Source organism: Calypte anna, chromosome 5A, assembly GCF_003957555.1.
Source record: "Calypte anna isolate BGI_N300 chromosome 5A, bCalAnn1_v1.p, whole genome shotgun sequence".
NCBI classification, from domain to species: domain Eukaryota; kingdom Metazoa; phylum Chordata; class Aves; order Apodiformes; family Trochilidae; genus Calypte; species Calypte anna.
The window spans coordinates 4,670,069-4,740,600 of record NC_044251.1 but is presented as its reverse complement, the minus strand read 5'-3'; the positions used below and the strand labels follow the sequence as shown (position 1 = coordinate 4,740,600).

Here is a 70,532-nt window from a genome sequence, read left to right as displayed (position 1 = left end):
GAATGCAAGAGAAGTATTTCTGATCAGCACTGCTATAAATCCACATCAGCCCTGTTGATCCCAGTCAGGGATGGGTTGGAAGGAAAGCATCAGTGAGGTCAGCACTGCCTGCACCTCAGACTCTCCTGCCTCTTTTCATCTCTTTAGCCTTTTACCATCTCTTATTGACAGAAGAGCACACAGTGCTGGAAATCTTTGGTGACATCTGTGTTCTAAATAATTACAGCCTCCAAACAAGAGAGGATGGGGGCTCAACACAAGCATTTAAATTTTACAAATGGGACTCAACAGCAAGTACTGCTTGTTCTTCCCTAGACTCCTTTCTATATGTCTGGGAGCATAAAGGAGTAGGAAGAGATTGAGTTCTGCTCATCCCAGAGCATGGCTTTATTGGTAATTAAAAACTACATCTCAGCTTAATTTTCTTCCCACACTTGGCTGTACTCTATCTTACCCCCATCTCAAAGAGGCATCTCAGTCCTTTCATATCCTCACTGGAGTTCACAGAGGTTTGGCAGCATTAATCAGAGGCAATTACCTCTGCCTCTTTAGGCAGGGATATCAGACCTGAGCCCAGGGTGACTCATCAGAAGATCACTTCCCCTGCAAGGTTCTTCCAGACATCTCCCTCCTTTGCCTGGAGATCTCAGCTGTATTTGGTCCTTCCATGCCTGGGAAGCTCTCTTGGCAAGGAGCAAGCCCCAGCTGTTACCCAGTCCCATGTACACCTTATCTTTTCCACCTCACCTGGTGGAACCAAAAAGGGTTACAAGCTGACCAGGAATTATCTAACCATTTTCACTTTTTGAGAGGTGGGCTTTTCCCAATGGATTCTGGAGTGGAACAGTCCTGTTTTGGTAGCCACCCTTCTAATGTTGCTGGACCATGGGCCTGTTCTTGGCAGTGGGTCTGGATGAACCTTGGAGCAAACCAACCACACTCAAACATCTCCAGGATTCCCACCTTCCTCCAGAAGTTACACCTGCAACCCTTGCAGCTCTGATGCACTAAGAGCCATGGCTGGATGGAGATCCCTTTGAGATCCCTTGGCTCCATGGAGAGGGAGATCCCTCAGAGTTCATCAGAGCATGCTGCTTCTTTCATTTCAGAAATAAGGGATTCATAGTATTTTAGGGGGGAAATTTTTCTGTCCTACAGAAATCCTAAGGTCAGTTTTAGGTCATAACAAAAATCTTCAAGGTAGTAGAAATTGATGTCCCAGAGAAGAAATGGAGTTTCAGCAAGCCCTTGAGAAAAAAGTTAAATCTATTACTATTATGCACAATGTGAAGTAGATATTTTGTTACATTAAGAGTATTGTCACTTACTAATAAATGTTTTTGCTATTAAACTCAGCCTGCCAACAGACTGTGGAAGTTGGCTGGAGGCATCCTCCCCATCAAAGCCTTTGTCAATCTTATGGAGATCCTGACTCTGCAAATAAAGGCTCAGGTGGCCCTTGCCCCTCAATCTGCCCATACCTCCTGTGCTCCAAGCCAGTGTTTACTGGAAAGCAAAAGAAATCTGGTGGTTTAAAAGGGTCCAGACATCCAGCACAATCTGGTTAGGGAGCAGAGCATTTCACATCACACCTGCCATGCTGTGAAATGAGGACAGAGAAATACAAGTGACAGGTGCCTGCTGGAATAACTCCATGAGGATCAATCTATTTCTCCCTTTTCCCTCCAAGCAGTCCACCAGCTAGGAGAGATTTCAAAATCTGGATACAGTGTCTGGTTTTGGGCCTGATACACAAATCCACTGGATTGTTGTTCTGGAGTTGAGAAGGAAAGCTGAGCAAGAAGGGAAGCAACTGCCTGAAAAGAAACCACATCTCAGTAAACAGATGAAAGTCACTAAGGTATAATCTTGTTTTGTGTTGAGGGGCTGGAACCCTCAAAAACTCAGGGAGCTGGAAAAGGGTTCGCCTCTCATAAGCTCCTGAGGGGACTTACCCCACATATGGGAAGGTGCCTGAAGAGTTCTGCCTCATCAGTGCTGACTGAGCAGGGTACAGTTGCTTTATACAAAACATTTCCCTGTGAAATAAATACTGCTTTAGCTGTCAGGAAGCTGCCTGGTCATAATATGCATCACTGATTGCAAGTTGCACAAGAAGAGGCTGGTTCTGGAGTTGTTAAGAGTGGCTCAGCAAGCACCCTGAAATGGCAGGGACAGCCCAGGGGGCAGCTCACATCCCACAGAGTTTTCCAGATGGTGCTGAACACAGACTCCTTTTCAAAGGCCTCAAATCTCAACTCTGAGAGGGAAAACAGACACGAGGAAAAAAAAAAAAACACAAGTGTCTTCTGCACAATCCTTCACAGCACACACGGATGCACTGAGCTGTTTCCAGGGAGGGCAGAACAAATGAGCTGTCACTTCCATCTCGGGCACTGCTGGTGACAGGGAAATCTGATAATCAGGACAGATATCCAGGCAGGGAAACAGCCCTTTTTTTCCTGACTACCTAAAAGACTGAAAGTACTCCGCTGAAGAATTAAAAACCTCTTTTTGTCTCCTTAGCCTGATTGAGAAGGTGGCCTCCTTACTGTTAGGAGTTACCTCAGTGTTATGAAGAGGACAGGGACATGAAAAACAGGCTTGTCTGACAGGGGGAAAGCTTTCCATCCCAGCAAAACACTGTGGTGCATAACAGCCTGCAACACTGTTTTGATGCTCATTGTTCCTTTGCATAAAAGCCTTTGAACCAGAGTTAGTAATTATGGGAGCCTCACTGGGAACAGCTCCTCAGCTGCTGATACCTTTATCAGTGGAGCATCAACCTGACTTGCTTCCAGGAGGTTTTGATGGCAGGGGGTCATGCTTGCATCAGCTAACAAACTCCTTGGAGCTGGGCTGATATCTTCCTTTTGTATCTGTGAAGCAGACAGAGTCAAGGGAGCCCTCAGCCCTCTTTTAAGTAGATGTCTTAATTCAGCATTGACAGTTTATAAGGCTTTTAAAAGCTGAGGACTGGAGAGGCATTGCAAAGGTACAGGAGTGCTTCCTGAGGTGAAAACATGGGGGCTTCAGCACTAAATGAACAAACAAATCTTGCTATGCTAAAATACATTTTGTCATGAAAATACAAGGGTTTGCTTTCCTCTCCTCTCACCCTGTTTGAATTTCCAGCACTGGAAAACAAGTGACTTAGAAACACTCACTGGCTATGTCAGGATCCTCTCTGAGATCTGTCCTTACCTGAGAGGAGGCTGGGAAGCAGGGCAGACCCTCTGATTCATCTTGGGGTGGCTTAGCAAGTCTCAGCTTTACTATGTACTTACATGCATTTACTTATTATTTCAAGAATCCCTGAAATCTCTTATTTTGTGAGTTTTATTGCTAGAAGACCCTGTGCTCTGACCAACAGATAAGTGAATTATTGCAGTTTAGGATGAACTTGCAAAGAGAGCTTGAAACACAAGCTCACATACGGGCTAGCATCTGCACTAGATTCTCAGCTTGCTTGTGCTAGGCGTAGAAAAGGAACTTTTTTAAGCAAAAGAATGTTTTTTAATGCAAATTAAATGGGTACAAACTGGACAAAAAAAAAAAACCAACATTCAGTTTGGAAAGTTACTTGGATGGTTACTTGGTCACATAGCCTTGAGGCTCTGGAGAGGTTTTTAGCTGGTACAGTGAGAGGAAAAAAGCTCCATTGGAAGACTGAGCATGTCTTGTTTATGAAAACTACTAAATGACAAAGTTGTCTGAAATAGAACATAAGTGAACATGAGTCAGGGGGCCCTTTCCAGCCCTGTGCTCACAAGCAGTTTCAAAGGACTGCTGTACATTACAATTACAGTCATGCTGGAGATGGCTCCTGAGCTGAGCTCAGCTCCACAACACTCTTCTCTATGAGAAATTTGGACCATGCTATGTGCAACTTGTATTACTCCACTCTAATTGCAGCACAGACAAGCATAGACTTGGTTAGGAAGGGAACACACTTTGCCTCATTGCTTTTAGTGGCCAATGTGAAGAGGCACCCATGCATTGGCTTTTCTCTTCTAACAGGGTCCTTGTTTGGGAGCCTGGCCTCCCAATCACTTTTTTTTTTTTTTCCCTGGGACAAGGATGCTGCTCCTATCAGCCACCCACAGGTTTGACCTCACAAAAAGTGACCCAAGACACCAGGAATGGGAACACCTCAGCAGATAACCTCAAGCCCATGTCATGGAGGCAGCAGTTCGGTCATGAGGAGGTGGCTAAATATAAGCTCTAAATATATCAAATAGGAGCTGTTTTGTCCTCCTCTCCAAGGAGATGGAAGGCATCATGGAGAAGACAGTTTGTTTCAGCTTTGCTGAAAAGCATCATTAAGCTGAGTGAGAAGACAGGATCCTGGAGATCTCCCATAGATAGGACCTGGAGTATGGGTCTCATGTAGAAACATTAGGATGAACGTTTCCTTGCCTTGGATTTTTGCTGTAGGACACCCAAGTGAAGTTTGCTTGCTTGGAATCAGAAGCAATGTTTTCTGCAGACAAGACATTTCCAGTCCGTAGGGTTCCTGTGATGCTTTCTGCAAGGTTTGCAAGTGTCCCACCCATACTGCTATTGGAGTGCTTTACATAGTGCCAAAACCTCCTGAGTGGGTCAAATTGAAAAAAACTTCCTTTCCTGGCAGCATTATGCTTGGTGCAGAAAGACTACAGGGTCCCAGGAGCCTACAGGAAGATGTTGCTTCAGTGAGCCGAGAAGGATACTACCTGCCTGCCTGCCTGCCTGATGGTATTTGGGTTGTGCCCCATGGTCTGGAGGTTTCAAACTTCTTGTAAGGCATCTCAGAAGTCTCAGGAGGCAGGCAATGGGGCAGGAAAGAAGGGAGTGCTGGGAGTCAAACAAAGGTAGAATTTATGGGAAAGTGAAGGGGATGTGATGCTTAGGGTTCCTGTGATGCTTTCTGCAAGGTTTGCACGTGTCCCACCCATACTGCTATTGGAGTGCTTTGCATAGTGCCACGATCTCCTGAGTGGGTCAAACTGGAAAAAACTTATTACCTCTTCCTTTCCTGGCAGCATTATGCCTGGTGCAGAAAGACTACAGGGTCCCAGGAGCCTACAGGGAGATGTTGCTTCAGTGGGCAGAGAAAGATACTATCTGCCTGCCTGGTGGTATTTGGGTTGTGCCCCGTGGTCTGGAGATTCCAGGCTTCTAGTAAGGCATCTCAGAAGTCTCAGGAGGGAGGCAATGGGGCAGGAGAGAAGGGAGTGCTGGGAGTCAAACAAAGGTAGAATTTATGGGAAAGTGAAGGGGAGAGGGGCAAACAAGAGCAATAGGAAGTCAGACTTTGAACAAGCCCAGTCATGCCTTGGGTACCGGTTCTACCTGCCCGCTGCCTGACCACAGCCCAGTTTACCCAGTGACTGCAGTGGGAACTGGGGTGCGGAGCAGCACCGTGTGAGCAGGATTTGTTTGCTGGTGGTGTTTCTGGGGAGGGGAGGTGGCCAAGACACATTGCAAGGAGCATGTCAGCCAGCTGGCAGCCCTTGCCACAGGGCCCTGGGCAGGCACCAGAGGTGGCTTTGGAGGGAAAATGCATGTCCAGGTGTGATGTTCCTGTTGCAGGACTTGGGATGCAACTGGTTGTGGAATGGTGACAGAGGACTCAGTGATTTCTGGAGCTGACCTTGGGGTGCATCTGATTGCTGAAAGGGGCAGTGGAGGTGGCTGTGGTGACAGGACCAGGTATATTCACAAGTCATTGCAGTTTAGGATCATCCCCTCTTTAAAGAGAAGAAAAAAACCCACTCTATGCAGAATATCTGTCTGTCTCCTACCCTACAAACTATTAAGGTATCTAGTCAAGCCCTGACCTTGCTAAGAAGCAGCAGCACTCAACTAAAATTGCAAACATCTGGGCACATGAGGCTTTCTCAGTTTTGAAGCAGTAGCAGACTTCAAAGCCAGTTACAAGCTGAGATTGACTGGTTTGGGTAAGTTATGTGCCAATGATGGCATCCCAGGGGGAAAAGGCAGGAGGAGCATTCATTGGATAGTAGATATATTCCAGGGTAGGACAAGCATGTTCCCTGCCATCCTCATTTACCCAGTTACGTCTCAAAGTCTGATGATGATGACTGAGCATTTTTGCTGAAAAAAACAAGCAGAGGGAGGCTCAAGTACCTAACCTGCAGGTTGTGTGAGACTTGAGAGCATCTCAGCTGCAAAAACCTTCTTTATAAATTTCCTTAGAGTGCAGGGAGATGAGCAGGACCACAAGGCTTGGTCCTGTCCAGCCTAGAAACCTGCCAAGCTCTTCAGAGATACAAAAACCCCCCAACCAACCACCCCTTTTTTTTCCTCCCAGAGGGAAATCATGACATTATGTACCTGCTGTGTGGCTGAAATATTGAAGCATAAAGTTCCAGGGGTGCAGACCCTGTGACTTGGGGCGCAGGGCATCTCTTCCTGGCTCTGGGAGCAGCTTTTCTTCTGACCTGTCAATAGTACAACCCTGCCAGGCAGTCCTCAACCTGCTGTCTCAGGTCACTTATGCCAAATAAGTGCTTGATTTTGCCCCAAATGCAGGTTCTACTTGTGTCTGCCCTCCCAGGCTGCTACAGCCCTCTCCTCCTCCTGCCAAAATCCAGGCTCAAGGGAGAAGCTTCTGCAGTTTTCCATGATGGGTTTCACCACTGCTGTTTCCTGGCTCTTTCCTTGGTTTCCTAGGACCAGGCTGTTAGAAGAGTTTCCAGGCCACAGGTGGTTAATCACACACAATTAACATAAACCTGAAGTGAGGAATAAATACCAGCTGGGAAACCCCCCCTTTTTTTTTTTCGTCAGCTGTATGAGGCAATTTACAGAAAGCCTGGAGGCATGGGGAAAAAGGATCCTTTCATAAGTTTGCAGGTTCATGTGAAAGGGGGGATGAGGGCAGTTTGGGGCAGCAGGGCTGGCCCTGTGTTGTGAGCCAAGGCAGGAGAGCTGGTGAGACGCCAGCTCTGCCAAGGCAGAGGGCAAAGCTCTCCCAAACACTGCCAGGGCTGAGAGATGGCAGTGTTAGTCCTAATCTATTAATGAGGAAATACACTGAGCTGGGATGTGACTTGCAGGACACTAAGCAGAAGCTGGACGCAGTTTTTGAGTCTGGTGCTGTAGAGCCAGGACATACGAGGCTGTGGGAGATGTCAGGGCTCATGGATATGGTTTGACATTTCTGGGTTAGCTGCCCTCAGAGATGCTCTCCAAGGCACACTCCTTGGTAAAAATTCTCCTCTCCTGCCAGTGCTGATGTTCAGCTGATGCCCTGGGGATTGGGTTCAGGAGCTGCATTAGCAGAAAACAAACTCTTGAAAAGTGAATGAATAGCTTTTTGCCAGGGTGTTTCAAAGGGAGGGCAATGCTAATGTAATGAAAGCATCCAGAACATGGGTCTACCCCTTCAGCAAGCATCAGCTGTGGGACAGGCTGAGCTGTACTGCTGAGGTGGCCCCTTGGGCTCAGTTTCCACCATCAGCTCTGCAGGATGTTGCTGATGCAGGGGTCCTGCCACATCTTGCACCCTTGGCTGGGGGCTCCCAGCAGAGAAGAGCAGCCCAGCTGAAAGCTGACCCAGCAGAAAATAGGAATGTTCCTTCCAGTCTGGCTCACCAAGTGGTCCTGGCTGGCACTTGGCAACGTGGGGAGTAGCACCCATGTGGGGACTAGCACCCTATGTTGCTTCCAGTGCACGGAGACAAACATGTTTGGCAGTCTGTTTGTCTGAGAAGCTGCAGTGGATTGTGAAACATCGACAGCCTGAGATCTTGGATCAGTTCCTTTTAACCAGGGCCCTGCAGAGAAAGAGGAGCCTATCAGTGAAAAAGTACTGAGGAAAACAAATAGTCATTTTCTTGGTACTTGGGCTTCCTTCTGGACCTCACCCAGTTGCCCCAGGGCTGGCCAACAGTGGAAGTTTCCCGAGTACACATCACTTTTAGTATTTAAATGTCAGTATCTGCCTTCATTGGCTATTTCCAAGCAGCATCTTCCAGATGCTTACTCATTTTCCTGGTGGATGGAAATTTGCATAGATTTTGCAGCCTTGTGTGCTTAAGACAACAACATGATGGGAATGCACCAGAAAAGGAAGAAAGCCTTGCTGGCTGAGAATGTGCCAAATACAAGGTGAGAGAAGAATGATATTGGGCACACAGTTTGTGCCAGTTCTTCCCTTTATCTACAGGGTTGTGCTCTGAGCATCCCTTGCCAGCTGGATGGGTAGACAAGTGGTAAGGGTCTAGAAATTGCACATCTGAGGAGCAGGAGGTGGTGGAAGGATCAGTCAGCAGAAGACACAGCAGGCAGGAGACAACTCCTGGGCAAATTGTTTTTTCCATTTAAAACAGATTAGCTCAGGATCCAGGGAAAGGGCAGGCTTCCCCCTCTCCCAAAACACTGGGATTAGAGGGAAAGGAAGCATTGTTGACAGGGTGTAATTCTACAGCATGAGCAGATTGTTTCTGAATATGAGATAGAACTAGTTCAAACTGGTTTAACAGAAACTTCATGCATCAAAAACCTCTAGCAAGGACATTAGAATAAAAGTGTTGCATCCTCAGCAGCACCTCCTGTCTGCTTGGCTGCAGAGCCACATGGTCCATGCAGAGACCCCACAGCTCCCCAGAGCATCTGCCGCTGTTGTTAAATCTTCCTGAGGATGTCCCAAGTGCCCCTTCATCCTCTAATACAGATGTGCAGCCACCTCCAAAGGAGAGAAAAGGGTTGTGTGGCAAGGCTTGGGCTACCAGCTTTTATATATATTTGATGATGCTCTACAAAAGAACCGTTTTGGCTTGCTTTGGTTTTAATGAAAGGTCTACTGCCTGAAGTCTTCTGCTTGCTGGAAAAAAGAAAATCTCCTATTTCAAAGCATAGTTTTGGGGGAAGGAGTAGAAGTGTGCAAAAAATCTGAGAAACTAATCCAAATTGATAAAGAAACAAGAGGGAAAAGCACCTACATACACATTTTTTAAAGTGGCAAGTTTTTTGCTGCTGCACTGGAGACCTCAGGAGCTGAGGCTGACTCTGTATTACCCATACACAACCAAAGGGAAGGAGGCTCAGGGCACAAGAGGACACATGAGAGACCTGAGGTAAAATCTCTGTTGTTCTGATGGTTGTAGCAGCTCTCCCCTGGGTGGCCATGAGGCTTCAAGCCCAGGAGCTGTGTGGTAATATGGACCAGAGATGGAGAGGAAGAGAACAGGACCCCACAACTTCTGGAGTTCATAGAGGCCAAGAGCATCTCACATCTTAGCACTGAACTCCAGCAGTGCACAAATGATGCTTTGACATTACAGTGTCCAAGGTAACACTGCGGGGGATATTAAGATATTAAGGAAGGGATTCTGCCCCTCTACTCAGCGCTGGTGAGGGCACAGCTTGAGTCCTGTGTCCAGTTTTGGGCCCTCAGCTCAGGAAGGAGATTGAGGTGCTGGAGCAGGTCCAGAGAAGAGCAAGGAGGCTGTGAAGGGATCCAGCACAAGTCCTGTGAGGAAGGGCTGAGGGAGCTGGAGGTGTTCAGTCTGGAGAAGAGGAGGCTCAGGGGAGACCTCATCACTCTCTACAACTCCCTGAAAGGAGGTTGGAGCCAGGGGGGTGTTGGGCTCTTTTGCCAGACGACTTTCAACAAGACAAGAGGGCAGGGTCTCAAGTTGTGCCAGGGGAGGTTTAGGTTGGAGATTAGAAAGAATTTCTTTCTGGAGAGGGTGATCAGGCATTGGAATGGGCTGCCCAGGGAAGTAGTGGATTCTCCGTGTCTGGAGATATTTCAAAAGAGACTGGATGTGGCACTCAGTGCCATGGGCTGGGAACCACAACGGTGGTTCAAGGGATGGACTCGGTGATCTCTGAGGTCCCTTCCAACCCAGCCAATTCTATGATTCTATGATTCTATGAAGATATTGACCCTTGTGGACACCTCAAAGGAGCTGGCAAACCAACTGACCAGCTGCCCTGGCTGAACAATAACCCCATAATAAATAAATTTAAAAATGGAGCAGTGCAGCCAGCAGTGGAGGCCCAGGCAGCAGAGCTCAGGTCTCCCAGCGGTGCAGCAGGGGGAGGGAAGGGCTCCCACGATGCCTACGTGAGAGGGACACTATCATTTAATGTAAAGCAGAGTTTCTGGCTGGAGGAGTCCCAGCAGCTCAAATTTCTGGGCCAGTGTTTTGCTTAAACTGGTCACAGGAATATTTTTCAACAGTCCTGAAGCATCTGGCATGCGGGTCAGGTGTGTCAGGGCCTGAGAACAAAGACACAGACACACTGTCTGCTTCAAGAGTAGTGGAAAATTTCCCCAGCACTTGGGGCTGACAGTGCCTGGCTGGCTCCAGGAGGGCTCCTGTCAAACACTCACTGTCATTTTGTACATCTTCTCATGTAGGCTGGCTCTGGGCAACTTTGCAAAGATGGTAATTAAAAGTTGGGTCCATGAAATCTCCTAGAGCTGTTACAGGAACTGATGGGGAGTTTCAAAACTCCTGACACAGCTGGGGATGAGGACATTTTGGAGAGGCAACCACGTAGTAAGGGCCACAGAAACTCTGGCACGCCTCAGGTGGCACTTTGCCCAGGAAGAAGTCATTTCCCCATGACACTGGTCAGCTAATCTTTCTTGCAAAAAGGATCCTCCATACTTCTTTACATGCTACAGAGGAGATGGGATCTGCTATTAATTCTATAGCTGCATTTCTTTATGAATATAAGCTATTACAGTAACATGCAGTTCTGTGCTTGATAACCAAAGTAGAGTATTTCCAGTTTCTCTCTCTATTTCTTCAAGCAGAAAAAAAAAGAGCATCTGGAAAGTATTCATGGGCTATTTCCCACACTAGCACTACTTTATCAAGCAATGTTTGCTTACTGCATTCTGGTCTAGCCGTAACACTTCAAATCTGCATCTGCTCCATTTAGCAGCTCCCAGCACACTTCAGTAAGAGCAAGTCTTGTCATTCCTAATGCTTGCAGTAAGGGGAGTAAAAACAATATTCAAGATTTCTCTTCACATTCTGCAGAACTTGCAGAAAATCCAATTCCTCCTTCTGTGCCTATCCCCCCCTACACCCACACCCAAGTTTTAGAGCTCTTTTTTTTAACCAAAATGAACTGTTTGCCCTCAAACTCAAAATATTTTCTTCCATTTCTTCCTTAAGTAATAAATTAGGTCAAAGAGCTGAAGTAACTTATCAGAAAGCACCACATCCCTTTTATGTGTGGGATGATGTTGTAGAGGTCCTGGAGCAGGTCCAAAGGAGGGCAACCAGGCTGGTGAAGGGACTCGAGCACAGGCCCTATGAAGAGAGGCTGAGAGAGCTGGGACTGTTCAGCCTGAAGAAGAGGAGGCTCAGGGGAGACCTCATTGCTGTCTACAACTACCTGAAAGGAGGCTGTAGCGAGGTGGGAACTGGACTCTTTTCACAGACGACCTTCAACAAGACAAGAGGACACAGTCTTAAGTTGTGCCAGGGGAGGTTTAGGTTAGATATTAGGAAGAATTTCTTCACGGAGAGGGTGATCAGGCTATGGAATGGACTGCCCGGTGAGGTGGTAGATTCTCCGTCCCTGGAGACATTTAAAAAAAGACTGGATGTGGCACTCAGTGCCATGGTCTAGCAACTGCTCCGGTGGGTCAAGGGTTGGACTAGATGATCTCTGAGGTCCCTTCCAACCCGGCTAATTCTATGATTCTATGATTCTATGATCCTGACACTCTGGAGCCATCCCTTGTCTTGCTGGGGTTACTGCTGTCTATGTTCACAGAACCACCGTGCCATGGGGAGCCTGGAGGCACTTGAGATCTACCTGTGCACCAATGCTTCCTACAGCCATACAAAGACTGCTAGGTCTCCTCCAGCCTGCTGGGATTAAATCATCCAAAAGCTCAGTCAAACCCTCCTTCTTGGTGGCCAGAGAAAGGCAGGTAAAAGGCTTGATGTTTTTTTTCTGCAGACATGGAGGCCACAGTCAAGTCAGACTTCACACTTGTGAAGAGCCTTGAGGTAGCTTGGTGGGCAGTAGCTCCTGGGGCTGGCAGGAGCCATGCAAAGCCATGCAAGCAACTCCCTTGGAAACACTAATCCCAATGGGAAGACATTGTCCATGTCCACTGCAAGGACAAGTAGCCAGCTCCAGACCCCCTGCAGCCTCCTGCCCCACAGAGCAGCTGGGCTGGGGTGATGGGCTCTGGAGGGGCCATTCTGGGAAGCTCCAAGCCAGGAGGAGCAATTCTACTCAAAAAAACCCAACAGTTTCATGGAACTGCTCCTTTCTGGGTGCAGTGGAGGGAATAGCAATGATTTCCTCACTGTAAGGCACAGCCAGTGAAACAAGGCAGCTCAGTTTTCACCAAAAAAATGCTTCTTCATCAGGAGCCTTCAGTTCTGTTTTGGGGTTTTTTTGGGTTTGTTTGTTTTTGTTGTTGTTGTTGTTTTTGTTCCTTTTTTTGTTTTGGTTTTTTGTTGTTGTTGTTTGGTTTGGTTTGGGTTTTGGTTTGGTTTTTTGTTTTGTTTTGTTTTGTTTTTTTGGGGGGGGAGGGTGTAGGCTTTTAATTTTGCAGAAGGTTTCCAGATCTGGGCTCCTGTTTCCATCTGAAAACCAAACCCATTTGGAAGAGCTGAGCTCTCCGAGGGAGTGCACACCTCTATTTCTGGCTGACCCCTCTGGAGGGGTGGGATGCAGAGACCCAGGGGAAGCCCGGGGGGTGCAGGTCCTGCCCCAGCCACCCCGTGCTGGAGCTGCTGGTGGGGCCCGAGTGACCCCACTCGGTAAAACGTGGGGAATGCAGAGGGCTGGCGTGACCCGGTACCGGTGCGGGAGTGCTGCCTGGACCTGGCACCAAGCACCAGCAGCGTTTTGGATCTTCCTTGGGTCACCCTGTACTGCTCATGTCCCCTGTCCCCCCGGCAGATCCCCATGCAGCAGAGAGTCCCGCCGGGAGGGGATGGGGAGCAGGGTCTGTCCCTTTGCCTGCTGCCAGTGCCCTCTCACTGCCACACGGATTTTGGGACAGAAAACCATTTTGCAAGCTGCAAAGCAAAGGGGAGGTCTCTGGCTACAGCTGCAGACTCCGCCAGGGCCATGTTTAGCACCGGGAGACAAAAAGATGAGCTTCAGGTGAAAAGATCCTGCAATGACAGAGCTGCCCCTCTCCTGAAGCTCTCCAGAGGAGAAGCCCTGGTTCCAAGCAGCACACTCATGGCAGGGGTTACCTGGTGACCCCACAGGCTGAGCAGAGCAGCTCTTCCAGGGACAAGTAACTGGAAATGATGGGAGAGCTGGTGTAGGGAGGAGAGAGGTGTCAGTGCCATCAAACCCCTCAGTCCAGAAGGGGCACAGGGATAAAGCCTTCCCTGAGCAGTGTTTGGAGGCCCAGCACTTCCAGGTCAGTGACACAGGGGCAGGTTAGCCTGGTTCCCATACATACCCATTGCTGATTAACCAAATTTACATTTACCTGGCTTTACACTGCAGTGCCTGAGTGAGCACCAGCCTGGAGACACGGCTAGAGCAAACAGTGTCTACTTTTGGTTTCAGACCCAAACCCCAAACCAGTCTGACCAGATGGAACCCAGTTTCAGGTTACACCCTGTCTTGCTCTCTGGGTGACTTAGTGGGGAATTATCTCACTCTCTAGCACACCTCAGCCATCTCTCCAGCTATCAACACATCCTCCCTCCCCACAGCCCTCCCTGAATCGTGGGACTGCTGCTGCTGCAGCACCAGAGACCTCTCTCCTGAGCTACCACAGCCTGGGCAGAAAAAAGGTTGTAAGATAGCAGGCATGGGAACTGCACCTACCCCCTCCACCAGGTCACTGCTTCTCAGACACCACACCCAAGTCAGATAAGACAAACAATTCCTTTTTATTGCCACTTGTATCATCAGAGCAAAAAAAAAAAAATCAAGATGTTAGGTTTATTGCATAGGTCGTGGTAGGCTGTGGGAAAAACAAAGAGATGGAAGACACGATCCCAGGCAGATCATAAAAAGCCATGGAGGAATCTGACCAGCCCCAGGGACACTGAGGCAGATGCCCATGATGGGGAGAAGAGTGCAGTCAGACTGCCAGCAGGCTGTGGGCAGTGGTTCCTTCCCTCCCAGCCCAGGCACTGGCCCAAGGAGGCAGCTCTCCTGGAGCTCCACTCGAGAGGACCTGAGCCATGTCCTGAGTCAGGCATGGCTTCACCAGAGCCTTCCAGAGCCACTCTGCTCTCGGCTCTGAAAGGATTCAAGCGTTTAAACTAAAAACTGTAAATAGATTTATGCTTCTTATACATATATACACACACACACGCACACAGACACACGTACATCAGTTTCCTCTCTCTTCACAGCAGTTACAGGATTGTTGCCAATCCCTTAGCCAACAAGGTATCCCAGGCATTTCAGAAACAGCTTCTGCCCCCAACAGAAGTCCTCACATCCTAGAGGTATCAGCTTGCACGACAGAGATGCAGTAGTACCCAGCTGGGGAGCACCCCACTGCAAATGGGGGAAACACATGGGGCCCCACAATACAAGTGGGGAAGTTACACACTGCTATGGGGCCAGGGATCAACTCTGGACCTCCCAAAGCTGGGATCATCTTGCACTGGGAGGGATGGCCCAGCAGGAGCGAGGAAGCCCAGTGACACCAGCTGCTGGTACCTGGACTGCTCCTGTGCTCTGGGGAGAGCACAGTAAGATCAAAGCTACAGCAAAAGTCCAACTGAGAGGGAGCAGGATCCTTCTACCCTGCCTTCACCATCAGCAGGAAAATTAGGAACATTTCCTCTTCTTTCACATGAGAAAAAAAAAAATAGATATTTTGTCACGGTGTTTGAAGTCAGACTGGAAAAGCAACCAGGACAACCCACAAAGAGAAGATGCTGGACACATACTGCACGTAAGAGGCTGCAATATAGCAGCCAGGCAGAAAAAAAATAATCTGTGCTTTTCTGTTAAAAAGCAAAACCTAGTGATTAAAGCAGATTTTTCTGTTTCCTTCCATCTTGAAAACAAGAACCACTGGGGAGTGTCACAGAGCCCTTGGAACAGGTCTGGATGGTTATATGAATCACATAGCCCTCAAGATGCTCACCATGATCAGGAGGACTGCTGGGAGGCAGGGCCACCTTGTAGAGGATTGGGAGGAAGGGAGGAAAATATGACATTGAGTGGAAGAAAGTGGCACTGGAGACAAAAAATTGCTGGCTCTGGTGAGCTTGCACCATTCACCAATGCAAATGCTACACAGATACTGACCCAGGGTCCTTCAGTGAGCTGAGTGGAGATGTGCTCTGGGTTTGAGCAGAAATAAAGATGTAATTCAGGGCTTCATTGGATTGTTTGAGGTTAGGAAAGGATAGATAACAGAGAGCATCAAAATGCTCCCAGGTTCTCACTTTCCAGAGCAGCCAGTTAGCCAAGGCAATCACAGACACTGGTACTGCCAAATCACGGCTACATCTCGGCCTGTTGCTATCAAAGTCTTTGAAGAGAAAGAGTCTTTCAGGCAGAAGCCTCTGTCTTTAAAAAACGGGGATTTGGGGAGGGCTGGCAAGAGAGAGGCTGTGGGTCAGACTGGTTTTGTGGTACTGCTGTAGAACAGATGCTCAGTGTCCTCTGTGGTGGAGAGGGTGGAGTTGGTGGCAGTGGCTGGCTGGCGGTGGCTGTTTTTCCTGTTCTTCAGAAAAAAGTAGCCAATAATTGCCAGGACCACCATGATGCAGATCCCGAGGAGCACGGCAATCACCACCTCGAAGGCACCTGCAGGGATATATGAACACATTTAGAAGGGCTCCTCCACCACAGCAGGAGCAGTCAGGAAGAAGCAAGCAGAAGAGACAGTGAAAAAACTGTGCTGGCAGAGGAGAGGTGGGCAACATCTGGCCTGACAGCAGGATGGGCATTGCACAGCTGGGCAAAGGAGAAATAAGGCAAGTGCATGGTATGGAGGGTGCAGCCAGGCTGCCTCTCTCCCAAAATGTGGTTTCCCTGATTTCCCAGATGCACCACGCCCTCTAAAGGCGATTCGGGGACTTGGGCAGGCTCGGCCATGTGTCACCTCCACAAGGAGCAAACCCTTCTGCAACGCTGCTCTTGCTTCGTATGTCAACAGGGAGGCCACCCAGGGGTGGTCGCAGAAAGCACCTCCTGGCTGGGATGAAGCTGTCAGAGTAAGGGATGCTGGAGAGGCTGAGTTTGTGGGGAAAGAGCTCATTACAATGCTCTGAGCACTTGGTCCTCTATGGCCAAACTGCAGCATCCTCAGGGGAGACAGTCAAACATGAGAGCTGGTGTGAATTCGAGGTATTAATCAATCCATAAGGTTGAAAAACAGAATTGAGTGATTTCAGGGTTCTCCACTGAAGAAAGAAGCCTTACAGCTCTGTGGTGAAAGGACACCAGCCTTACTGTGATAGTCTTTAAGGAACTTGTAATTCAATAGCTTTGGTGAACCTTGCAGTTGTAGAGAGGGTCTAGAGGGTCATTAAATTTCACCACAGTTTACCACCCAGCATTAATGACACCCCTACTTAGGCCTCCTCCTTTCTTGCAGTAGTTAGCTATCATTATGTGAACTCTTTAAGAATTTTCCTTGACATTTTTTGATGTTGAACAGTGGAGTATTCATTGAAGTTCATGGAAAGAAAACCAGGACCCTCTGGTGGGAACTACTGAGTCACAAAGAAGAAATTGGACCAGAGATGCACAGGGCACAGAAGCATTTCTTGCCACTTCTAGCATTCCACAAATCCCACACTGGTCCCTCAGCTTCAGGAGCAGGGTGGGATAGAAGGCTATTATTTGAAAGAAAATGCAACAAGAAATATTTCAGGACAGCATAAAAGCAGCAAGCAAGATCTGTATTAAAAAACTGTTACTCACTTAAGATAGCAGTCTGGGACTCAAATGATTCCCATCTCCGGCCAATGGCATCTGCTTCTGTATTGAGAGAAGAGGGGAAAGGTTTTATAAAGAAGGCTGAGAACAAGGGACAAGGCAGGTTTATGAGGCACATGTTTCCAGTTCTCTAAAGTGACTGAATGCACACAACATCCCTCTTGGCAGCCACAGCACGGAGCTCTCAGGGTAGGCACAACACAGTGGAGGGTGGCATTTCAGAAAAGCAGCAAGAGCTTGTAACTGATACAGTTTGGCAGATTTTCTCCGGTTTCAGCTGTCATCCTCCACAACAACACATACACTGTAATCCCTTATCTCTTGTTTATTGAAGAATGCTGTGAGATATGGCCAGAGTTTGAGAGCAGAGCTGGTTTGACTGAAAGCTCCCAAGAGACTGCCTCTTTGGGACCAGAGAACTTAATCTTGATCAGTAAAACTCCAGCCCTCACTGTGTGCTTACTTGTGATGCCTGAACATGACTTCATGCAAGCTTCCTCTTCTTCAAAGTTGTTTCTGTTGCCACCACAGCCCCCATAGGTGAAGGGGTCACATTTCTCAGAGAATGGGTTATAGTACCAGCGGAGGATGCTGTCGGTGCACTGTCCAGTATCAGGCAAGTCCACACAGTGACCTGGGAAACCAAGGAAAGTTCTGGGTTCCCAGAGTGCCAGCACTGTCAGCTTACAACAGAAGAGCACAAGCACCATGGCAGAAGGGATGCACGACCAGAGCAGTGGCTCTTTGGTCCCCACTACTGAGTTGCCAGCTGCTCAAACTGGCATTGCCAAGGTGAGCTCCCACCTGCCCATAACCCAAAGAGCAAGGAGGAAACAGGACTATCAGAGCATGCAGTCATGCTAGATCTTGGATTCAGTCCCCTGCAGAGATGACCTGTCCTCCTCAGGAGACAGAAGGGAACATGAAGAGCCTGAACACACAGGGACTGCAGTTTGGCTCAGTTCTCCTCAGCAAGAAAACTGCATTCAAGCTGATTTGGGATATACTCTTTTTGCCCAGTGATGCCTACACTGGTACAAACAAGGGGAAGGTATGGGACTGAACACAGGAATTCCTATGTTTACTTGCATTATCCCATTGTTGTATCCCCCACACCACTTGGGTTTGCAGTTTCAAAGAAAATGCTGCAGGTTTTGTACTGAGCCCAAGAGGCAATATGCATGAGAACTGCTTGGGTGGAAAGAGTTCAGGCAGGAGAATGAATACCTCCTGTAAACACCTATCCTCAAGGTCAGAGAACAAGGCAGGAGAATGAATACCTCCTGTAAACACCTATCCAGAGAACAGGCTTTTGCTCATTTTTAATACAGGGGCTTCACAGATGCTACACCTGGTTTTGTAGTTGTACAGGGAAGAAGTTTTGCTATGAAACACCAGACTGAAGAAAAGAACAAAAGCTGGGAGATGTCAGCCTGGGTGCTCTGGATGTACCTTGCTTCTGTGTGATGTTGATTTTCTGCAGTCTGTTGAACTCACGAGCATCTGCAAGAGAAACATTTTATGTTAAAGCTTCTCCTGCCATTTGAATCCAAAAGAAATGGCTCCATCTGTGCAGATATGGGCAGAAAGTGCTTTCCTGAAGCTTTGCTTTGCTTTCACAAGCCAGGAAAAAGGAGATATAAATGAGGTTCTAAATATCTCAACATGAATGCAGTAACAAGAAACTCTTTCCAATTTCCATTCCACAAGTACAGAGACAAAACTAAGGAAAATAAAAGCTGCTTTCTTATTATTTTTTTTTCTATGAAGAAGCGTGGGCAAACCACTAACACTCCTGGTTTTATGAAGTGTGAAAGGGATATAAGAAGTGTGCAGGATATAGAAAGAGGGTAAAAGAGATGAATCGTCGTGCCTTGGGCAACCTAAAAAGGGCCAACAAAATACCCACTAAAAAGGTTATGGGAATTATGTTTAGAAGGTGGATGGGAGAGGGAGTGGAGGGAAGAGAGCGGAGGGAGGGAGGAGGGGAAGGGAGGAGGGATTACAAACATGGGCATCTCACCACTGTGCATTTACATTAGTATAACATGATGATGCTAAGGGAACTGTGACACTGGACAGTCTGGGAGAAATCCTGGTTTCATTTACCATCTCCCAGCTCTAGAGAGCAGGTAAGGTCATTCAATAAAAAAATACTAGAATTGGAGAGGAGGAAGTCTTACAGAAAGAGAACCGAGGAGTATTTAAGAGGCAGGAAACATACCAGAAGGAAGACAAGCTCTTGCATTCAGCAGAGATACGGAAATGGCAAATAGAGTACTCTAGAAAAAAGGTAATTCAGAGTCAGGAGATAAGAACAGGAGGCAAAAAAAGCATTGAGTCAACACCTGCAGCTTGCACTGCACTCATCTCTGGGCAGATACTAAACTGCACAAGTCAGAATTTGAAGCACTTACATTGTTCACAGTACATCTCATCTGACCCATCAGCACAGTCGAGGGTTTCATCACACTCCAGATAGGCATCAATGCAGCAGCCATCCTTGCATGTGAAGAAAGGGGACTGACAGTTCCCATTGCACACTGCATCAGAAACAGTTCAGATAGCTCATTACAATTAATTCATTCTCCCTGCCACACAGGGACCTACAAGCTGCTAATAAGGCTGGCAAACAAGAAACAGACTGGTTAAGGTCTCTCTTCAGTGGCACCCTGGAGTCAAAAAAAACAAAATGGAAAAAAAAATAAAATAAAATAAAAAAAATTTGTTTATAAATGAAACATTGCTCTAGGCATAGCCATGCTTCCTCTCAAAGAAAGAGGTTCACAGAAGGTGGAAGCAGGAATGAGCTAGTCCAGAAGAATGTGGAGACATTGCCCAGGAACAGGGAGATTAAATTAGGAAAACCAAACTGGTTACTCTCGTCTGCTCAAAGGGTGGTCTCAGGTGCTCAAGTACTCTGCCAGTTCTGAGCTCCCCAGTGCACAAAAGAGACTGGCATACTGGAGTGAATCCAGCAGAGGCTCAGCAAGGGTTTGGACTTGGACACCTAGCAAGAGGTTATGGAAAAGACAGAGAGATTCTCATCGTCAAGGTGCATGGTAATAGGATGGGCAGCAAGAGACATGAGCTGCAACAAGGGAAAATTATTTAATATAAGGGGAAAAAATTGTAACAAGGATCATAAAATGCTGGCACAGGCTGTCCAGAGAAAGTGTGCTATCTCCTTTGTTGGACATACCCAAAACTGACTAGATGCAGTCCCGAGCAACCCAATGTGACTCAAAGCTGGCCCTGCTTTGAGTAGTGGGTTGGACCAGATGACCTCCAGAGGTAACTCCCAGCCTGAATTATCCTATGACATGAAAGTGAAAGGCTTTGGGAAGAAATTAATCTCCAGTGCCTCACTGGCTTGAGGTGCTAATCAAAAGCCACAGGAATGGATGGGAGACACTGAGCTCAGGGCAGGTTCACACAGCAGTACAGGAGGCTCACCTGGCTGTTGTCGCCCACCAACAGAACCTGAAGAGAGAAGGGGAAAAATAAAATTACCACCACGTTATTTTGTCAGCTCAAGTTATTATAAATTTACCATCAAGTTATTTTGTCAGGTTGTTAGATTGCCTCCACATCTCACCAAAAAAGTGCATATTTTCTGGAAGCAAGCCTAGTAGGGTTTAGGGTAGGGAAATACAGGTGTCCACCACCCAGAGACCTCAGATCAACAGTACCTATGGGAGGTAGGCCTGGAGGAGCACATGAAAACTTTCCACCACTAGATAGAAAGTCCCCAGACAGTCTTCCTTTTTCCAAGGCTTTTGCCCTTCCTTAAGCTGTCAGCTGCAAAGGGCTTGGCAGAGGCTCAGCCCATTTACCTGAAGTCATGCTAAATCATCCTCAGACTTGGATTAGAGGATGCCAAGGGAGATTAATTTTATTTTGGGAGTGAAGCACTTCTGGCTCCCCCACAGCACGATGATGCCCTTGGAATTTAGGTATCAGATGTGACATGAAGACTTCAGGACACACCAGGGACCCTGCCCCAGGAGCTGGTCTGAATGTGTTGGTTGTGTAACATCAGGACTCCCCATACATAATTATCCCAGCTTTATCCTCAGCTTTTCTGGGCTAACTTGGCCAGCCAAGAAGCTGCAGTACCTGCCCAGAGGACATCCTGCTTGAACAAGAAAGAGTGGGCTGATTTTTTCAGCAGACTCACCTCTAACATTCTTGCAGGCCAGTTTACACTCCTCTTCCCGTAAGTAGTTATTCTTATTGGGCTTGCAGCCACCAAAAATAAATTCCTCACACTGCTGAAGCCTTGGGTTATAAAACCAACGTGGAAAAGATCCCCGACACCAGCCCACCTTCTTAGGAGTCAAACAGTGCTCTACCAAGAAAGTTAACATAAAAGGCTCTGTTAGCTTGTTTTGCCTTTACATATCCAAAGGAGAAAGCTTTCTGAAGGAAACTTGGTCAACACTATGTGGATACATGTCTGAAAGATCTATAAAATCCTGAGCAGCATGGAGAAGGTGAATTGGGAATCATGGTTTATGTTATCCTACACAAAAGGCAGGGTCACAAAATCAAATTAGAAGCACCACATCCATAAAACAGAAGGAGCTTCTTCACATGGTTAAGCTGTGAAAGTCCTTGCTTCAGGATGTTGCTGCTGTGCAAAGATTACATGGAGTCACAAAGGGATTAATCCATGGTTATTAAACAAGAAGACACCATCTTCTGCTTAAAAAATTCCCAGCTACAAATTCCTTGGGGACTAACCAACCTGATATATACTGATAGTATGCCATTTCTTCTACTCTTTCCAAAGTATCCAACCTCTGGACCACTGCCTTGGATGCAGTGTAATGGATTCTGGACAGACCATTAGAGTCACTGATATGGCTGGTTTTATATTTTTTATGGTACCTGTGGTAGAAGCAGAATTCCCTGTTTAGCTATTAGCCAACCATTGTCCAAGAATTCCTTCTTTCCTAATGAACTTGCAATGCTGAGTATTTATGATCATTAACAAAGCCAATACAGAAAAACATACAAATAAAGCTTTCAGTGTCATGCAGATGGCTCCACCTATCCTGCCAGCTTAGGGAATAGGATCCTTCACAGAAAAAACCATGGAATCAACAAGACCTTTTGGGTTCTTCTGTCTTACACCCCCACCTACACCCCAGTTTTCAGCCATTCTGGCATCATACAGCAGAGGGCAAATGACAAGCAGAGGGGTTATTGCAGGCCACCTCTCTGCAAGGGGGATCATGAAAACCTAATGAAACCACTATGAATTCCTTCCAGCACTGGCCAGGTGCAGGCTTTTACTGGAACCAGCAGATAAGAAAATTTCAGCCTCTAGATTGTTCTTCTCCCCATTAACCCTCTGAGAAGAGCACTGGTAATGGGAGAGAAGCACCTCAGGGTGCTTCAGCCATTCTGGCACCATATAGCAGGGGGGATGGGGTTATTGAAGGCCACCTCTCTGCAAGGGGATCTGAAAACCCTAAAAATAGACCACTGATGAATTCCAGACCTTCCAGCACTGGCCAGGTGCAAGCTTTTACTGGGAGTAGCAGACAGGAAAATTCAGCCTCTAGATTTGTTCTCTTTCCCATTAACCCCTCTGAAAAGAGGTATGGGAGAGAAGCACTTAGGTACTGGGTAATCCTCTTAGGACATCCATGGGCTTAGGGCATCACCTTCAGTCTGCTCAGAATTCAGCACCATGATGGGTGGATGTTTGGTGAAGTCTTGCTGCTGGGCAGAGGTCTGTGACCGTGAGCTGGAAGACGTAAGTCCCCGCCTTCAGGTTGGAGATTTCCACCTGATCTCTTCGATGGCTTCTGAGAATGCAAAAGAAGGGCTTATGCAGGAGGAGGTACCTCTAATGAGGGAGGGAGTGAAGCCATGCAAGGCCCAGGTTCCTGCATTAAGAAGAAAGGAGCTTTGTCTGGAAACACCCAAGCAGATGTCTGGCATGAAAAGATGTCTCAGTGCTATACAAAAATCCCTAAATCCATGGGCTGGTACCATGCTGGGATAGCGAGAGAAAGAATATCACAAGTCTAATTTAGAAAATTTCGTATTTGGGGATATCGTGAAGGCACAAGGGAAAATAAAAATCTTTGGAAAGAACTGAAACACCTGCACTTTGTATTCTACTTCTGAAAAATAAAAGCCATTTATGAATTACAAGGGATTAAGCGAGGTGCCTTAGATATGGCAAGTGTAGTTGGTTTTTAGAGATACAAATGAGTGCCTATTTCTTTGCCTGCTGGGGTTTCTAAAAGAAAGTGAATTATTCTGTCAGAACAGAAGACCATGATATTATTTATACAAATTTCTTCTGTATGATTTTTAACATATATTTGACCTCCGTTTCCATGCTATCTGGCTTTTTGGTTAGGTTTCAAGGGAGCACAGTGTTGCCATATATTCATCTCTTAATGTAGTGAACACAGCATAATACCAGAGGACTAATTTTTTTATTTTTTTTTCCCCCTGAAAGTTGCTTTGGTTGGGCTAGGACAAAGGAGAAGAGCAATTCCATATTCCCACAGCCCCTTCAGCACCCTAGAGCTAGTAATTTCTGGTCTTCTGGGCCTGATGATGCACTTTTTATTTGCTAATTCTTCCAAAATTCTCCAAGGCTTTCCAGAGCATTTTGCAGAAGTTTATCAGTAATCATTTGCTCTTCTAAAGCCACAATTCACATTTATCATCTATATCACAGGCACTGTTCACATTCCAGAAATCCTGAAGCCAGGCAGGACACACAACCTCTTTGAGCTCCAGCTCAGATAATACAGGAGGAGCCTATGCTCTGAATAGAGGAGAAGCCCAGGAAAAAAAAAACAGGAGAAGCAAAGCCTGAGACTGGATTATTCATAGCCAGAGGAAGAGAAGCACCAAGAAGGAACAGAGCAAAACCAAGGGCAGGCCCCTCACTGAACTACAGAAGTTTGGAAGCAAAGGCAGCTCCTGCACCAAAGTTGCTGCCCTATGGCTGCTCAACCCAGAGAGATCAGGCATTGCTCAGGAAGGTCTGAGATGGTCTCTTGATGCAGGGAGCCTATGATCTGATGAGGCCAAGAAATGCCACATCCCAGTAATATGTGAGAGGGTGGGGGAAACCACGGGAGATTTTGGGAATGGGCTGGTGGGTGGACTGGCTTGAGGAGGGAAGGACAGGGACACCTGGAATTCCATGTGAGAGTCCAACTTAGTGCAGACCACAGGTGGTGCTGAGCAAGCTGCTTCCTTCTTGCAGCTCCCTACCTTCATCTCCACAGAGGAGTCACCAAGAACCTGTTTCCATTCGTAGAGGACTATCCTGTGGTCATCTGTGCTCTCTGTGCCTCTCAGCATCACGGGCTCCCCTGGCTGTACCCTCATGTCCATGCCAGTGCGGGCTATTGGAGGACGGTCATCTGCAGGAGAAATGTAGAACAAGGTTTGGGTAAGAGACTGAAGGGTCTGGTCCTTGTCCCCAGTGCAGGAGGACAAGGGAGGGGGATTCTTCCAGGCAAAATCAATACCAGCTTCAGCCACTGAAAAGGAAATGTTTATCTAGCCAGGTTTCTTCCAGCCTGAGCAGACAGCAGACAATTAATACCATTATTGCTGCCCTAATTAATATAGTAACTCCACAACCCACTCTGGCCAGGCCTTTGAGCCAGCTGGCTCTCTGGTCATTGCTGCCCCAGGAACCATCAAAAGAGGGTGTCCCTTTGGCTACAGACATCATGCTTCTGACCATCAGACCACATTTTCTCGAAACAGCACAGGGCAATCTCCACCCTCCACTTAGGGAGATGACCTGGTGTGGGTGTTGAAGAATGTGGAACAGACTCCCATCATTCCTACCACCATCTCAAAGCACTTGAGATGTTAGCATCCTTGACCAGAGCTATGCAATGTGGGGTTTGGATGGAGAATACCCCTCTACCACCTCATCTTCCACTCCACTCCACTCCACTCCACTCCACTCCACTCCACTCCACTCCACTCCACTCCACTCCCTGACATGTAAGCCTTAAAAAAGGAGCACAAATGCCATCAATGAGATCATTATTTCTCTGCCATTCTATAGATTACCATACCCATACCAGCAGTCTTCACAATCCTTTAAACACTTTTCAAAACTGTAAGAGATAAAAACTCATCCCTGCCTGTGCCAGTGGAACAGCCTAGAAACACTGACACCACTGAGCCTGACTCATAACTTCTTTCATCTTCAGCATCTCTGATCACAGGTTTACTGCACAGCTCAGCCCATAAAACTCTACCTGGTAGCACCTGTACCAAGTCCAAGACTCAACCTTCAAGTTCAACCTGAGTCTCTTATAAAGGCATCGATTGTCATTTATAAGCTAGATTTAAAGCACTCTACCATTACACAGTTGTGTCTGAACTGAGAATGAAGAAGAGGATTAGTGCCCAAACTCCTTGGAAAACTCCTCCACTAGTTAATTACTTTCACTGTCATGGACTTGTTTCCAATCTCCTGTTTCAGTGTTTCTGGATTCAGGTCCCAAGCTGCTGACTTAGCTAGAGCCCATTGAAGGGACCTCCAGTATAAGGCTCATATACAAACAAACCTGCATTCAAAACAAGCTACTTTTTAATTCTTTTGTCACTAAATTCAGCAGTATAGAGGGCCTGCAACATAAACTCCAGACCAGAGTTGCCACAAATCCACACAGAATCTTCTGTTTTCTACTATCTTCTACCAAATGAAGACCTATTCATTTTATCCAGGTCTTAAAAATGCTGCTGCCACCAGAAAGTCACAAGTGATACAAGCCTTCCCTTCTTCACATGTTTAAGGACTGTATTCAGGCTATTCAGCTGCAGTATCAGGGAGGGTACTTGTGCACCAGCTCTCTGAGGTTCCCCCTGCAGCCAGGTCACCTCTCTCACTAGAAGGCTGATGAGGCCACAGGTTTGCTGTCTAGTAAGAGGTCAGCCACTTGTCACCTTTGTAGCTGCAGGGCTTTTGGTTATGTTTACCACAATGGTCTGTGTGTTCCCTGCAATCTGTCCCTGATTTTCTCTTTTATTCCATTTCTTCACATGAGCATTGGGTGGCAACAATACGATATCAGGTTCATATTTTGGAGCTTGATCCAACCACCAGAACAGGCAGAAGAGACCCAGCTGGACCTGAAAGAAGCCAGGAAGATAACACCTGCATCACAAGCAGAGATGCCCACCCTGGTGTCCCCTCACCTTTGAGTGATACACATCAGCTACTTGTCAGCAATGGGTCTTGTCTCAGACAGGCACTAAGACTGCTGAAAGACGACAACCAGGGCCAAGTAAGCTCAGCATCTCCTGGGTTTGATCAGTATTGGTAAAACAAGTGTGTGAAGTTTTGCTTTATTTTCATTTCTCCAAGGACCACGGGAGAATTCATAGGCCAAAACACCTTCCAAACCAAATGGGAAAAAACAGCCCCACAACCTCCTTGCACACAGACAGCACTGCAAGCTCTGGAAAGGATGCAGGTTCCTGCCATTCCTGCTAGGCAAACACCATGGCAAAGCGCAGCCATTCTCCAGCCTGGGTGAGTGGGTGGGATTGCACAAGGGAAAGACAAGTTCTTCAGCATGGCAGAGGCTGATCATTAACTCACAGCAACTCCACATCATACTTTTCCTTGACATTTTAAAGCGTGTTAATTAAAAAAAAAAATTTAAAAAAACAGGCTAAATATTTCTCCCCAGGTCAATTTAGTTACCTTGGCGTTTGGATTTCAAGTTAAAAGTTGGTTCTGATTAATGAGTTGGCTATCTCATTAGATGCTGTCTCTTGAATTCCCTGACCCTCCTCACCTCCAGAAAAAGAGTCAGAGGAGTCACTGGTGTGCAGTGACTGCCTAGGAGGAACCCTCACAAGAAATTAAAAAAAAAAAAAAAACTTTTATTCAAGCCTCTCCCTCTTTTCCTTAGTATGTCTGAAAGCTCAGAGACTTCCTGCTGCACTGGCCTCACTCCTAATGTGGCTGTTCTCCACTTGAGCTTCATAACTGAGTGCTGATTGAGCCAAAATGCTCTTAGAAGGGAGATTACCTCTTCAGTTTGGTTTGCTTTGAAAGCTGGCTTGAAAAATGAAAGTTACTTTTGCTATAATGCTCTTTTGACTGTAGAAAGCTGCTGCTATAAAACTCTGTAATTAACAGGGAGATTAAAGCTTTATGATGCTCTTCCATGTTGTGTTCTTTGCTGTGGAACACATGCTCCTAGAGCTGAATCATTAAGTGAGAAACTCAGCTCCCATTATAAAATACACTGGAAGGGGGAAATATCTTTATGACCCTGAAGAAAAGCTTGAAAGAGGAAATCAAAAATGCACAGAAACAAATTTATATAGCTCACAGTGTATTAATGTCCCTGTTTTTTGCTTTTTAAAAAATTTCATCTAGCTGTAAGGCTTACCCAGGTAGTGGCTTGTCTGACTTCACCTCTTAACAATGACTAAAATGGAACCAAAGTTGATGGGGGAACAGAAATCTAAAAGATCTTGAATTCCTACAAGGGCTGTAAAAGTAAGCATCTAGGGAAGGGGAGAGATGCCACTAGGGATCTCACTATTGGAACACGCAGGCATCAGTGAAATTCCTCATTGGAAAGCTCTTGCAAAGCTCCCAGTTTAGGGATTTCTCTTTTGGGAGCTCAAATATCAGCTCCTCCCCTCAGGACAGAAATTCATAGAAAACCAGATTTCCTCCATTCCACCAGCCATGCAGACACACCCCAAGTACATGAGACTATAAAGCAATGATTGAAAAGATCTCAGAACGGTTTGAGGTTGCCATTAGAAAGAGATTCAAAGTTTTCTCATGGTCACCAAGGGTCCCTTACAGCCCAGAGGTGTCTGCAGTGGCAGGAGCAGCTCACAACCTGAGTGTGGCTTGTGCTGAGGATATGGACTTAACTGGGGACAAAAGCCTCTGCTCAAAGCCAGTGTGGGCAGGCCAGGAAAGAGAGAGGAGAAGAAATGAGGCCACCCAAATTCCAGCAGCCATGAGACATGCAACCTGGGAGATTTCAAGCATCAGAAGCCAGCTGAGCCTGCCTGCTGCAACAACAGGTCAGCAGGAGCAGGCAGCTCTGTCCCCACGAATGCTAAAGCTCTGCTCTAACGTGCCTGCCAGGGAACTCATTCAAAAGTGAACAGCTTTTGGGGAGGCTTCATTCAAATCTCACCCACTGACACTCCTGAGAGGAGTTTTCTATTGGTTTCAGTAGCTGTTTCCATCGATCACAGAGTTCAAAAATTCTGTATGAGCCAGAAAACAAACCACATGCAGGTCAAGGGAGTGCTGAGTTTTGTGGGAACACACTCACCAATGATTTAAAAACATATTCAGGTGAAAAGGAAATCCAGTGAGTAATGACAATTAAGTGCTTCTGATACTTTCAGAGCACTGGAAATATGCATGCAAGTCAGTGCAGCCTTTGAAAATTAACATGGCACTACAAAACATACTTCTTTATATGCAGCTAAGCTCCCCATAGGAACAAGCAAAGGTAAGGAAGGAAGATGCTGCTGCTGCCAGAGTGTTCATTTGCCTGAGGAGGGGGAGAGGGAGAAGGCAACAAGGCAATGGAATCATTGCCTGGAGAAATAGAGGCTCTTTCTGTAGAGATTTGTCCTGGCTGGGCAGCAAATGCAGTCATGGTAAAACCAAATGATTTTTGGACAATGTATGAAGACAAAAATCTCTCAGCATTAATTTCTAGAGGTTTCTACAGTGGTTTGTAAGAGTGACACACAGTAGGTCAACTGAACTTTTCTAAAATAACACAGCATGACTGAAAGGATTATATATTTCCAGAATAATGCATTTTGCTGCTGCTCCAAGCTCCTTTCATCATTCCTCAGGGTAAACCCATCTAACTTTGCTGTCACAGGCAGGGGGAAAAGGTTTTCATCAGGTCTTCATGTTAGTGAAGATCATTTTATTACTGCATTCTCCTTAGACAGCTCCAGAGCCACGGAGGTGAGGTAGCCACAACAAGTGACAAATAGTAGTGTCACTGTGAGTGAAACCTGCTCATTGCCTGCTCTGAACAGGGAGCAGGACCAGCTGCTCTCTGAGTGCTCTTCCAATATCCATGCGTCTGAACCTGGGATGTGGGAACTCAACATGTAATTCCCCCTCTCAGCCTGAGCTGGGTGCTGGAGGATGAGCAAATGGATCAGCACAGAGCAGCATCAGCCCCGGGGCCACCTCAGCCCAGGATGAGATCCCAGCACCACTCGTTTTAGTTGCACTGTGCCTGCAGAATGGCAAACCAGAGCAGGACCAAACACTGAAGATGGATGATGACCTTCAGACTTGGGGATCTCTCCTTTCTGAATGCAAGTTTTGACCTGCAAATCTCTCTGCCTGGTGAAGGAGGAGCAGACATCCCCTGACCCCTGTGGGTTCCCCAGCACTTCCCTGTGTCCCACTCCCAAGCCCTGGATTTAAGAGGAGCAGAATGTCACAGAGCATTTCCCAACCAACACAGAAGGTTCAGTTCAGCAAACGGATAAAGGTTCAGGGAGGTTATTTTCCAGTTTCACACCCAGAACTGGTTTGCCTAGACCAGAATAAGCTCAGGGTAGTTACCTAAACACTGGGCTCCATTATTACCAATAGAATGCATGGTGTGAGCCTGCCCCTCCCGCATGAGCCAGGCAGAAAAACTCGAAACAAAGTTCAGGCTGGGGAACCATTTCAGAGGATGGTGCCTTTTAACAACAACATCAGAGACTTCAGTCTGTATGTTAGCTGGAACAGGCAAGAGACAAAAGCCAAGCTGTTGTCACATATTTATCCATGACTCAGGAGGTCTTGTTCTCCAAAATGCTGAAAACACACTCAGCTGATCTGCAGAAATTCAGCTGTAGTCATTGTCACCAGGTTTTTCTGAAGTTGCAACACTTCAAGAGTGGCCAAAGTGGGCTAGATCAAGGGTGCCTCCACCCCTGTGTTCATTTTCCAAGTCTTGCTTGAGGATGTTGGAGCAAAAGCTAGAACATGCAAGCATGTGCATTGCTTCCCCTTGAGAACACAAGTCTCCTGAACAGATAAAAACCTCTTAATTGAACAGGTCTGCTCTCTGTAGTAGTAGTATTGTGGGTTTTGCAATATATGGCATTTTTATTTAATGTCATCCACTGGGACTGCTAAATATATATTTCATATTTCACTACTCATTAGGAAAAAACATGCTTTTAATCTTCATTACTGCAAAGGACATCTGAAAACCACCCCCTAGACATAGCCTAAAGGCTCCTAGGATATCTGACAGCAGCACATAAAGGAAAGGGATGGGTAACAGAGCAGCATATAAGCTTCCTGCAGACCTCTCCAGACCAGTCTCAGAGGGCTGACAAGAACCCTGGCTCCAGAGCAGCCACAGAGCTTCACACTTTAAGAATGATACAGCACAAGTGTGGAGGTTAGGTAGTTTTGTCTCCAGAGAAAAACCTAGGACAAGATTTTTTTATCTAAAAACATCTGGGAGGAAAACCTGACATGCTGTTTCCTCAACACTTGATTTACCTGGCCTTTGCAGGCATCCTCTAAAAGTTTGGAAGCAAAAATGCCATCGAGTTTCCCTATGATGCCAGGGACTCACTCAGTGTCCAGGGACTCCTTCATTTGGCCTCCTGCAACTTCACACCCTTCCACCCTCCCTCTCAAGTGGCAGCCAGGCACTTGCCATCCTGCCCAGACAGACCCATTCCTCCTACCTGGACCCACTTCCAACATGGTGGATATAGGGGCTTTAGGTTTTATTTTGGATTTTGTTTGGATCGTGGGGAGGAGGGCCCAGCTTGTATGGTCTAATTTAGCACTTGTTATTATCTGCTATTTCTCCAGTAAAACTCCCTTTCAGCCCTGGATTAATAAACAGTAAATGTGCTCTGACTCTTTTCCTGCCATACCTCTGATGCCACCCAACATTATTCTGAATGCTTTTTTTTTTATCAGTCAAAAGACAATGCCTAAACATTTCGTGAGAGGAGGGAAACTTGTTTCCAATCAAAGCCAGCATGAACATCACAGCCTGACCCAACCACGAAGCAGCAACCTGCCCTGTGTCTGTCACTACAGCTGGAAACCTGCCCAGCATCCTGCACCATCCGAGTGCAACCATGGGGTGTAGAAGGGCCAAGCCCTTCCTCTCCTCACAGTGGTGTCATGGTGCAAGACCAGGGGGCACATGCCTGCCATGGCAGGCAGAATTTTCCTAACAGCATTTTTTTTCACTTCTGGCAAGTTTTTCACTTCTCACTGATAAGCCTTCCTACATGCATCCCAGCAGCTGTGAAAGTGGCATTTGGGATGGGAGGCAAGACAGCACCTGTGGATGGGTGGCTGGGATGCTCCAGCTATGTGGTGTGGCAAACAGAACATTTCTAGTGGCACACAGCTCAGTGACCCAGGGACACTTTCTAGAGATCTACACACATGTAATTTTGTGCAATTTGGATCAGGGCTGAGAAGCATCAGCCAAGGGGACACCAGTGACTGGACCCATCTTACCCCTGGTGAGGAGGGGTTTGCAGCCTCCTTGTGCTGGTCCACAGAGGTGAAGAGACTGAATTGCTCAACAATACATTGTATTTTAATCTAACCTTGTGAAATCAGGATGTGTTAGAGATGGTACATTCCCTTTTCCTTCTACAAAGCATGTAGGAGTTCAGACAATTGCCAGAATGCCACCTCCAGTCCTGGAGATTCAGTTCCTCACTAGCTGCAGCTCCCCTGGAAAGGATTTTGAGCCTGCAATGGAGACACTGGGAAACTACTCCAACAGTGAGATAGAGATTTACCAGAAGGGCCTCAAATGTGATGGGAAGTGACTAGGAGGGACAGAGAACAGGAGAAACACTTCTGCCACTGACTACTGACACCCAAGAAACTGCTCCAGAAGAGCCATGCCCTGCTCCCAACCCTCTGCACTGCTCCTTTGGATGGAAAGAAGTGGTCAGTGTGGGGTTTAGTTCTATTTCCCACCTCCACACCTACAAAGCTGGCACACCTCAGTAGAAAATCAAAGCCATTTTCAGCTCAAATTTTCCAATCCAAGCCCATGTGCCCATCTGGACACTCCCCACATCAACCTCACAGATTCTTTCCTTCACGGGTGGGCTGGGAGCAGGCGTGAGGAGAATCACCCATACAGATATCCCCTAATAGCCCTGCCCAGGCATCAGCATATAATAAACTGGTTATGGTTGCCAAAGACCCAGCTGGGCTAGAGACATCCCAGTGTCCTTAGGCTTCCTCCATGACATGGCAGGCAAAAGGAGGAATCACCATGTTTTTCAGAGTCTCTGAACACATTGCATTACTTCGGAAATGGCAGAGGGTGGCAGCCAGCCAGCCAGCCAGCTCCGGTTTGTTTTCCACCTGGTTCTCTGGATCCGGGTGCAATCTTTCAGAGCAGGGAATCAGAGATTAGGGAAGAGAAACAGACTCCCAAAGGGGGAGTTTTCTACTCATCTCCCCTAGGCTGCTCCCTCTCCCTCCCCCGGCAGCAGGGACCAGTCCCAACAAGCAGAGTGATACTCAGACACTTCACCATCCAGCCTGCTGCTCACAAGGTTCAGTCTGTGGCAAAATGAAAGGTAGGTGGATTGCGTCCTGACTCCAGCCCCTGAGCAATTAAGGGATTAATGCAGGCCTTTAAAATGCAGTGATGTGTGGATTTTTAGAGGATTTCACTTTCCAACCTCAAAGGCCTGGGGGGAGGGAGAAGCAAAAAACAATACCTTTTTCTTTACCTTGTCAAATTCGAAAAACACAGCCTTTCTATGGTAAACACTCTCTCCACCAGCTTCAATTAGGCTAAAGAACAACTCCTCCTCCATTTACTAACAGGTAAACTGAGGCACATAACTGAGCTGGTCGAAGTTAGAGAAAACCTTTGCAGCATATAGATGCATATATAAACCCTGTCTTACCACCGTTTCACCCTGACCCTGTGGCAGCACAGCTGCACAAGGGGTGGCTGGAGGACTTGGCACCAGTGGCCCTCTTCCAACTCCAGTTTGCTCCATTACCAGCTCCTTACCACTAGATCCGTGATCCCGCATGGCCCGATAGGACTCGTAGACGTCCTTCCTCAAGAAGTTGAGAAACCCGACCTTCCTGGCAAACCTGCAGACGAAAGCCTGCTCGTAGAGGCAGTTGAGGAGAAAGCAGCCCTGGATGTGGTCTTCCTCTGTGCCTGGGACCTGCTCCACAAGCGCCAGGTTACAAGCAGGGTCCTTACAGCAGGCTCTCATGCAGTCCCTGCCCCGTTCCACCATGGGGGACGATAAGAAGGTGGCTCCGTTCTGGACAGAGGCGTCTGTATCCAGCACCAAACCCGGCATCCCCGCTGTAAAATCCTCCAGGCATGTTTCACCGAAGGGTTTTTCCTCCTTTCCCTCACCGGAGTCCACCGCCAGCACCAAGCTGACCCAGAGTACAAACCACGGACCTGGGCTCCCTCTGGCCATCTTGGTGCCCCGATCCTCAGCTCCTCGAGACCTTAATAAAGAGGTCCTAAAGGAAGAGAGAAAACAGATGAAGCTAAAAGGGGAAGAGTCCAGGTCCATGCCACCCCCGGGTGGCCAATTTGTCCCCCCACCCCGCAACACATCCCCAGCCATGTGCTTTCGGCCCCCCACCTGGGCGGTCTCAGGTGAAACCGGTGCTGGGAGGGGACTGTCCCCCTTGTCCCCTCTGTCTTTTCACCTCTCAGGTGTGCCTTAAGCTGCGTCCAGCGGAGACAAAGGCACCGAGAGTGCAGGAAGTGAAAACCAACTCCCTCGGAGAGGAAGGAAAAAAAAAAAAAATCAAGTCACTCCCCTGCATGCTCAGTTGCTTAAGAGGAGGGGAGGAGAGCAGGGCTGATGCTATTTGCCACTCCTCCAGCAAGGGAGTGGAGGGGGAGCGCAGAGCGGTGCCCATACAGGTGCCGAAACATCCACTCGGGATGAGCATCCCACCAGCCCGGTCTTTGCTGCATCCCCTTAGGATGCATCTAAGGAACCGTGGAGCAAGAGGTCTGTGTCCTACAGTGGTGTCCCCCGCACTCCAGTGTCGCTGGCCGGGTGGCACAAGGCACCATTAGCCCAGCTCTTGCCAACCCGGATGAGTCCATGTTGCAGCTGCAGTGATGCAGTGCCCATCGCTGCTGAGAGGTTTTGGTCTCAGTGCAGGCACCTCAAAATCCTGAATTCCCTGCTCCTAGGACACATTATTCCTTTGGAGTGAAATCACTTTGGTAGTCAAATCACTTTGGTAGTCTGGAGAATGCCCATGTGGTGAGAGCCTCCCCACCATAGCACTGAAAACTTTTAAATTGTTGCCCCCCAGTGATATTTTGCTGCTCTCATCAATCCTATATAGCTCAGTCTCGACCCATTTATAGAGTTCTTGCTGTTTGAGCCACAAGAACACAAAGTCTGCCCTCCACAGCTTCCATCTGTTTTGTCCCTCCCCAGTTCTACTTGCAGATCCATGCTCAAATTCCCCTGTCCATGAGGAACACCAGTGTCACCCACCCCCTCTGCCTGTACACACTCCTAAAGACCCTGGGTGAACCGTCCCTAGCCCTCTACCATAGTTCTTAGGAAAGCAGGGAGTGCTTATAATTTGCTTGGACATTATTTGTAATGAAATGTTACATCATTTAAAAACCAACAGCAGCAAATGTGAGCTGGTTCTGAGTGGCATATCTTTGAAAAGATATGGTAAGCAGCAGCTATGTACAGAACAGCAGCTGGCTTTGTGGTTTTGGGGAACATCCCCATGTCCAGAATTTAAATTCTTGCTGCTGGTTTCTGTACCTCTGATCCAGCCTTGTGTAGCCCCATGGGATTTATTGAGAGTCCTTAGAAACCTGTTTTCCTCTCCTGACTATCACAGACAAACATTATGGGAGCATAGCATAGCAGGAATGTTATTTTTTGATAAAGCATCTCATGGCTTTCTGTGGCCTGATGCTGACATTTGTATATACTGAATATATGGGAAAGGGAATATAATGGAAAAGGGAATTGATTTGATCCGGCTGTGGTAGTGCATAAGAAAATACAGGCAAATATAGGAAAATTTAGGCAAAGCCTAAACCATGGAAATAGATGTTAGGGCAGTAGGAAATACACGTAGCTGAAGAGCAGAGAGTGTTCCCACTCCACACTCAAACCCTTATCTCTGTACCAGGTCTTTAGGAGCTGCCTGCAGCCCATGCAAGCAGTAAAAGGGAGAGCTGACCTCCCTGTCCTGCACATCACCTAAATCCATGTAGGAGAAATAAAAACTACAACCAGCTTGTCTCCTCTTTTTATTCTGCACTGCCTGAGGCACTCTGCTGGGGGCTCTGTCTTGTGTTTAACCCGGAGGAGACTTTTCCTGGATAAATATTTAAAGCCTTTGGTCTGGATCCAGGTGAGATTCTGCGGTTCCTTGACACAGGAATGTGCTGCTCAGTTGGTCCCCTCTGCACTGCAAACCAGCAACCATGCTTAGATATCTGCACAGGCAGAGTCTGGTTTGGTATTTTTGTCTAACAGGCAATAATCCAATCTACCTCAGCAGTCTTGTGTTACTCTGTCAAAGGTTTCCTGCAAACCTGAAGGAGAAGGACATGATGTCTCTTCTGCTTGTGCCAGGTAACATAACTCCTACAAACATAGAGCTTGGAGGATTCCTGCATTGGTATCTATAGCCACACATACCCCTGGGGTTTTTTTGTTTGGTGGTTTCTTTTCTTTTCTTTTCTTTTTTCTTTTCTTTTCTTTTTTTCTTTTCTTTTCTTTTCTTTTCTTTTCTTTTCTTTTCTTTTCTTTTCTTTTCTTTTCTTTTCTTTTCTTTTCTTTTCTTTTCTTTTCTTTTCTTTTCTTTTCTTTTCTTTTCTTTTCTTTTCTTTTCTTTTCTTTTCTTTTTCCTGCATAGCAGAGGGGTCTGGATTGTTTATTTGACCCTTAAGGATCATTTCTGGGCCTTTGCTGTAGGAGGGATACATCCCATCTCTGTGCCAATAGCATAGTTTCTAAATATGCCCAGTTTCTTATTGGTTCAGGAATTAAAATTTTTAATTGAGACAAGCCAAGATCAAGGACTTCTACTGGGAAACTCTCTTTGTTGCAGCAGCTTTCCTTTCAACCCAATACCTTATTCTTTGCCCCCTTACCCTGGAAATTCCCTCACAGCCCCTCTCTTCTGCTGAATTTATAGATTCCTACAACTTCAGCTGAGCTGTGTTATTCATATCAGCATGGACAGAAGGTAGGGTGTGTGCTTTTATGACTTGGGAGTGTTTTTAAGGGGTCCTGAGCATTAAGTTCATCTGTCTTTGGGAAGTGTCTGCCCTCAGTCTGGCAGCAAATATTCAGAGATGACTCAGGGGAAAACTGCACGGTTTAATATTTGACTAAGATCATAAGAGCTGTTAGACACACGTGGCTTGGAACCAACTCCACGCAAGACCCGGGGTCACCTGCCTTTTTTTGATTGCTGTGGGAGACCTCACCAAGCATTGGGAGTGGTGAGGAAGTGACCCCAACAAGCAGCAAAATAAGGAAGGCTCAGCCCAGGTCCCTTTTGCCACACTTTGCCCAGCTCCATGGCATCACCACCTGCAATGACATCCTGAGGGCAGCTTGTCCCACCAATGAATTCCCTGGGCTGCACTCTACCTGGGAACTGTTCCAGGTATCCTTCATGCTTAGGAGACAGGTTTGCTTGTTTTGTTGTATTTGCCTCAGGTTAAACCTCCTGGTGTGGTTCAGGGCTGAGACCCGGATGCAGGTGACAGCACAAAGATGTGGCAAAGGAAGGAGATGGGGAGGGACCTCACTGGGCTGTGACTAAGCACTGGTTCTGGGGAACAAAGCAAGGGAAAGGATGACTGAGCTGCTGAGTCCTCCCAGGAGCCATTCCTACTGTGCTGAGGGAAGGGAGTTACAGTGAGGGGATGTTGTTCCTTTGGGGAGGTCTTGTTTACAGTCCTGCATTTATTTTAATGTTGCTGATCAAGGTAAACTCTTCAGGGCAAGAACACTGGGAAAGGAAGAAGGTAACTCTAGTTACTCTGAGAAAGTATCTGTATTTTTGCCTTGTCTATGCCAGGCTTTTCCAGGGAGACAGGTATGGAAATGTGAAGCAAAGAAACTTCAGTGTGCAGGAACAAGAATAAACTTAGTTTTTTCCCACTGAAGTGCCCATAGGCAACCTGAGCTCTTCTTGACAGAACCTGTGAGTGGAACAGGATCTGCCCACAGCCTCTCCCCCATCACTTCATACAGTGACTGCTTCCTGGGGACCTTCTGACTTTCAACACCTCCAAGCCAACAGCCAGTGTGCCCATGAGAAGCTGCTCTCTTTATAGATGGTGATTTCCCTGCTGTTGTGAGCAGTAGTGAAATTGCACCCTTTCTAGGGGATCAGGTCACAAGAAACTTGTTGGTGCAAGAACCATCCAGACAGCCTCTGTAAGCCTGAAATATTTAAAGCAGCCTGAAAACTAGGAGATCCCATTCATCTACTCAGCCAGTGCTTCTCTTGTCTCCAACTCTACCACTCAAGGACTTGCTGAAGCCTCCCTGCTACATAAAACCACTGACAATTCTTTCAGTACCTCAGGCCTCTTTCTGTAAGGAACCAGGAAAGCAATACAAGCAGGAGGGCAACAAAACAACCTGAACAGAGATTTTCAAAGACCTGCAAACAATCCAGTTGGCACCTAATTAATGCTGTGGTCCCCACCTAGGTATTGAAGAGGAGCAGGGGCTCCATCCTCAGTGGAGATTCTTATTCATGCCACTACTTACAGGGTGTCTGAGACCAGGCAGAGATAAGCAGAGGTAATTGCCCAACTGGGAGTCCAGGGTTTGCTACTCCCCTGGTGTCCCAAAGCAGTAAATACAGTTTTCTCATTCACCCTTGGCTGCTGTTGAGCCATTGGCCTTGGTGCTTCCCTTGCCTGCCAGTAACAGGGAGGAAGGAAAGCAAGTCTGGCTTGTCTAGCTTGTCTCACCTCTTATATTTATTGCTGAGACTCATCCATTTCCTGAGATGGTGCCAAACAGTGAGATTCTGGGTTGACCAAGAAAATATTAAGTTGGGGAATCTTTTCCTCTCTACTCTGGCATTCCACCTTCTCACTGCCCTTTCATTGCCTTACGAAAGGTGAGACTATGGGGGGAAAAGAGTAAAGCTGATTACTGATCACCAGACTGAAGAATCCATGGGCTCCTTTCCAAGAACTGCTCAGTGAGAGGTGGGGGCTGTTTGACCTGGAACCCTCGGGCTGCTTCTTGAAGTCTCCAGGAGTTGAAGTCAAGAGATGATGTGGCCTCCTGCTTGTTGGGACAGTGACAAAGCCTTTGGGGTTTTCACACTCCTGTGGAAATACTGGGGGAATATAGGAACTGGAGGATGGAGGTGAAGATGCTGGGGGTACTGGGGTTGCCCATTTGGGGAGCTGGAATTTTTAAATTTCCAGCCCTGGTTACACTTTCTGATCCACACAACTTTTTTTTTTTTTTTTTTTTTTTTTTTTCCTGTGACTCTTCCTTTCACTGGAGGGGGCAGAACCTCTTTACCTTGTGGTGTCCACATTTTATTGATACAGTCATCTCTGATGCCTTCCATGGTTTAATTTGTGTTAACTATCATGTTTGCAACCACAGTGAAAGTGCTCATTTTCTAAAACAGCTAAAGAGTGGCTTCTGCCTGTCTTGAAGGGAAACATTCCTCACTAGCCTGGGACTCAAGGGAAAGAGGCCAACCTGGTTCTATGGAAAGATGAGCTGGGGCCTTGCTGAATTATTGAACACACACCAGAGTCATCAGTTTGGAGAGAAAGAGAAGCACCAGCTTAGGTCACAGGTGTGGATGGAGAGACTATTAGCTTTAAGAACAGAGGGATGTAACTGGATCTGCTTCATCCACTGGGTTGCTCTGCTGCCTGGATCAGTGTCACAGCTCCTTGGCACTACAATGCAGATGCTTAGCTTGGTTTGGTGGCCCTCTCTGGGGCCACAGATAGCCAGGAAAGCCCAGCTCCACAATATCAAATCCTCTCCTCCTTCCAGAGGGAAAAACTTGCTCTTAGGTCAGGCCTGAAGGAGCAACAACTATATATGTATATATGTGTATATATATATATATTTTTTTTTTTCCTTTAAGCCCTCTGGTAAGCAGATTTCAGAAGGACACAATCACCAGCAACTGCATCAGGAGATCCATTGGAGCTTACATGTGTGCAGCTCTTGTGAAAAAACAGGTTGTCCAATTAGATGACCTAGTTGCTCAGGTATGTGTGTTCACCTCTGGAATTTCAGCCTAGGTTGTATGCCCAAGGCTATTAGGAGGGAGAACTAAGCTGAGAATATCTCATCTCCCAGCCATGCTGAGATCTCACCACTCTGCATGTCCAAATAAAAATGGTGAATGTCCTTCTGTCCTTTTGGCCACCTGAAATTACTGTGATGTGAAGAGGGGATGGGGTGCAGCACTGTGCAGGTGGCTTGTGCACCCATGGGATATGCTGCCTCATTCAAAAAGGACAATACAGAATCCTAGAATCCTAGAATTGGCTGGGTTGGAAGGGACCTCAGAGATCATCAAGTCCAACCCTTGATCCACTCCCCCTGTGGTTCCCAGCCCATGGCACTGAGTGCCACATCCAGCCTCTTTTGAAATATCTCCAGACACGGAGAATCCACTACTTCCCTGGGCAGCCCATTCCAATGTCTGATCACCCTCTCCAGAAAGAAATTCTTTCTAATATCCAACCTAAGCCTTCCCTGGCACAACTTGAGACCCTGCCCTCTTGTCTTGCTGAGAGTTGTCTGGGAAAAGAGCCCAACCCCCCCCTGGCTCCAACCTCCTTTCAGGGAGTTGTAGACAGCGACGAGGTCTCCCCTGAGCTTCCTCTTCTCCAGGCTGAACACCCCCAGCTCCCTCAGCCTCTCCTCATAGGATCTGTGCTCGAGTCCCTTCACCAGCCTCGTTGCCCAAACTATATCATACGTATCACCTTGTATGAGGTCCTGTGCCTGCAGGAACTTCTACTGCACCCTGATGGAGTGATCTTCCACACAGTCTTTTTGCTTCTTCCTCTTCCTTTAATGATAGATTGAAATGATAGATTCTGTAGGAGGCCTACTTTATCTGTAAACATTTATTTCCATGCTGCCACCTTCTCATTACAAAGAGTTCATGACTAAGCTCATATAAAGCAAACCAATCTGGATAACATCCTGAAATCTGGCTCACTGTGGCTTACAGCTTTCCAAAGAGGAATCTGACATCCCCCTCTGAATGTCTTGCTGCATTATAGGGTGACATTGATAGAGCAGCAGGAGGGCACCTTTATTGCTTTATCAATTGAGTAGGGATGGGTTGAGTTTGCCTGTGGACCTTTTCAGATGTGCCATCTCAGTGTATTGCTCACACTTAAGGGAAGGTTACAAGTCAACAGTGGCCCCAAAAAAAGCCATTAGGGCAATTTATGTTCCCTTTTCCCTTCTTTCTCACCCCTATCTTATGACCTCAAGATCCTGTGTTTCATAAGTTCATATCTGCTGGCAGAATTTTAGCTCCATCTTTCATGCAGAGTTGAACTGAGCTCCTCAATGAAAAACACCAGAGCCAGCACAGGGGATGGATCAAGGAGGCAACTTCCCTGCCAGCCCCTCAGCCACTGCAGATTTTTTGAGTGTCTCAGGCATAGCAGGTAACTTCTAAGTCTGGTCCTCTTGCTCTGGTCTTGATGCCAGCTTGTTGGTTGTATCCCTGTTAAAAAATGTCAGTTCTTGTACACCAGAAGAGAGCACTTCTGTTTGCAGATGGTGAACTGACACCTGGCAGAGAGTCCCCTTTGGCCCTTTGTGAAAATCTGCCTGTGCTGTGCCAGCATATTAACTTTGGAAAAGTCAATAGTTGTGAACACATTATAGGATGTTTAATGGGTTTCACAAGGTTTCTAACAGTTAAGAATCTCTGAAGAATATGCATCCACTGAATATCCTCTGAGCCTCTCAGAGTATGGATTGTTTTTTTTAATTTTGCTCTGAATAAGACATTTTTAAGAGTGAGATTAGATGGAAGATACAGTCAGGCAGTGAGGAAAAATTAAGTTAAATAAGTTACCTTAAGTTAACTTAACTTGCTTAAGTTAAATAGCTGACAGATACCTTCTGAATAGAGATTTTAGGCTGTCTGAAAACCAGGATGTTACATAACTTCCAGCTCTACTTTAATACTTTATCCCTTACTGGTGTGCAGTTCACTTTCAGGATCAGCATTTTGTAGAACCTTCCACTGGAAAAGGCTTTTGATTTTTTTGCTTAAATTCAGGATGAAGAGAATGGCTGGGATGGTTCTTCCCATTTTTCTCTCACTGTGTGTACAACCTGTTGCTGCCTGGCTGTACCACCACACTTTGAGTACAGAAATGTGGCTTTGGCAGGAGGACTGGGTATAACTTTGGGACACCAACTTCCCTGCAGACTGCCTGATGCTGCCCTGCATTAGAGGGAGAAGGGCTGGTAGTTTTTCCTTTTTTTTTAATCTAGTTATTGATCTCCAAGCTGGAAATACCTTAGCTGCCAGGAGCAGCATAGACGTCCTTGCTTTTCCCACATAAATCATGAAACGGGGGTTGCTGGATCTGCCTCCTGATGGAACTGCCCTGCTTGGTTGGTAGGATAGGTCATCAGAAGGCTCTGGAAACAGATGGATAAAGAGGTGTGATACAGGGAATAGGTATACAGGGAACACAGGTGTCTGAAATGCCCTGGCACTCCATAAACACAGCCAGCCTGGTATCTGTTCCTCTGAACAGCACTGGCATAGGGCAATAATGCTGCAGACCTTTAACCTGTCTTCCAGTAAGAGGTTGTAAACCAAGCAATGATAATAATATAGTTTGATAGCATTTTATGATGCTTCAGCAGGTAAACTTGTTCACTAGGAATACTTTTCTGTGGGAAGGAGATAGTGCTGCACCTCTAGTGTGGGACAGTGCCTTCCCCTGCAGTGTCATCATGTCAGATAGAATCATAGAATGTGGGCTGGAAGAAATTTGACCTTAAAGATCAACTAGTACAACCCCCTGCCATGGGCAGGGACACTTCCCACTAGACTAGACTGCTCCAAGCCCCATCCAACCTGGCTTTGAGCACTTCCAGGGATGGGACAGCCACACCGTCCCTGGGCAACCTGGGCCAGGGTCTCATCACCCTAAATCCTGTACTTTTGTTTTCATTTTTTTTTTTAGTAAGAGTACAGATATTTTATCTCAGAAGCACCTTGCTCAACTGATGTCAACTTCAGGTCACTGAGATCCCTACAAATTTTTTTTAGAAAGCTGGAGTAAATTTACAGATTGTAGAACAATGTAAAATGGGACTGCTGAGTCCAAGTTTGGCTTGCAGTGTCACTGACCCACTTTTGAAGTAGTGGATGTAGCCAGCTGACTTCAGACCATTTCTTATCTGTGCTGGAAAATGCCCAATACACCATTTCAATGGGAGCTAAACCCTGTGGCTGCAGGCAAAGCAGTTTCCAGAGGCTTGTGGAGCTTGAACACAGCAGGATTCAATCCATTATGTATGGAACAGCCCTCTGGAATTGCACATGCACTTAAGTTATGCCTGTAGGAAAACAGTCATTTAAAACCTCCTTCCTCCCCACCTCTTGGAGCTGACTTGTGTTAAATATTAACACACTTCGTTCATCAATTCCCTGGTTCACTTGGCTTCTTTTAACAACAGATGTTATTACAACAAGTCCACTGCCTTCCACCCTGCTCCTGATGGTGAAACCCAAGAATCTGCTGGTGTAACTCTGCCTGCAGAGCCTGGCTCCTACCCCCATCCTCCTCCCTGGGCTCACCAATGCTTCCAGCCTCTGGGCTCTGGGAGTAGCTTGGGCTGGGAGCCACCGGGTGCTGAGAGGAGTTGGGTGAAAAAGACAGGGGGGAAAAGAGTGAGGGAAGCCACAGGAAGGTGAGTTCCTGCTATCAGAGGAAAAAGCAGTCAGCATGGCCAGCAACTCCAGCACGCTGCCCAGGGTGACTTTCCAGACCCCCGAGAAACCCGGGGAGGAATCATCACACAGGAAACTGGGGAAATTGACCATCAAGTACAACCGCAAAGACCTCCAGCGCTGGCTGGACCTGGAGGAGTGGATCAACAACCAGCTGCAGGAGCTGTACCAGTGCCGGGTGAGTATAGCTGGGACAAAGCAACCCCCTCACCCATCAGGGGAATGGGATTTGAGGTCCTGTGTGCTGAGACAGGCATTTGGAAATTACTGGAAATAGCTTCTCATCTCCATGAGGTATCTTCCTGCCACTGGTCAAAGAACTCCCTGTGACTGGTGTGTCTTACACCAGTATAATCCAGCTAGATTTAAGCTGCCTGGTCTTGCACCTGCTGGATGGAGGGCTGGAGCTCAGCATGAGTTGCAGAACCCAGAGTGCTTGTAAAAACCTGGGATGGTTCTTCTTGCTGAGCTTCATGCAGTATGGAAGCCAGCTGGGTTTCAGTTCTCACTATGTGCCTCATGATTTTGGTCACAGGGATGTAGCTGTGGCTTCTGTTCCAATGAGACACTGGGTAATGCTGTATCTGTAGCTGCAGAGTCTGGACACACTACTGCCAGCAGGGAAATAAAGGAAAAAAAAAACAACCCAGACATGCTCAAATACAGAGATCTTTGGCTTTTGCCTACACAAATCAACAGAGCTGTTTTCCTTGCCTGAGAATCCCTTTACAACAGAAGACATAGATGGGTTTAACAAATTGTATGAAACATTTTATTCATGGCCTGGATGGGGAAGGACTAAAATTAATCAGTAATGCTTTTCTGCCCTCTTTTCTGTATTCCCACAGTGCAGAGTTAGGTACATTTTTGAGATGTAAGGGTAAAAAAGCTCAGGATTGCTTATAGAGTTTTCCACTCTGAGGATCAGCAGTTTCAAATTGCAATCAACAGTGAAAGTGGCCATGTTAGAATAGCCCAGGAAATTATAGTTTTGTGATACGTGCCATAATGGTAGAGAGAAGCTTTTGCCTGCCCAGGCTGATTTTCTGGGCCTAAAAGCCATAGCACAATCCCCAAACCAGGCTCACCCCACCCATTCCCAGCAGCCAGGTGGGAATCCAGCCCCCTGCACCCCAAAGGGTGCAGGTAACATGCTGGGATGCAAAAGGGATAAAACTAAGGCAAAGCTCTCCAGCTGACTGCAGAGGCTCCTGATTAAAAGTCCTGTGTAAGGTGCTCTAGGTGATCCTGGTTTAGTGGGAGAGTTGGACCAGATGATCCCTTCCAATTCTGCCAATTCTGTACTGAGCCAAGCTTCAGGAGCTGTCCCTGAGGCTGCCTTTATTCTTCTTGTTGCTGTTTATTACTCTCATCATTGTAATAATTTTCTGTGTGACTGTTTCCTGCTTAATATTTTTAGGGATGTACCAGGTTCTCATGCTGTGCTGGGAAAGAAAAGTAGTTAATTTCTGTTTTAATTTATGCCATATGCAAAGAACAGGCAGCAGAAAACAAACACAGAGAAAAAAAAGTCCTTTCTTCTGAGGCACTTGCAAGGCTTCTCTGAAAATGAGTATATTACTGTTTGTATTGTTAATCAGCATTCTTAGGCCTCCCAGTTTTGTAGCTCATAATCTCTTCCAAGAAACTTAATTGTGAATTTCCAGTTGTTTTCTATGTTTTATAAAGCAATAGTAATAGTTTTTCAGCTGTACCTTGGGCCTCTTGCTAATGCCTTATGGAACAGAATATAGTGTACACAGGAGCACATGTCATCACTGGACCCAGTCAGACTGCCCAAAGCCATCCTGTCTGTCCAGGCTGTATTGGTGGCCCTGCTGAGGTCAGAAGCAGCAGCAGTGGTCACTGGCCAACCATACTTTTTCTGGAATTTAAGGGAAGTTTTTCTGGGATTGGTAGCTCAGTTCCCAGAGTCCTGAGCCTTGCTGTTGAGATTGGCCAGAGATAATCCAGGAGAACGGCTGCTGCTTTGCATGACAGAAGGTCTTGCCCTTTGAGGAATTATTGCAGTTTTAAAGAGAATGTTTGGTGTTTTGGTTTTTTTCTTTTGAGATAGATAAGTACCACCAGTAACATGAGCAAAGATGAGGCTCTTGGTATGCTGCTGTTACATGCCCAAGTCTGCAGATGTACACTTGTAAAGGTGTCAGAAAAACAAGTCAGATTCCATTATTATTTCTGATATTCTGGGAATTAGGAGCTGTTTACTGTCATCAGAGTAGCTGCCCAAAGGGGATACATTTTCCCTACAAAATCCCAGCAGGCACAAAGGAGAAATGCAGCCATGCCCCTGCAGGAACTGACTGCCAGTGTCTTTGCTACCCAGCCCAACCAGTTTCCCAGCTTCCTGGTGTATTTGGGCCAACCTAAGACATTTACTACCAGGAACTACATAAAACTATGCTATGCCAGGTCAGAGACTTCTCATGGCATATAACAGGAGGTTATATGAAATCTTTTCAAATAAATATGTCACAATAAATTATTTGTAATCACCCAGGTGTCCAGGCTTTTTGCAACACACTAAGACTCTGAAGTTGATTCCCTGAATGTGGAAGTCTCAGCCCTATTCAAACTAGGACCAGAAAGCCATAGGGAGTTCCTACCCTGTCTCATCCTCCTGCCTATTTAGTTTCTCTGCCAGAGACAAAATCAGGCTGGATCAGCACGTGTTGTCTAAAGAGTCACATGAAAATCATTACTTTTAAGAAGAAATGCTGTGTGGGTCACAATACAATATATTTAACTGGTTTACAACTTACTGTCAAGCCATCTGCATAAAAAATTCTGAACAAAGGTTTTCTTCTTCTTCTCTGGCATGGTATCGGGTACTGTTCAGAAGTTTCTTTTTTTCCTTTAAGAATTGCCTTTATTGTTAATTGTTTCCATGCACATTCATAAATGCTAGCCAGCAATCAGGTACTGCAATTTTCACTCAGAATCCTTATTCTTCTGATTACTGTGTTAAAATAGCACTAGTGGTGTGTTGTCAAAAGATTCCTTTTGCAAACACATTGGAAACCACAGCCTGCTTTCTGCACAGTTGTGCAAAAACATGTGGAGCTAAGATGTGTCTGTGCTAAGTTTACAAATGTTTTCAGTCAACACCCCCATGCATTACAAGATGATTGCTGCAAACACCAAAGCCTGGGGTCCCTCTTACATTAAAGGAAAATATTGTATGTCTCATGTCTTGTTAGAGAAAGATGGCAAAACACTGTTAGGCCTGTTATTTTTTTTCCTCTCTTTTTTAGCTAAGAGAAGAAACAGAGGAAGCAGCTCCAGAACCACAAATTGATCTTGAAGATCTCCTGGAAGTCCCTAATGAAGAACAGAAATTAAAACTACAGGTCAGATAAAGGGACCTGGTGACTTAAAATTAGAAAGTTCCTTCATAAAGAATGTTGTATGGGATACAGAATATGTATATAGAGGGTTGCATGAGGCTTTCCTGTGTCTTAGCCTGTCAAATGTAGTAAGATTATATACCCGTTCTGTTGGGAGGGGAGAACAAGTCAAATAAATACTAAAATGACTCCTCCTGGGTTTTTAGGAAATCCTCCATGAGTGCTCCAGCCCAACAGAGGTGAGTGAAGCACCATTTATACATATGCTATGTTGTGCTGTAAGAGTGTGTCTTTGTAGCTGCTTGGCTGAATAGCCAAGATATTGCTGTACCCAACATGATGATCCAGATCTGTTTAATTCCCAGTGGCAGATCTTTGCCACTTCAATCTGCTGAGTTAGAAAAAAACAACTAAATCTACATGGCTGAGCTGAGGGCAGGGCAGTGGAGCAAGTAAGGAATTATGCTTTATAACCAAGGAAAGTTCATTCCATGCTTTGGACATCCTAAGCTGGACAGGCTGAGCTGTTACTTGGTCCTCAACCCAAGCAATACAGAGTGATTCAGCTCCTCCCCATCTCCTCACTGTTAACTAAATGTACTCTTAGTTTAAACCACTCTACTGTTATGAGTGGTAAGAATGTGGGATGGCAGCCAGATTGCATTGGGCAGATAATTGTTGAGCAGTGGCCAGATAAGAGTGGTTTACACGTTGTTTTTCCTCCCATGTGAACTTTACAAGTACTGGTTTTTTTTAGTTAGAGAGTTTTGAAATCCCACAAGCTGTCATGATGCCCAGAGGAGTGGAGCTCTCTACTTTGCAATGCAGTGCACACACCATCCAGAAATTGCCTTCACTGTACAACACACCTGTGCAAAATGGGGTTTCCCACCACTGCTTCAGTTGCATTGCATGTGAACATTGCACTTGGACATCATTCATCAGTGCCCACATCTTCTTGAGCCTATGTAACTGTACAGTGATGAGCATACTGAAAAGGAGGTGAAATCACTGAAATTAAACTTGGCTGTAGCAATAACTACAGTCTCCTAACAGGGATTCAGCAGACAAGGCTGCCAGTAGGGAAATAGTTTTCTGAGTGTCTGAATTTCAGCCCTCACACAAAACCCCCCAGTCCCAGAGAGACAACAGGGAAGAGCTTGTTCTACTCATTCATGGGCCATGAAAGTGTCCTGCAGACAGCAGTACCACAGGTACTGTTTCCCAGTGGTGAGAATTCATACTTTCACCCTGGTGATCTTGAATACAGTCCCCTTGAAATATCACAGCAGCTTGCTTGCAGAAACCAGACAGAACTGGTTTCCTCTGAAGGGACTGACTGAAAATGCAGGTATGATCTTAGGCATTTATTTGAAGAACATGCTGGGGCAGGCAACCTCTGATCACCCAAGAGAGGAAGCTGGGTTTCCACACAGCACAAATGGTAAATACACTGCAATATCTTCCAGTGACCTTGCCTAATTACAAGGACATGTTGCTGTCTCTTCGGGTGAAGAAAGGCTGCAGGCTCCCTTAGGGTGATGTTACTTGTCATGCAGAGGCTAAAGTTGGCAGTAGTCACATTGAGTTCTGCTTGGAATAACCAGATGGTCGAGTTTAGTTCATAGTCCCAGGCTGTGTCAGCAAAGTAGTTGGGGTTTATCTCCATTAACTGCTCATCTATCTGCCTGTCCTCAACCCCTGCTTCAGGTTTTCATTAGTCCTACGTGTGTTTTGCTCCACCTCTCCTCTGCCAGCCACTTCCTTGTAGAATTGGCAAAGCTCCGAGATGGTTTGCAATCCCCAGGATGGAGCTTTACAGGTTCAGCAAGAGGCACAGCTTGCTTTGCCCTAGATGGGGAGAGCAGCAGAAGTGGGCAGCAGTTTATGGTGGCAACCAGAAGCAGAGGAACCTAACAGAGGACAACAGCATCCTGAGGTAATCTTAAGGTGCAAAAAGCAGCTTGTCTGGGATGGAGAGGGGCAGGCTGACTCCTGAGAAGGAAGTAAAGATAGCTGCTCCTGAGGGAGACAGGAAGGGAAGTAGAGGGGCTTTTAGACCCTTTTCATCTAGCAAAAGATCTCCTTTCCTAAGCTAAGAGGTTTGCTCAATATGTCCCTGCCTACTGCAGAGGGAACTAGATGACCTTTAGAGGTCCCTTCCAACCCACATTATTCTATGATTCTCTGTCAAATTCTGTTTTCTGCTCAACATAAAGGTGAATGTGGGAATAATGCAAGCTCCACTGTACTCTTTGGGCTGGTGAGCACTGGAATTAACAGGACACCCTTCAACCAATTCTCCTTGTAGGATTTCATCACGGAACTGCTCAGTCGATTGAGAGGTCTCCGGAAAGTCACCAATCCTCAGAAGAAATGACCTTACCCACACGGAACACCCAGCTTCGGGCACAAGGAAACACACAACTTCCTCACAAAAAAAACCCAAACAAGATCAGTGACATCACTTCAGAATGTTTAGGACTTACTGTTATTGAGAAACATCACCAAGTTTGTGAACTTTGTACCGGGGGTTTGAAGTCTCTTCTACTTCCAGACCTATGCACACAGCAGGGGGATAAATTGTGTATTTTCCTGTTTTTAAAGGGCATCTTAGCCTGGGAAAAAGGACATGTCCTTACTTTCATTTCTTCTAGGAGTTTCCATGCTGGCTGAGGAGCACCAAATACAATTCTCAGGAGCTCATCAAGGCTTCTTTCTTTCCATCCACTGCAAGGAAAACAAGGCACTGGTTATCACTCATTCATCAGCGTGGAAGATCCAGTTACTGTTAATCTGCACCCTGTGGCAGGCTGGCTGGGACACACCAGTGATTTCCTGCCTGTTACTGCTGGACTTCACTGCAGCACTGCACCTACTTCTAAGGCTTATTAAGCCCCTGTTGCTCATGAAGGCTGGACAGAAAATACACAGCAGGAGGGAAGAAAAATGCTCAAATGCACCCAGTCTACCTAAGGGGAAGTTAGTGAAACAGCTGCTAAGGATGAGAGATTTATTCTTCCTTTTTGTGGGCTTTAGGACTTAATGATTTAGAAGCATCTTCTCAAGGAGCAAGGTCTGTGAATGATTTTCCTCGTAATTTAAAAATATGTTTGAAAAATGCATATTTTGTATATTAAAAGAGAAAAAAACAGCTGTGCCCTGCTTGCTTTTGCTCTCCTTTTTGACACTAAGGAAAAAAATGAAGTGAAAAAATACTTGCTCCCCATTTTTCTGCAAGGAGCATCTTGGAGGGAGTATTTTGGAGACAGGTCAGTCCCACAAATGAGAAGTGAAGTAAGACATATTGTCTTGCTGCACAAACTCCTTTAGCTACAACTAAAGTGTGGCTGGAAAAACACAGAGGAAACTACATCCAGCCTCTCAGCAAGTCAGTAACTTGACACATGGGGCTAGGAAATAACCCAGCAAAAGGAGGGTGATGGCTCAGGCAGAGCTGACACTCAGGTCATGTCCTGCCTTTGTGCTCTCATGCCTGCCACTCAAAACCCAAGAGATGAGTTGCTGAGTCACATCCAGAAGGGATTCTCTGTACCATGATGTTCCAGGCTAGCTTTTGAGTAAATGTTTTGTCAGAGAGGGCCAACTCAGGAAGAAAAGGGACATGCAGGTTAGCTAACAAAGACAACCAAGAACTCTTGGGATGGAGCAGGAATATTTAAAATACATCAGTCTTTTCATCTCCTTCAGTAACAGGGTGATGAATATTACCTTTTGTTTCCCTCCTATTTTCCAGGGAAGTGTCACTGGACAAGCTGTAGGCTGTACACATCTCTCAGAGGACAAAACACAAGCTACAGCAAAAACCATGGTGTAAGGGCTTGTGTCTCTTCATATCCTGTTCCTGTATGTGACAGCCTCCTGGAATCAGCAGGCCATGCAGCTCATACTTTGTCTTAAGGCTGCTCCAAGAGACTCTAAACCTCACCCTCTAGGATGGAGAAATTGTCCACATATATCTATGTTAACCCTAGGGACATCTTTTTTTCGGCTTAGTAAGGGGCTGCCCTCCTGAAATTGTCAACTTTGTAAGGAAAATAGCAACAAAATTAAAGAGCTGCACAGGTTTTAGATCTGGCATTGCTCGTGGATTGATGCCTGCTCTAAGACTCATGTATCACACCCCTTGAGAAAAGAGAGCAGCACACTGACAGGTCACTCTGAGTACTGTTAAAATACTTTGAACAGAAGTGTAGGTCGAGGATCTAGGCCATGAGATGAATGTCCTAAACTAGGCCTGTAATTAGCTGCAGCACAGCAGTGCATAGGAGTCCAGATTAATTACCTCCCCTATAGGGCAGGAGGCTTTGTTTCATCCAGCTGAGCTGTGACAGCACAAAAACCCAAAATGCCTGTTGTATGGCCCAAGAAATAGATTTTCTCCACCCTGGGCATGTTCTGTATTCATTCCCTCACTATGGAGTGGTGGAAAGAGAATTTTTGTCTGTGCTTTAAGGCAGATATTTTTAGAACCCAGGAAAAAGTAGGTTCTTGAAATTCTGCTTGACTGGAGTTTCTTAGTGCTTATTGGACAAGTAGCAGAAAAAAAGAGTTAAGCTGCAGCCCCTCTGATGTGCAGCTGGTTCTGATACATCAGGACATCACCATGGCATGAGAGCACTTGAAGTGTGAAGCACACAGAGTGATCACAGGGAACAAAGATGTGGACACTGCTAGGTGATTCTCAGCTTACTGGTGCAAAAGAAAAAGCAATATAGAGCAATCAGAATGACTTCCATTTAATTCTTAAAAGCAGTAAATTATATTTTGATTGGTTGGTTTTGCTTTTTTGGGTTTTTTTCACAACCAGCTTCTAGTTAACTGGTGTTTCTCAGCACCTTCACTAGCATAAGGCTGTGATGTTTGCTATGTGTAAGAATGCTTCTCTCATGGAACTTTGCTCTCTAGTACCAAGAGAACTCAGAATGTGCTTTTACAATTGAAGGTTTATGAAGGTGTATAAAACAAGATTTCATGCAAATTTCCCTTAGTTATGATCACGAAATTGCCTTGAAAAATATTCTGGCTCCTACATTTGTACACGTGATCATCTTACAGGTCAACATGTAAAGCTTGTGAACAACAGCAAATGCAAATTAATGCAGTTTAACTAAGCTGAGACCTGACTCTTTATGGTGACCTGAGTTCAGTCTTGTGTTATCATTATTTTGAATTCTTATTGTAGTGAAGCCTGCATTTGGGAGTTCACATAACAGAACATTTTAAGAGGGAAAGAAAATCTCACACCCACATGGCACACTACAAGAGAGAAGGAGCAGGTTTCCCCTGAAGATGTCAAAGCTCTCTCCAGTCCATGAATGGCTACGACTGGAGTTGATTTGGCCTCTCAGGAAATGATGGTTTACCTCTATCTTTACTTGTTTACCAGCAGCTTTTTGAAGACAAGGACAGGGAGCAAGCAGCACAGCCAACAGCACACTGCCCACTTAAAGGCCATGCAGCACTCTTCTTCCACAGTGACAGATTCAGCTGTATTTGCTTTCTGAAGACAGCAGATCTAGAGACTCCTCCTAACCATCCTGCATGGAAGTCACTGAGGCAATGGCTACAGTGGGAATGGCTTTTCAGGGGAAAGGGACTGAGCAGCCACCAAAGTGGCCACTTAGATGCAGAAAGCTTAGCAGCCACAAAAATGTCTATTAGTGGTGCAGAGAAAGCATCAGCTGTGTGTGTGTGACTGAAGAGACTCCTCCACATATGATTAACTTCTGTTTCAGGTATTGAGTTGGGTGCATTTCTGGGCTCCTTGGGATGAGCCCATAGAAACCAATCTGGGAAACAAACTGTTTCCTGCTTTACTACTGATGTGAACAGGGCAGGACTTACAAGGCACAGGCTGCCAAACTACACAATGAAGTCAGTTTGGTTGGGGCTGAAGAAGCATTCAAAATGTTGAGAGTAGTGCACTAACTAATTCTAAGACTAAAAAAAAACCAAAACAACCAAACAACAAAACAGCTGTAAAGCAGGAATTAAAATGTCTGCTAACTGCTTGGAAAGGACACAGGCTGAAGCTCCTAAGAGTAGATCAGTCTTAGAAGAGAAATAAGATACTTACATCTTATCCTGCAAAACACACAGGATTTAACCTCAGACAGAATTGGGCTGTCTTGCTACCAGACTGATTATCTAAGACAAATAGCAATGAAAAAGTGTGATTCCTACCCAAAGCCAGAGCATCACAGCTTCCTGCACACTCCTCAGTAACTACTTACTTTTTGTGTAACAGAGAGCTCACTGTGAGCTCTTGCATCAGAACAGCTCCAGTAGTTTTCCTATCCACCTGTCCCAAAGAGACAGGCACTGGTGAAGCAAGGAATGCCAGGAGAAAGATCCTCCATTAAAGTCAGGTTTTGCCATCCCTTTGTAACAAAAGGGTTTTGGTTTTTTTTTTGATGGCACTGCTGGATACACTTGCATTTTTCAGTGTGTTAACCTGCAGTATTACTATTCTACATTTTCTGATACAGATTTCTGTTGAAGGGCCTGATCCAGCCCAGCATGTTAGCACAAACCCCTCTTCAGCAGAAGTTTAATTTATTTGCTGTGACTGGGGGAGGCTGAGGCACAGGCAAATCCTTTTTCCCCACCTCACCTACAGAGCCTTAAGAGGCAGGGCAGACATCTGGGAATGGCAGAAGCAAACCAGAGAGGCAAGACTCACTGGAAACTCCCTGTCAAAGGCAAATGCTAGATTTTTTTTTTGCCTTTGGAATTTGTCAACCTTAGGAAGCTGTCTCTGAAGTCACATTATAGTTCTGGGAATAGCTCATACTGATGGGATATTAAAGCCAATTTAGGGCAAGTTTAGTCATGTATTTGAAGCAATTCTCAGCGCTTTTGTCACTGGCAAGTCCCACGTTGCATCAGCCATATCTCCAGGGAGGGATATGAACCCAGTAAACAGAGCTTCTCTCATAGCCAGGTAAAACACATCACACAGGTCACATCTTGATCCTACCAGGGGACCAAATACCAAACAGAGCTAAACCCCACTTTCTAATTACTGCACAACTCTTCCAGACTAACATGCACCTCTCAAAGACCACATCAAACCTCAGCACAGCCAGTGCAGATCACAAGGCTGCATCTGTAGCAGATGAACTTCACAAAGCAGCCTCCATTTCAAGTACATGAGCAACAGTGCCCATCAAGGCAGAGCAGCCCCTCCATTTTATCCAAACAACACAGAAACATTTTTGATGACTTCATGGTCCTTCATTTTTTTCTGTAGGCCACTGAATCTGGACTTTACTTACCATTACAAGAGGGCAACACTTTGTGAAAGGCAATTAGGTATTTCCAAGAGAGACTTGAACCACAGGCCTCTGTTAATATTTTTTTATTTTGCTTTGGAAGTTCTCCTCACACATGAGATCACAACACAGACACCTTTCTTAGTGGAAAGTGCTTTGCTGCCTGTTGAACCAGTGTATAAGCTGTTAGCAAAAGCAGGAAGTTACTTATCAGCCAGTCAGTACTGCCTTAAATACACATCTTTACTGCTACCCTCATTACCTTACTGTTTGTATTTATAGTGTCGTATCCACCTCCTCATCCTCCATTATGCACAGCAAACTCTCTACTTCTCTGGTGGTATTGATGAGGATAAAGCCACAAGCCCTCCAAGCATCTCTTGGATTACAGCACATTCTTTACTGTCCAAAACATCACCCGTTTTGGCTGCAAATCCACTTGGACTCTTCCCAGCTGGCCAACTCCTCTCTTCTCTTGTTTTCTGTCTCCTTTTCTGCCCACAAAGAGTGTGATCACTTTGACTTGCAAGGAAGACGATAGCAGGAGGTGTGGTGGTCTTTCAGGTCAAACTCATCATGGCCTTCCCTGAGAAGCAAACACAAAATGCAACCAGAAGTCAATACCCATGCAAGGAGCTCACCCTCAGCCACTGCACAAGATGCCTCCCAGCAGCTCCTAACTAGAAACCTATCCCACAGGCTAGCTGTAGGGACCCACCTGGCAGCCACCTGGACTAACTACTGAATGTATTTGGTGGCCACAGAAACCTCTGAGGTGCTCAGTTTCAGCATTGTGTCTGTGATTCCCAGGCACATTATCAGCTCCTGTGACAAAAGTCAAAATGACAGGCTGCTCCACACAACTCTGAAAAATAACTTGTGGCTAAAATGCAGTGTATTGGAAGCTCTCTTAACCATGCTCTGTAATAGGCAGTGTTGAGAAAGACACAAGCTTCCATCTGTAGCTTGCAACTGATACACTCACTCACCTGCCAGGCTGTTGATTCTCATGCTTGATGAGATTTTGTTGATTTTACTGATGTTTGCTGTCTGATATTTCAGTTTGTTTGTTTTGCTTTTGACCAACTAACAGTGCCAGTCACATGTTTCTTACCATTTTCAGATGTTCTCCCCCACTCTTATTTCCATCTCTCTACAAAAAACATTTGCAGGAGATGACAGAATATGCACAAAAGTCTCTTTTACAATCTCAACCAAATTCTTAGCATGCTGCTGTTTAAATGTCATTCAGCACTACTCTAAGAACCCAGCCAACTACCCAATACTTCAGAGTCATAAAAAAGAGAAGCCATACAAGCTGTGAGGGACAGCTTTGTATTCAAATGAATCAAATCTAAGACATGGTACTTTTTTTGTCATAAATGAAGCAACAGATGTTTAAGAACCAAGATTAATAGCTGCTGGGTTGTCCATGCTTATTTCAATAAGCATTTATTAGACTGCTTATGACTGCAGAGTCTCAACCTAAAAAAAGTCTCAGGAAAAAATACTATCTGATCTCTCTTCTTACTGGAATCCAGCCCACATCACCCATCAATGATACTAAAAAGCCATAGGAGTCTCACTTATCCCATCCCATGCAAAGCAGCCCATCAGCTGCTCCAGACAACACCCAAACAATGTGCCCAAGCATGCAGGGGAACAGTTCAGAGCGAACAATTCTGCCTGTGACCGGTTAATTCCTAAAGCCTGGGATAATTACTGATCACACAAAGTATTTCTCTAACTACTAGCATTCAGGGTTCCTCAAATCTTCCCTCCTACTATCTCTGCTTGCTGCCCAACAGGAAGAATGAATAAGAGCAGCCAAGCTTCCCTGGGATCTGCCTCCAGGACTCACCGAAAGCAGCGCTGGCAGTAGAGGTCCCCATCGCAGCCGTGGCAGCGCAGGGTGGCATCTTCATTGCAGATACAGCACCAGGGTAACTCATCCTCCTCACTGTCATCTGCCCCAGAAAGAGCTGTGGTGGCTAGAGCTTGGGTCTAATTCACAAAAAAACCAACCAAAACCAAAAAACAACCAGAGAATAATTCAAACCCCAGCAGAGAGAGTAGAGGATTTTCATTGTAGTGCATGATGGACAAGATAACGTCACATCCTCAATGGTTCACTCTTTGTTGACCAAAACTGTGTGAGATGAACTTGTCCAAAGCCCAAGGATTGGCTCTACATGTATCTAGATTATTTAATAAAAACCCAAAACACTCCTTTACTCATGAATCTGTGTTGCTTGGAAAGTGAACAGGTGTTCACCCTCATTTAGTGTCTATGAAATTTACTCATTTAGTGCCTTCACTAAATGAAGCCCAGAGCTTCTGGCAGGTGCCACAGCAATACCAAGTGACAAACAAACCCTGCTGCAAAAGTAAGTAAGGGATCAAAGAGCTTTGCTGAAAGGAGTTATGTGGGAAGGGAAAGCAGTAGAGAGGTGAGAGGGTTGTTTTCCACCTGTTACAGAAAGAAAACTGGGAGACAAAGGACACGACTTGCCAAAAAGTCCTTACTACAGATTTAGCCAAAAATATCTTCTGAAATCATAATTTTAAATCTGTCCATAAGGTCTTCTATTGACTTCTGGTTTACACAGTGACTGGATACTGGCAAAGGCAGCTTCCTAACACAGCAGAAATAAGATGGCACTACCTTTCATATCAGTAATCCCAGAAATGCAAGGTGCATACCTATGAGATGGGTATTTTATATAATGCTTACAATTAAATAATTTCTTCCTCTGGGGATAGGCATGTCAGGTGTCTGTGAGTCACAGGCCCATTTAATTCTTGTAATATATTTAAAGAAGGTGTATGTATTTTCATAATAAGCTGGAATCCATCCTGAGCATAGGATGTTATATTTCTTCCTCCAATGTTATATGAGAATACAGACAGTTAATTACCATCTAGAGGTTCTCTTCTGCATATGCTGAAAGCACTGGCAAGCCTCCCACTTAGTCTGGTTCAGAAGACCTTGGCCTTCTTGGTCTAATTATACTGGTGAGTTACAAATTCCTTCCCTGATATCCATCTTGTGAGGTCTGTGCTAACTTCTCTGGGTTCAGAGGACACCATGCCACTTGGCAGAAAGCCAGCCTGAAAGGAACTGTGTTCCCAGGGAGCAATTCACTCTATAAGTAGAAGAATGACTCAGAGCTGTGCTAAGGGTTGGTCAGCCTTGCAAGAAACCACTCAGCTCCTCTGCTCTGGAGAAGCTGGTTCCTTGGTTTGTTTCCTGCATGAAGCCTAGGATACAGCAAACCTTTGCTGCAGAACTGTTCCCTTCTGAGACCCTGGGATATGGCAATTTCAAGGGATCCTGACCAGCTCACTGACCTTCTGCTTTGCTTTTTTATGTGGGTTCTCCTGTGAGGGTCCTGGTAGGGTGGTCTGATCCGGAGGGATGTTGAATCCACTTGCTTCATCCAGGGCTGCTTCTTCTGTTAGCTGGTAACAGAAAACAAGAAGCCTCTTGTTTCCAACAGAGCTGGGAGCCTCATTCCAGGCTCTAAGCCCTCCTCTTTAGTCTGATGCAGTATCAGGAGGCAGGTCTGAATACAACTGGTGCTAACCAGGCAGATATGAGCAGTCTAAACAGAACTATAGCAGCAGTGGGCTTCAGCTTTGCAGTATCAGCAGGCCTTCAAAATCACGCTAACCACACACATATTGTCTGCAACCAGACAGATACTTAAGCACAAAAAGTTTGTGTCTTCCTGAAATATAATTCATGGACTTTTTACAGGGAAATCTAGGGATAAGCTGTACTAAATAGGACACATTTCATGAAGCATGCTCTAGCTGGGGGGGGGGGGAAAGATTATGCAAGTGAAGAAGTACCAGCACAATGGGGTTGGAAAGGAGAAACACTGAGCATGAGTGAGAAAGACAATGTGACAGGCTAGAATTAATGTTGTCACACAAACATTGTAGCTGAATGGCCCGTGGGAGCTAGAATTAGAAAAGCACTAGGGGGGGAAGGAATGAAACTCTGCTCAGGAACAGAAATACACCCTTTGCAGGCTCACCAGGTTAACATATACACTAGGAATAATGGAGAAGAAAATAAACAAATCCCCAGCTGCCACTTCTGACCTGTTTCAGCACTCTGTGAATGGCTTCCTCCTCAGTCACTTCCTCATCACTGTCAGGGAGTGAATAGGTTTCCAGTGTCACTGCAGGAGTAAAAGACAAGAGACTGTAACCACACCTGCCCCAAGCCTTGTGCCCACTTACATGCAGGAGACAATCCTTTGTAGTGTGAACTTCCTTTGGCACTCTGGCTCTGGAACAGACAGGTCCTTCTCAGATGGGGATTCCTCAAAAAGTGTGTTAATGGGGGTTTTTTAATACTAAAGAGGGATGGAAAAAAATCAGCACCAAAAGCTTTGCTTTTAAAAACTTAATTCTAGCATGCTCTGGTGAGGTTAATAATCTCAAGGAAGGGTGCACAACAAAGCAGTCTGGCCTTGCAGCTCTGGGTTTTGCCCTCAACCAAGATCTTGCATACTGATTTCACAATGAACCAACCCATACAGCTTTACAGACAGAACCAAATCTCTTTGTTTCTCACAGAACAGAGGACTTAAATGGATAAACACCTCTCAGAAAATAAACTATTCTTTCCCAGAAACTTGGTTCCTCTCTTGGCATTGGGTTCTTCTACCCACCTTTCTCTGGGTCCTCTCCTCTGAGTGCTGCCAGTCTCTTGGCAACTTGTAGGATCTTTTCCTTCCTCGTGTTCTCTTCCCGCAGCTCAACAGCAGCTTCTGCCAGCAGCTTATTCTTCTCCTCTTCCAGCTGTTTTGCATCCAAATCTGCAGGGCAGACACAATCTTCACTCTCCCGATTGAGATCATTCAACCTTTGGTTACCAACTCCTGCAAACAGACACACAGAACATGCTGCTGACTCTTCTTGGGCACAGAAAAATTGAGAGCAGCTTGCTGCTCATCCTGTATCTCGGCAACAGCAGGAGAAGCCATGGCACAGGAGGACCCACAATGCACATGAAGACAAGAAAAGTGAGCTAATCTGTCTTTTAGTGAGGTTACAGAGAAAGCATTGCAGCTAGTTCTGTTTAATATCTTTATAGATGATTTAGATGAGGGGATTGAGTCCATCATCAGCAAATTCACAGATGACACTAAACTGGGGGGGGGGAGTGTGGATCAGCTGGAAGGCAGGAGGGCTCTGCAGAGGGACCTGGACAGACTGGAGAGTTGGGCTGATTCCAACAGGATGAGGTTCAACACAACAACCCCATGGGGAGCTCCAGGCTGGGCACAGAGTGGCAGAAAGGGACCTGGGAGTCTGGATTGACAGGAAGCTGAACATGAGCCAGCAGTGTGCCCAGGTAGCCAAGAAGGCCAATGGCATCCTGGGCTGGATCAGGAACAGCGTGGCCAGCAGGTCCAGGGAAGGGATTCTGTCCCTGTACTCAGCTCTGGTGAGGCCACAGCTTGAGTCCTGTGTCCAGTTCTGGGCCCCTCAGCTCAGGAAGGAGATTGAGGTGCTGGAGCAGGTCCAGAGAGAGCAAGGAGGCTGTGAAGGGATCCAGCACTAGTCCTGTGAGGAAGGGCTAAGGGAGCTGGGGGTGTTCAGCCTGGGGAAGAGGAGGCTCAGGGGAGACCTCATCACTCTCTACAACTCCCTGAAAGGAGGTTGGAGCCAGGGGGGGGTTGGGCTCTTTTCCCAGGCAACTCTCAGCAAGACAAGAGGGCACGGTCTCAAGTTGTGCCAGGGGAGGTTTAGGTTGGATATTAGAAAGAATTTCTTTACGGAGAGGGTGATCAGACATTGGAATGGGCTGCCCAGGGAAGTAGTGGATTCTCCGTGTCTGGAGATATTTCAAAAGAGCCTGGATGTGGCACTCAGTGCCATGGGCTGGGAACTGCAGTGGGAGTGGATCAAGGGTTGGACTTGATGATCTCTGAGGTCCCTTCCAACCCAGATGATTCTATGATTCTATGATAATGGGATCTCAGATTTGATGTTTTGGAGCAGAGCACAGGTGTGTTAGGAGTAGCAACAGCTTCTCCCCAGGGAAGGGTCACCTTAGAGAAACAGAGTGAATACTACAGCCCTGAGAAGAAGAAACTGCCTTTGCACAAAGACAATGAAACACACTATGGAGCCTGATGTCTGCCCTTGGTCAATTTGGGAGTTTTTGGGGTAGACAAGGACAAACTGGACACTCAGCTCACTAGTAAGTTAAATAGAGAGGCACATATTGCCTTCTCACCATAGTACATACATTATTAGACAGAAATGGGTCTTTGGAAGCCCTAATAGGTACCTTGAGAATGGACTCTTGGTCTGTAATGCTCATCAATGGCAACTTCCTCAGACAGTTGAGTTAAGAGGTCATTGGTCTGTTGGACCAGACTTCTGGTATCAGGAGGCTGGTGTACCTAAGAAACAAGGGCATGGGAAATGGCAAATGAGAGTAAAAAGACAGACTCAGTCAAAGAGAAAGTTTGGTAACCAAGATCATCCCTCAGGTGGGAGCAGCATAAAATGATGCACCCACTGACCTTGGAGTCTCAGTTTATGGATACCTGGTATAAGACTCTCAGTGCTTCATTCTCAGAAGTGCTGAACACACACAGCTCTAAAAGCAGTCATGCAAATAAGGCAGTAGCACTGAATGTGTAGGAGCACACGCTGCTGGGTCCCAATCCCAGCTCTGCCACTACCTCCAGTGTAAAAAAGTGCCATTCTCAACAGTACCATCCAGCAGCCTCACTGAGGCCTATAAAAACAGCTGGGTGTGTAGCACTGCTGAAAGAGCAGCATGAAGAAACAATTGATCAGGGAAAAGATAATTCATCTAGGCTTTGAAGGCACATATCCAACTCATTCCTCTGCAATCTCTGAGTAACCACTCTGTGCTTCCATTTCTGGAATAATTAATAGGATCTTGCCCAGCTGGGATGCAGCAGCATCTACAAGATACAATTAGAAGGTAGGGCTGATAAACCCCACAGACAAACAGCTCCAAAAAAATATCAGGCCATTTAGGCATACAAATGGATTGAGAGAATAAAGTCATCATCTACTGTTTAAAATAGTCAAGAGCTAAAGCTGACATGAAGAAAATACTGTATTCAAACTGAAGCAGTGAAGTGGAAAAGCCTGGCCATTTGCTTCTGGAGCAACAACACAATCAGGAAATGGACATTTCTTAAGGGAGCCACTCAGACACAAAAATGCCAAAGAAGGAAGAGCAGCTAACGTGCTGGGACACCGGTTACAGCATCAGCTTGAAATACATTACTGGCTGAGGAGCTGAGGGAGCTTACAGGCCTGGGAGCCAGGGAAGGAGGATCTCTGCCCTGCAGCACAGCCAAGCGGTCCTCCATCTCCTGTGTGGATGGAACAGGTCCCCAGGAGTCCTCCTTCAGGGCAGCCAGCCTGGCTTCAATCTCAGCCTGAGTAGGGATGGACTCTGCAAATTGGAAAAACCCAAGGGAGGAGATTACTCTCATTATTGAAACCCAAAGGTTTAACTGCTACCTCTTCCTTCCCAGTCCTTGCCTGATCAGAGTTTCTCTCCTAGCCATAAGGCAAATATTAGGGTAACATTGTTTGGCAGTCAGCTGACTTAGGACACCAGGGACAGGCAGAGAAGTGTCCTTTAAGCAGTACAGTCCATTGGTCCCACACCTCTTAATGTAATCCTAGGCATATCAGACTAAAATACTCCCCCAACACTTAATAGGACAAGAGAAAATAATCCCAACTTGCAACAGGGTAGGTTTAAACTGAGTATTAGGAAAAATTCTTTGAGAAAGTTATATTGCACTGGAACTGGCTGCCCAGGGAAGTGTTTAAGTCACTGTATCTGGAGGTATTTAAAAGACATGTAGATGGGGTGCTTAGGGACACAGTTTAGTGGTGGACCTGGCACTGTTGGGTTGATGGTTGGAATCAATGATCTCAAAGGTCTTTTCCAAGTGAAAAAATTCCACAATAATCTGGTCACCACTCTGCAGTGGGTTCTTTCCCTTTTCATATCACATTACCATTTTATAAATAGTTTATTCTCCCACAACCACCACAAGGCTGTCCCAGAAGCTGACAGATGTGGACTGGGATGAGAGCCCTTTTTTTCCTCTATAAGAAAAGGCTGGACAGAACACAATCCCACAGAGACAGGATTGCTGTTGCCCAGGACAATGACCCACAGGAAACCTCCTGCAAAAGAGTGTGGCCAAATACCCCAATCTCATTCTGTCCTGACTGGGTTCTATATAGGCTTTACCCCAAACAATGGAAAACATGAAAGTGATTTTACAGGTATGATACTGCCCCAAAATGGAGAAGCAGTTTCAAGGCAATAAGCAAAAAGAAACTGGAACATTATTATAAAATCACTGTAGAATTTGGCCATTGTGGCAGCAGAGTCTGGATGCTCTGTCCAAATTCATTTCCCTCAAAAGGCAGGTTTTGAAAGCCCTCTCCCTCCAGGTTCCATGTTTCCCTCTCCCTCCAGGTTCCATGTTTCCCACATAGCAGTGTTCCCACCCAACGTATCTCCAGTATTCTCCACAACTCACTTGGTTTCCTTTCCTCCCTGAGCCTCTCAAGTCTCTCTGCAATAGCTCTATCCTCTTTTGAGAGCCCTCTGTATCTGGAGCATTCTTGACCTGAGGGCTTTGCAGTTGTCCTTTGTTGCTCTTTCAGGTGGTTTTGCTGAGCCTCAAAAGCTGCAACACGCCTGTGACAAGGATGGAAAAAAGACACAGCAGCTGAGAACAAAGGTTTAAACCCTGAGATATGAAAACATTCCCTGTGTGAACCCAGCAGACTGTTTGAAGAACGTCAGTGTAGAACAGAAGAGAAACACTCCTTCCTGCACCAGGAATTATGCTCCTTCCCATAGCTCACAGGAACAACACACCTGCCATCATTTCCAAGGAGACAAGGAACATTTGACTACCAGGTTCCTGGTTCCAAGCCAACCCCAGTCAGCCATGGATAAATGTAGGCAGGTGGCTGTCTAGGAGTCTATTCTGAGAAGCACAGACCTCATTCCCCAAAAAAAGGGAAAACCCAAAGAGCAAAAGCTTCATCCTTAATTAAATTCTAAACAAGCAAGTATCTCCATCACAAACCCCACTTTTTCTGGTCTTCACAGAGGTAGAGAAGTGAGGGCCTGAAATACTACTCTGCAGCAGAAACAAATCCTTTATTGCAAGTGCAACTCACTTTTTGTAGTTTTCTGGTGGTGACCATTTTGCAGAACAGCTTTGAGATTCCTCTCTGAAAGACAAAAGCAATAATTTATTTGAACCCAAGGTACTGGCAATGCTTCAGTCACCATGCTCTCAACTCAAGATGAATCACTGTACGTTTCTCAACCTTCCAGTCCAGCCTCTTCCATAACCTCATAAGGAGAGAGATGAGCTTATGGAAGGCATGAAGATGGCTGGGACAGCAGGGCACTTCATTTCTAGTCCTTTGGTCCAGTTCTTTTGCATCTGGACAAGATGTGATTAAACAGGGTCACCAGTGACCCAGTGGAGGAGGGGATGGAACACCCTTGCCTCCCACAGCCTCCTCCCAGTTCAGAGAGCAGAGACCAGTTAGGCATGGCTCTCAGTGCAATTAGCTTCCATGCAGCATAACACCCTGAAAGGAGCTGTGGCATGCAACAAACACAGAATTATATAATGCACAGGCTAAAAAAGATGTTACAAGAACTATTATACAACTGCTAGTATCACAACAACGTCTCCTAGCACACTTAAATGCTGCATGCCACAAGCATATCTTGTGTAACTATCTTCTACTTTGCTGCATACAGGTAGAGCTGCTAAACTACACACTTATGTCAGGTAGTTAGCATATTTTTATTTGTTCTTAGAGCTCACAGCTGCTGGTACACCTGTGCTGTGGCAATGCCAGTACAGTAAAGAATGAATGCAACATTGTTGGGCTGCTTTCCTGTTCTAAGGTTTCAGTTCTGAAAGCTATGTGCATGAAGAATAACTATACATGTGGCTGTCAGAGCTGCAGCTTATGCATATTATATACTATATATAAATTTTATGTATATATTATATCTATATAATATATATTATCTATGTGCTATCCAGACAGGGAGGACTTTTTTCTGCTGTAACACTATAGTACTGATATATTTCGTAAACAGATGAGGAAAAAAACCCCAACAAAACAAAACAAACAAACAAACAAAACCCAAACCCAAAACACAAAAGAAACATGGAGATAGGTTGCTCTGTTTTTTAATGGCTTTGGAGTTGTAAAAGGAAATCATATCATTTCAAAGCTCAAAGACTGAATACTGTGTTTTCAGCATCAACAGCTCACACTGTTTCCATGAGCCCATGATTCTGAAATGAAGATATTTGCTAATGAGGGGTTCTTGTCCTTTAGACACCATCAGAGCCAGAAAATTTCCCACTTGCTGGTGAAAATGCCTTATTATATGAGAAAAGAGAGGAAGAGAGGCAGGTGAAATGCAAGAGAAGGATGAGGGCATAGAAAAACAAGGTTGTGAGAAGGGTTCTGGTGTATACTTGTGCTCCTGTGTTACTTATTCAGGTGCACACAGCTCATGTAACAGCAGCTCAGTAATGGCCTGGCTTGAAACTCCAGCACACAGGCAGTATGTGCAGAAGGGCAAGGCAGGGACACCTCTCCTGCAGAGACCTGCAACACAACACTGGGATGCAAAATGAAGAAGGAAAGCAGGATCCTGTCTTTGGGTGAAGAAGTACTCCTGTCTTACCCAGTTAGTTTGCCATGGCACGGCTTGCACACCTTCTGCTGGGTGTTTCCACAGCGGGGAACAACAGCACTGAAACCAAGGCAGGCTGAGCAGAACAAACGTCCACAGTTCTTGCATCCACACTGCAGAGAAACAGAAGGGAAGGAGAGGGCTTCATCCCCCATTCACCACAAACACCCCACTGCTCTGCCTCACTGTATTCTGTAGAAAAGCCCATGCCAAGGTGCTCTAAAAATGACGCTGGGGTTACAGTGATTTTTTTCCCTGTGTCATTATCTGGTGCTGAAGATACTGAGATGCTCAAGAACCTTCGAGCACCAGCACATCACTGCTACAAGGAGCAGGCACCACTTCAACCCACTACAGAATAAACTGCAAACATGAAAATCCTACAAAACAAGGACCGAATATTGGGTTGGAGGGATGACATTTAGTGCCTTTTTTATTTTCTTGCTTTTCTTTTTTTTTTTTTTTTTTCCGTGATCGCCCATAAAGACACAGGCACCACTCAGGAAGCCCGGAGGGGACAACACCACGATACTGCCTGACAGGCACATCTCGGAGCCCAGGACGGCTCCTCGGGCTCCCGCTTGGACCCCCGCACAAGCCGGACTTGCCTCTTTCTTGAAGACAGAGAATTTGGAGGCGCACCCATAGCACCGGCGATCCATGGCGCAACCGGAGGCGCGACCGCCGCCTGCTCCCTGCCCTGTGGAGCGCTCAGGCACCGCGCTGTCCCCCCACCATTCCGAGCTCCATAATTCTCCCCGCCCCGGAGCTCTTTTTTCACCGGGAAGCGCGACAGCGAAGTGATGGATCAGCAAAGGGGAGACGGACCCACCGCCCGTCCCCCTCTTCCCCACACACTGAGAGTGCGAAGCACTGCACAGCGCCCCGCGGGGACGCACAGCCCCATGGGAGTTGTAGTCCTTTGATCCAGCCCCTCCCCTCCAGCTAACAGGGATCACCGGGTGCACAAACTACACTACCCAGGACACCGCGCGACACCCGGCGCCTTACGAGCCGGAAGTCACTCAGCCCTTCTCAGAGCCCGAAAACATCCGGCTCTGCCGCGCTATGCATTGTGGTACCTGTAGTCTGGTGCCGCTGTCCCTGCCCTGCCGGTAGCGCGGCTCAGAGCGCGGTGGGGCAGGCCCGGGAAGACTCCATTTCCCGGCAGGCAGCGCGCAGGGAGAGGGGCGGGTGGTGGGCGGGGCCAGCGGTTGCCCCTGGCAACGGGTTAGGAGGGGACTGGGGGCATCGCTGCCCCGCATCAGGGGCCTTGTGCCAAGGCCTGGGTTTTTCGGTCGGGTGCTCGCTGCTGGCAATGAAACGAAAAATATCGAAATATCGCCAGTGCTGAGGTGGGAGGGGGGGCCGGCAGGGTTGTGTAGTTCAGGTATTGCCTACTGCAGTTTCATTATGGCATCATATGTCTGTGTGTGCCATACTCCAGGTATAGCAGCCATAGCGTGGTGTTGGCGTCCTTGCTGTTGGTGGGTGTTAATTATACAAAAAGTTGGGCTTTGTCTTTTTGTTTGTTTCGTTGGTTGGGTTTTTTGTGTGTGTGTGTGCTTTAAGATCTTGGTTCAGAAGAAGATGAAAGAAGCTGAGCTGCAAAATTCCTTTCAGCCACAGTCAATGCTCCTGCCAGGTTGTTTGCATGGCTTCAGAAGCCAATGTCCTGTATAGAGTGTTTGTGAAAAAAAGCTCCTGATTGTTGTCCCAGGTACCATCGGTTCCCATGAGTCAGCTTGTTAATTGTGTGGGTTTGGTATTACATTTCACATTCTTTCCTGCTTTATAGATATGTCCACACATCTAAAGACCCAGATAATTAAATGAGACTGAGTCATCTGCTCAAGGAAATAAGACTCAAATCATATGTGAACAAAACTAAATTCAAAGGGAAAAAAACCCCAAAAAAACCCTGGGGTTTCCCCCCTCAAGCTTTTGGGATTTTTAAATTGTAAAGAACATTGAGTCCAGAGGAGGGCAACAGAGATGATTGGTGGGTTGGAGCATCTCTCTCATGAGGAAAGGCTGAGAGAGCTGGGACTTTAAGCTGGAGAGGAGAAGGCTGAGGGGAGACCTTGTGAATATCTAAAAGTCTCTAAAGGGTGGGAGCAAGGAAGATGGAGCCAAACTCTTCTCAGTAGTTCCCAGGATGAGGGGCAAATGGGCACAAGCTGGAACACAGGGAGTTCCATTTAAAAATAGACAAAAACTTCTTTACTCTGAAGGTGACAAGGCACTGGACCAGGCTGCCCAGGGAGGTTGTGGAGTCCCCTTGTCTGGAAATACTAAAAACCCACCTGGATTCAGTCCTGTCTAATGTGCTTTAGGGGATCCTGGTTTAATTGGAGAGTTGGCCTAGGTGATCATGGAATCATAGAATCATAGAATTGGCTGGGTTGGAAGGGACCTCAGAGATCAAGTCCAACCCTTGATCCACTCCCACTGCAGTTCCCAGCCCATGGCACTGAGTGCCACATCCAGTCTCTTTTGAAATATCTCCAGACACGGAGAATCCACTACTTCCCTGGGCAGCCCATTCCAATGTCTGATCACCCTCTCCATAAAGAAATTCTTTCTAATATCCAACCTAAACCTCCCCTGGCACAACTTGAGACCCTGCCCTCTTGTCTTGCTGAGAGTTGCCTGGGAAAAGAGCCCAACCCCCCCTGGCTCCAACCTCCTTTCAGGGAGTTGTAGAGAGTGATGAGGTCTCCCCTGAGCCTCCTCTTCCCCAGACTGAACACCCCCAGCTCCCTCAGCCCTTCCTCACAGGACTTGTGCTGGATCCCTTCACAGCCTCCTTGCTCTCTCTGGACCTGCTCCAGCACCTCAATCTCCTTCCTGAGCTGAGGGGCCCAGAACTGGACACAGGACTCAAGCTGTGGCCTCACCAGAGCTGAGTACAGGGACAGAATCCCTTCCCTGGACCTGCTGGCCACGCTGTTCCTGATCCAGCCCAGGATGCCATTGGCCTTCTTGGCCACCTGGGCACACTGCTGGCTCATGTTCAGCTTCCTGGCAATCCAGACTCCCAGGTCCCTTTCTGCCACTCTGTCCCCAGCCTGTAGCGCTGCATGGGGTTGTTGTGGCCAAAGTGCAGGACCCGGCACTTGGCTGTGTTGAACCTCATCCCGTTGGAATCAGCCCAACTCTCCAGTCTGTCCAGGTCCCTCTGCAGAGCCCTCCTGCCTTCCAGCTGATCCACACTCCCCCCAGCTTAATGTCGTCTGTGAATTTGCTGATGATCTCTGGAGGTCCCTTCCAGCTCTGATAGTTCTGTGATTCCATGATTAGAAGGACAACTGCATCAAACTTGAGAGCTGCACTTTTGCCCAGTGTGAAAAATAAGGGTTTAAAATTGTAGGTTATTGTTTTGTTGAGTGTATCTTTCAGTTTAACAATGTTTGTTTGGTCAGTTTGTTCAGATAGTTTGTTGTATCATGTTGTTTTGGGGTGTATTTGTAAGTGTATGTTTAAGGAACAAAAACCAGAAAAACAGGAGGAGGGGCCGACTGCAGGGGCCCGCGAAACAGAGCCGTAACGTGAAACCATTCCCCTCAGCAGCAGAGCGAAGCCCGCGAAACGTGAAACCGTTCCCATCGGCAACAGAGAGAAGCCCGGGAAGCACGAACCAGTGCTGGGAGAGCCCGCGGTTTGGGAACCAGTGATGAACTGATGGGAGACTGAGGGGAAGGGCTTTGTGAAAAGTATAAGGGGCCGGCTTCACCTTATTGAAGGTGCGAGCCGGTGGTGGGGCTGCGGCCCCCCCGGCCGCCCAGCGTGCTGCAGCACGCTGCTTTACTTACATCTCTCTCAATAAAAAGTTTTTTATTCATGTCAGCGTTTTTGACACCCAGCAATTTTATTGGAGATCATCTGGAAAGAAATCACCCTGACTGTTGGACAGGGTGAGCTTTAGAGGTCTTTTCCAACCATGACAGTGCTGAGAATCTGTGAAATTTTAGGTACTGTAGCCATTTAAGCAAGGAATCGAGAAAAATATAAACTAGAATTTCCTCAAAATACTTCCTACGATTTTGCCTTCTCTTTTGGGCAGAATCCCGCCCTCTCTCGGGGCTGGAGGAGAGCGAGGTGTCCTCACCTTCCCCTCCTCCTGCCCACCAGAGGGGGCCCGGACCCCACACTTGGAGCTCCTGCACCCAAAAGCAGGGGTGCAGGAACAGCAGGGGAACAGCGACAACTTTTACTTGTTTCTTCCCTTGCCTGCAGATGTTTCCCACGATAAAGCGAATTCGGATTATTAAAATCTTTCTTATTAAAATCTTTATGTGATGACTTAGCCCATGAGGTTTTTAATTTCTACCTGAGGTGCAGGGTCTTTGGTTCATTTGTCTTCTCCTTGCCAAACTCCACTCTTGAACAGTACCTTGTACATTCTCTGCTCTACCTAGTGACAGCTGTGAACACTGTGTTCTTCTTTAATTTGCTGTGAAACTGTGCCCCAGTGTGTAAGACTTGGCTTTGATAATCTTGGAGCTTGATTACTATAATGGAACACATTTAGAATTAAAACTTCAGGTCTGAAAAAGTTCAAATTAATTAAAAATGTGGTGATCTGCCTACTAAGTGTCCCAGGCTGTAGTGTTTCTCTTTGCAGCTCAGTGTGATAAACAGAAGAGATCAGAACCATGGTGAAAGTGAAAAGTGAATTTCAGTACTCTCTTGCTATTTCAGTAGGCTGATCTTTTTCTAGATGAAGAACCAGCTATAATACCAGCATGCCAAAAGCTGGGAATTATTTTCTGTCAGGCACTGGAGTCCTAGTCATGCAAGCAAGTGTCATCTCAGTCAGAATTATTTACTTATGTAAGGCAAAAACTGAACACAAAAAAAGACCTATGAGCAGTACATTCTTGTGTGTTTCTGTTGTGCTTTGTTCCAGGCTGTTTTTCTCCTACATCTGTAACTGACAGATCTCTGTTCTGATTCTTACAGGTTACAAAAGTATTCCACTTAAAGGCTCTCCAAGATAGGAACCTGGAGAATCTCAAAGCAGGTAAGATTGGAATACATGACACAGATGCTCTTGTCTCTTCCACACACACAAGGTTGTAGAAATGGGTCTCTCTTAGCATGGATCTGTACACAATTAAGGTCATATCTGTTTCTGTCATGAGGTATGTACATATGTGGGAACACACATACACATAATCACTGCTAGATACCTCTTTTTTTAAGGTTAAATTTTTACATGTTGGATTTCAAGGGTGTGTTAAGTGAATGCTGATCCTCTCAAAATCCTTCTCTGGTGGTATTTGAATCCTGTACTTTTAGGTAGACTGTTCATTGGACCTACTGGCTGGTCACTCTTAATTCATATATCTCAAAATATGAATGTTAATTGCAAGCTTAAAGATAATTTTGTATATGGGCAATGCCTGTTGTGGTAGGAGTATTTTTTGTAAGATATAAGTCCTGTTACACTGTGCAGTTAGGGATGCCTAAGGTCTTTACAAGGTTTGTGAATTCTACAGCTTCTCCATTTAAGTTTCACAACTAACTGCAAGTAAGAATGAGCAGCAGTCATTATAAGAAAGATGTCATTCATCAGGATACCTTTTATCTTGCATTTTCCTGTGTGGTGGGCCACAGATTAAAGATGAGTAATGCATAACTAAGTGGAGGCTGTTGGCAGGAAGGCAGAGATTTTAGCAATAATGAGAGGAAAGCTGAAGGTTTTGATATCTGCAGAGGGTAAGGAGGTGGTTAGGAGCATGTGTGGAAGCGCTGCTTACATAGATATCCCTTAAGGAAAGCAGATAACAAGGATCCCTAAGAGAAGTCATGAAAATCAAAACTTTCAGATCTCAGACTGAAAAGCCTTTCCTAGGAAAAAAAGAAATCAATCATCACATTATATTTCATAGAATCCTAGAATCATAGAATCATCTGGGTTGGAAGGGACCTCAGAGATCATCAAGTCCAACCCTTGATCCACTCCCGCTGCACTTCCCAGCCCATGGCACTGAGTGCCACATCCAGGCTCTTTTGAAATATCTCCAGACACGGAGAATCCACTACTTCCCTGGGCAGCCCATTCCAATGTCTGATCACCCTCTCCATAAAGAAATTCTTTCTAATCTCCAACCTAAACCTCCCCTGGCACAACTTGAGACCCTGCCCTCTTGTCTTGCTGAGAG

The 70,532-nt window shown here is 46.2% G+C and overlaps 3 protein-coding genes across 3 annotated transcripts; 1 reads left to right on the top strand and 2 right to left on the bottom strand.

Annotated features, from left to right (window-relative positions):
- Positions 1–14,224: 14,224 nt before the first annotated feature.
- On the bottom strand, positions 14,225–33,669 carry SPINT1 (serine peptidase inhibitor, Kunitz type 1). Its single transcript, XM_030452442.1, is given in 12 exon segments — positions 14,225–15,741; positions 16,864–16,920; positions 17,342–17,512; positions 18,331–18,381; positions 19,296–19,421; positions 20,335–20,361; positions 21,059–21,229; positions 22,554–22,620; positions 22,622–22,717; positions 24,133–24,284; positions 32,937–33,412; positions 33,538–33,669. Coding segments are annotated over 11 exon segments (1,539 nt in total). The 5' UTR covers positions 33,367–33,412; positions 33,538–33,669; the 3' UTR covers positions 14,225–15,550.
- An 8,897-nt stretch (positions 33,670–42,566) lies between these two features.
- On the top strand, positions 42,567–49,304 carry PPP1R14D (protein phosphatase 1 regulatory inhibitor subunit 14D). Its single transcript, XM_008500393.2, has 4 exons — positions 42,567–43,091; positions 46,189–46,284; positions 46,488–46,520; positions 48,593–49,304. Exons 1-4 carry the CDS (start codon positions 42,909–42,911, stop codon positions 48,659–48,661), a joined length of 381 nt encoding a protein of 126 aa, XP_008498615.1. The 5' UTR covers positions 42,567–42,908; the 3' UTR covers positions 48,662–49,304.
- A 4,349-nt stretch (positions 49,305–53,653) lies between these two features.
- Positions 53,654–65,249, bottom strand: ZFYVE19 (zinc finger FYVE-type containing 19). Its single transcript, XM_008500425.2, has 11 exons — positions 64,971–65,249; positions 64,354–64,475; positions 62,808–62,861; positions 62,156–62,316; positions 60,899–61,044; positions 59,893–60,007; positions 58,265–58,474; positions 57,690–57,769; positions 56,931–57,041; positions 55,441–55,583; positions 53,654–54,165 (listed from the first exon to the last, which is right to left on the bottom strand). The coding sequence occupies exons 1-11, from the start codon at positions 65,022–65,024 to the stop codon at positions 54,093–54,095; spliced, it is 1,269 nt and encodes a 422-aa protein (XP_008498647.1). The 5' UTR covers positions 65,025–65,249; the 3' UTR covers positions 53,654–54,092.
- Between the last annotated feature and the right edge of the window lie 5,283 nt (positions 65,250–70,532).

Excerpts from the sequence above, each read along its gene's own strand:
- PPP1R14D (XM_008500393.2), top strand. The coding sequence starts at position 42,909 with ATGGCCAGCAACTCCAGCACGCTGCCCAGGGTGACTTTCCAGACCCCC. Across the intron at positions 43,092-46,188 it reads AGGAGCTGTACCAGTGCCGG|CTAAGAGAAGAAACAGAGGA; the intron begins GTGAGTATAGCT and ends TCTCTTTTTTAG. Across the intron at positions 46,521-48,592 it reads AGTGCTCCAGCCCAACAGAG|GATTTCATCACGGAACTGCT; the intron begins GTGAGTGAAGCA and ends TTCTCCTTGTAG.
- ZFYVE19 (XM_008500425.2), bottom strand. The coding sequence starts at position 65,024 with ATGGATCGCCGGTGCTATGGGTGCGCCTCCAAATTCTCTGTCTTCAAG. Across the intron at positions 61,045-62,155 it reads CAGGGAGGAAAGGAAACCAA|AGTCCATCCCTACTCAGGCT; the intron begins GTGAGTTGTGGA and ends TCCAATTTGCAG. Across the intron at positions 58,475-59,892 it reads ACCAAGAGTCCATTCTCAAG|GAGTTGGTAACCAAAGGTTG; the intron begins GTACCTATTAGG and ends GTCTGTTTGCAG.